Source organism: Staurois parvus, unplaced genomic scaffold (assembly GCF_062004578.1).
Source record: "Staurois parvus isolate SC_StPar_1 unplaced genomic scaffold, SC_StPar_1.0 ptg001833l, whole genome shotgun sequence".
In the NCBI taxonomy this organism is placed as follows: Eukaryota; Metazoa; Chordata; class Amphibia; order Anura; family Ranidae; genus Staurois; species Staurois parvus.
Genome location: NW_028319629.1, coordinates 1 through 57450, shown reverse-complemented (window position 1 = coordinate 57450; position 57450 = coordinate 1). Strand labels below are relative to the sequence as shown.

The 57450-nt window shown below is 51.2% G+C and overlaps 1 protein-coding gene across 1 annotated transcript; it reads left to right on the top strand.

The window, feature by feature from the left end:
- The first annotated feature begins 3907 nt into the window (after positions 1-3907).
- On the top strand, positions 3908-39308 carry LOC149434111 (WD repeat and HMG-box DNA-binding protein 1-like). The gene is made up of 7 exons (XM_089664094.1): positions 3908-4039; positions 6355-6411; positions 6502-6545; positions 17484-17648; positions 20266-20384; positions 35259-35394; positions 36541-39308. Exons 1-7 carry the CDS (start codon positions 3976-3978, stop codon positions 36730-36732), a joined length of 777 nt encoding a protein of 258 aa, XP_089520220.1. The 5' UTR covers positions 3908-3975; the 3' UTR covers positions 36733-39308.
- Positions 39309-57450: the final 18142 nt, after the last annotated feature.

Here is a 57450-nt window from a genome sequence, read left to right as displayed (position 1 = left end):
GGATGGAGAGAGACCTGGATGGAGAGATGGATGGATGGATAGAGAGAGACCTGGATGGAGAGATGGATGGATGGATAGAGAGAGACCTGGATGGAGAGATGGATGGATGGATAGAGAGAGACCTGGATGGAGAGATGGATGGAGGGAGAGAGACCTGGATGGAGACATGGATGAGGGAGTTTGCTGTAAATATTAAAGTAATAAATATTTGAATGAAATGTTTTCCGTTCGCGGAGATCAGATACAGTTGAGTTCTGCTATGACGGCCATCATGGCGGTGGCACCGTGCGCTGCACTTCACAGATGGAATTGATGGGATTAGCCTGTTAATGTAATTCCACTAAATAAAAGATTTAATCCTGAAATCAGATGGAAGTGGCGCTCCCGTCAGGTCCAGCGGGTTCTGATTTCAGTAAATTGGGGATTAGCTGTAATCTGTATTTAGTTAATGGTATTGAAATGATCTCTAATGAAAGCACTTGTGTCGGAGTCCTCATCTTCACGTTGTCTGTGTCCTCATCTTCACGTTGTCTGTGTCCTCATCTTCACGTTGTCTGTGTCCTCATCTTCACGTTGTCTGTGTCCTCATCTTCACGTTGTCTGTGTCCTCATCTTCACGTTGTCTGTGTCCTCATCTTCACGTTGTCTGTGTCCTCATCTTCACGTTGTCCTCATCTTCATCTTTACGTTGTCCTCATCTTCATCTTCACGTTGTCCTCATCTTCAGGATATCGGCGTTCTCATCTTCACGTTGTCCTCATCTTCAGGATATCGGCGTTCTCATCTTCACGTTGTCCTCATCTTCAGGATATCGGCGTTCTCATCTTCACGTTGTCCTCATCTTCACGTTGTCCTCATCTTCACGTTGTCCTCATCTTCACGTTGTCGGCGTTCTCATCTTCACGTTGTCCTCATCTTCACGTTGTCCTCATCTTCACGTTGTCGGCGTTCTCATCTTCACGTTGTCCTCATCTTCAGGATATCGGCGTTCTCATCTTCACGTTGTCCTCATCTTCACGTTGTCCTCATCTTCACGTTGTCTGTGTCCTCATCTTCACGTTGTCCTCATCTTCACGTTGTCGGCGTTCTCATCTTCACGTTGTCCTCATCTTCACGTTGTCCTCATCTTCACGTTGTCCTCATCTTCACGTTGTCCTCATCTTCACGTTGTCCTCATCTTCACGTTGTCCTCATCTTCACGTTGTCCTCATCTTCACGTTGTCGGCGTTCTCATCTTCACGTTGTCCTCATCCTCATCTTCACGTTGTCCTCATCCTCATCTTCACGTTGTCCTCATCTTCATCTTCACGTTGTCGGCGTCCTCGTCTTCACGTTGTCCTCGTCTTCACATTCTCTGTCGGTCCTTCTTTCTGTAGCGGTTTATATTCCGTACTCGGAGGGTGCAGCGGACCAGATTACCACCACAGGTGGAGGTTGGTAGGTGTCCGCTGCCTTCCTATCATCTTTCGGTCCTGCGGGTCTCTGTGCTGCACTTCTAAGGTCTCTTCTCGTCCATTTGAGAGTCTGATGGAAATTCGGCTGCTTCAGGCGGGACCAGTCAAATTTCAGGCATTGTGTGGCTATCCCTGCCAGGGCTGCTGTTAGAAATCATGGGGCCCCATACAACCTACCTGACAGCCTGCCTCCACCCCTTCCCAGCCTGGGTTGGTGTGTGGGTGCAGGGATATAGCCCCCCCCCCCCCCCGCCTCCATCCCTTCCCAGCCTGGGTTGGTGTGTGGGTGCAGGGATATAGCCCCCCCCCGCCTCCATCCCTTCCCAGCCTGGGTTGGTGTGTGGGTGCAGGGATATGGCCCCCCACGCCTCCACCCCTTCCCAGCCTGGAGTTGGTGTGTGGGTGCAGGGATATGGCCCCCCCGCCTCCATCCCTTCCCAGCCTGGGTTGGTGTGTGGGTGCAGGGATATGGCCCCCCCGCCTCCATCCCTTCCCAGCCTGGGTTGGTGTGTGGGTGCAGGGATATGGCCCCCCCGCCTCCATCCCTTCCCAGCCTGGGTTGGTGTGTGGGTGCAGAGATATGGCCCCCGAACACGGCACCAGCAACCATGAATGAGCCCTTAATTATGTTTTATTGTAATATTTTTCTTATTTTTTTTACCTTTCTTTTGCAGCCTTGGGGGGGGGGGGGGGGTGGAGCTAAACAGGCCCCTAATGTTTCACTTTTGAGACCAAGAAAGGGGTTGAGGGCACAGATCCCCGAGCCTTTCTCTGCAGCCTCAGCTGCACTGCAGAAAGAATGATCAGGAAGCGCTCTGTGCAGAGGCTCCCGGTTCATTCACAAACTGAAGCATAGTAAACACAGTTTACTATGTTTCAGTTATGAATGACCACAGGAGTGATTGGTATTGATCGCTGAGTGTGTTCATTCAGGAACGAAACAGGCTGCTAAGCATGTTATGTTTACTGGCTCCCCACTCTCTATCCCATGATTAAGGCCTGATGGCTGAAATACGTTCGTTTTTCTGGCTATTTTTCACCGGTAGAAATAAAATTTATATGGTTTAGCCAATTCCTGTGGCCCCGGCCTTTTCCCTTTTGTCCGATGTCCCTGCCCTTTTGTCCGATGTCCCTGCCCTTTTGTCCGATGTCCCTGCCCTTTTGCCCGATCTCCCTGCCGTGCCCTTTTGCCCGATCTCCCTGCCGTGCCCTTTTGCCCGATCTCCCTGCCCTGCCCTTTTTTTACAATATTAAAGCTGACAAACAAAAAAAAAACCTTTTAATAACCACAAAGAATATAAATCCTCTTTGTGCACCAAATACCCTTACAATGCCAGATATTACCTTGTAAAAGAGATATCATCACTGTGTTGTACATAGCCCATGCAGAGAGCAGTACCGTGGGAGGGACTCAGCAGCTTTCCTACTAGAGACTGCCTGCAGTGAAGTACAAAGAGGGGGTGGAGACCAGTCACCCTGCACAAGGAGAGAGAGCAGAGCCATGGGAGGGGCCCAGCAAGCTCCACCCACTACATAAACCTACAGGTGGGGGCGGAGACCAGAACAGTCACCCTGCACAAGGAGGAGAGAGCAGAGCTGTGGGCAGGGCCCAGCTAGCTCCAACCACTACATAAACCTATAGGGGGGCGGAGACCAGACCAGTCACCCTGCACAAGGAGAGAGCAGAGCTGTGGGAGGGGCCGAACAAGCTCCACCCATGACATAAACCTACAGGAGGGGGCGGAGACAGTACCAGTCATCCTGTACAAGGAGAGAGCAGAGCCATGGGAGGGGCCCAGCAAGCTCCACCCACTACATAAACCTACAAGAGGGGGCGGAGACAGTAACAGTCATCCTGCACAAGGAGAGAGATGAGAGCTGTGGGAGGGGCCCAGCATGCTCCACCCATGACATAAACCAACAGGAGGGGGCGGAAACAAGACCAGTCACCCTGCACAAGGAGAGAGAGCAGAGCTGTGGGAGGGGCCAAGCAAGCTCCACTCACTATGTAAACCTACAGGGGGGCGGAGACAAGGCCAGTCACCCTGCACAAGGAGAGAGAGCAGAACTGTGGGAGGAGCCCAACAAGCTCCACCCACTACATAAACCTACAGGGGGCGGAGACCAGACCAGTCCCCTGCACAAGGAGAGAGCAGCAGTGAGTGGTCTTTATTCCTGGAAAACTCACCCTGATTACGGCCCAGATCTGGGAGAGATGCACCCAACTCCCCGAGATTGGAGGAGACATGAGACCGATGTATCAGTATGACTGTTATACAGGATTTCTGTGGTGCCCGCAGTCTGCACAGCTACAATACAGAGGAGGGCCCTGACCCGCAGAGCTCACAATCTACAAAGGTTTTCGTTTAGCTCGGCTTTCAGTTTTGAAATTTTTCTTCAGAAGCTGTAAAATGGAGAGAATTGTAATCCTGTTGTCCCCCCCCCCCCCAGATACAGCCGGACGGCCACAGAGTGGGGGAGCTCACATGCCAGACAAACCGAAGAAGAGCAAGATGCCGAGATGGATGGAGAGGAGGAAGAGGAGCCAGAGGGGGCCCCTGAACCCCCCAGACTGCCCAGAGCAGGTCAGTGGCTGGGAGTGACTTTGTAATCATCCCTCTATGGGAAGTTCTGGTGCTGCTGCCAGTTCCCGGGTGGATGGGGGCCCCATGATAATCTCACATCATACTTACCCACTGTCCCGGATCTGCTGGAACAGTCACGCTTTTTACTAAGCTGTCCCAGGATGGCACCATGGAACCCGTACTGTGCCCTCCACCAGATTCCCCCCCCACCCCCGTACTGTGCCCTCACCAGATTCCCCCCCCCACCCCTGTACTGTGCCCTCCACCAGATTCCCCCCCACCCCTGTACTGTGCCCTCCACCAGATTCCCCCCCCACCCCTGTATTGTGCCCTCCACCAGATTCCCCCCCACCCCTGTACTGTGCCCTCCACCAGATTCCCCCCCCCACCCCTGTACTGTGCCCTCCACCAGATTCCCCCCCACCCCTGTACTGTGCCCTCCACCAGATTCCCCCCCACCCCTGTACTGTGCCCTCCACCAGATTCCCCCCCACCCCTGTACTGTGCTCTCCACCAGATTCCCCCCCACCCCTGTACTGTGCCCTCCACCAGATTCCCCCCCCACCCCGGTACTGTGTCCTCCACCAGATTCCCCCCCCACCCCGGTACTGTGTCCTCCACCAGTTTCCCCCCCCCCCACCCCTGTACTGTGCCCTCCACCAGATTCCCCCCCACCCCTGTACTGTGCCCTCCACCAGATTCCCCCCCACCCCTGTATTGTGCCCTCCACCAGATTCCCCCCCACCCCTGTACTGTGCCCTCCACCAGATTCCCCCCCACCCCTGTACTGTGCCCTCCACCAGATTCCCCCCCACCCCTGTACTGTGCCCTCCACCAGATTCCCCCCCACCCCCGTACTGTGCCCTCCACCAGATTCCCCCCCCACCCCCGTACTGTGCCCTCCACCAGATTCCCCCCCCCACCCCCGTACTGTGCCCTCCACCAGATTCCCCCCCCACCCCTGTATTGTGCCCTCCACCAGATTCCCCCCCACCCCTGTACTGTGCCCTCCACCAGATTCCCCCCCACCCCTGTACTGTGCCTTCCCAAAATCCCCCCCATACTGTGCCTTCCCAATATGCCCCCTCCCAATATCCCCCCATACTGTGTCCTCCAGATTCCCCCCCCCCCCATACTGTGTCCTCCCAACTCCCCCCCCGGACTGTGTCCTCCCGATTCCCCCTCCCCCCGTACTGTGTCCTCCCGATTCCCCCTCCCCCCGTACTGTGTCCTCCCGATTCCCCCTCCTTCCCCGTACTGTGTCCTCCCGATTCCCCCTCCTTCCCCGTACTGTGTCCTCCCGATTCCCCCTCCCCCCCCCTCGTACTGTGTCCTCCCGATTCCCCCTCCCCCCCCCCGTACTGTGTCGTCCCGATTCCCCCTCCCCCCCCGTACTGTGTCGTCCCGATTGCCCCTCCCCCCCCCCCCCCCCCCCGTACTGTGTCGTCCCGATTAGCTGGTGAAAGGAATGATTTTCTTTCCCCCTCAGAGACCCCCGGTCTGTGGAGAGATTCCTGGTTTATCAGCAGAATTCTGGGAACACCCCTTGAACACGGAAATCACGACAGCTTATGTTCAGAGATGTTCAAAGTTTATTAGACATTAATAAGATTATATAGACTGCAGATAATAATAAGGGGGGGGGGGGAGCGAGTTTCAAAACTGTAACTTGTAACTTTCCATCATGAGCTGACTACATGAAACATAACATATACATTTCTTGGTACAAATTGTTTTGGCTAACTTTTAGGGAAAACAGCCAGACAAAGACATTGTCAGGGTCGTGTTAGCTTCTGTTGATACATCCTTGAACAACTAAAACAGTTTCATTAAACTTCTAATATCTCTACAAAAAACTAACTTAATACTTAAAATGGCGTACATAATACAAAATGGAAGTTATCTAGATCCTTTCAGCTGGGATTGGCTGTAATTGGCTGACAAGCTCTGACAGATTCGCCAATGGCAGAGAACCGCTGAAAGAGGGGGGGGGGGCACTTGGATTCTGGGGGAGTTCTGATGGGTGCAAGAAAGTGTTTTTTTTTTAATTCTAGCTGGTCACAGCTTCAATGGAAATGTGGAATATATTAATATCCAAAATGTCGTCTGCAATTTAGTTTCCCTCCAGTCCATGTGAAGAGCCTTTTCTGTGCCCCGGGGTGGTCAGGCATCGGTCAGAGAGGGGCTCAGAAAAGGTTTTGTCCCCCGATTGGCCGGGGCCGCGGTTGGATCCGTTCAGTCGTAGTGTCGGATCCCAGTATATGAATTGTTCAGTCGATGTGTTTTGTGTTCTGACGATCTTTTCTCCTTCGCAGCATTCAATCCTTTTAGCAAAAACGTCATCTCGCCGGAGCCACCAGCCGCCAGAGCCGGTAATTGTTTTCTGTTTCTATTGTTTTCTGTGGGTTTATCTTCACAAGTTACCCAATCACATGTGTGGCCTAACACTTGTCTCTCTGTAGGAGCCATCGTGGCCACCAATCAGGGCAGAGTGAACCCCTTCAAGGTAAAATAAATGTGTACAAAATCTGTTGCTTTTTTTATTGGTGTGCTGAGAAGGGTCTTAGACTGTACCCAGGTAACCCAAACAGGGACCTGACCACACCCAGGTAACCCAAACAGGGACCCGACCACACCCAGGTAACCCAAACAGGGACCCGACCACACCCAGGCAACCCAAACAGGGACCCGACCACACCCAGGTAACCCAAACAGGGACCCGACCACACCCAGACAACCCAAACAGGGACCCGACCACACCCAGACAACCCAAACAGGGACCCGACCACACCCAGACAACCCAAACAGGGACCCGACCACACCCAGACAACCCAAACAGGGACCCGACCACACCCAGACAACCCAAACAGGGACCCGACCACACCCAGACAACGCAAACAGGGACCCGACCACACCCAGGTAACCCAAACAGGGACCCGACCACACCCAGGTAACCCAAACAGGGACCCGACCACTCCCAGGTAACCCAAACGGGGACCCGACCACTCCCAGGTAACCCAAACGGGGACCCGACCACTCCCAGGTAACCCAAACGGGGACCCGACCACTCCCAGGTAACCCAAACGGGGACCCGACCACACCCAGGTAACCCAAACGGGGACCCGACCACACCCAGGTAACCCAAACGGGGACCCGACCACACCCAGGTAACCCAAACGGGGACCCGACCACACCCAGGTAACCCAAACGGGGACCCGACCACACCCAGGTAACCCAAACGGAGACCCGACCACACCCAGGTAACCCAAACGGGACCCGACCACACCCAGGTAACCCAAACGGGGACCCGACCACACCCAGGTAACCCAAGCGGGGACCTAGACCACACCCAGGTAACCCAAACGGAGATCTAGACCACACCCAGGTAACCCAAACGGGGTCCTAGACCACCTCCAGGTAATCCAAACCTGGTCCTAGACCGCACCCAGGCCACCCAAACGGGACCTAGACCACACCCAGGTCTTTATACCATCTCCCATATCCCCATATATTACATTCACTAAGATGCCCATCTAAGAGTTTTTTTACCAGCATTTTTTTGCTATTTAGCACTGCGCTACTTTAAATGGTAATTGCGCGGTCATTCAAAGCAAAATGTATATATTTTTTTTTCCACACAAATAGTATTTGATCCCCACCTGTTTTTTTTTCTATTATATAAAATTTTGGAAACAGACCCAATATTGTTTACATTCTGCTATAAAACCTAAAATAAAAAGAAATTTAAAAAAATCTAATTTCTTCATAAATTTTGGCCAAAATGAATTCTGCTACGTGATTTTGGTGGGGAAAAAAAAAAAAAAAAAAAAGAAGAAAACCCCAATCAGTGGTAAATTGATTGGTTTCCATGAAAGTTATGGCGTCTGCAAACTATGGGATATAAACTGGAACTAGTAATGATGGCGATCAGCGACTTATAATGGGACTGTGATAGTGCGGTTGGCAATCTGACACTAACTGACACTAGGTGGGAACTGACTGTCATCTCCAGAGACACTAATACGGTGATCATACTATACACTGTCGCTGTACTAATGACACCGGCTGGGAAGGGTGAACGTCGGAGGCGCCCCAGGGGTTCAATGTGTGCCTAACAATGTGTACTGTGATCTGGTTCAGTGAGCAATGTGCCGAAATAAAACACAGATCTCTCTCCTGTCATTCGCTGAGCCTGTCACCGGCATAATCATTGATCAGCGAATGACAACACGGTCTTCTGGGTCCGCATGCAGAAGAAAGCCACGACATACGGTGACACAATTGTGGCTGTAGGAGCCGACCTGCCGCAGGAAATGTGGTGCAGCGGGTCAGCGACTGGTTACATCATTGACACTCTCCCCACAGACACCACCAGCTGTGGAAGGGAACTCCCTTGGAGGAGCCCCTCCAAGTGGGGTCCTCCTGGGTCTCCCCCATATTTCTCTGTCAGCGGTGGGGTCCTCCTGAGTCTCCTACCATATTTCTGTGTCAGCGGTGGGGTCCTCCTGGGTCTCCTCCCATATTTCTGTCAGCAGTGGGGTCCTCCTGTGTCTCCTACCATATTTCTGTGTCAGCGGTGGGGTCCTCCTGGGTCTCCCCCCATATTTCTCTGTCAGCAGTGGGGTCCTCCTGAGTCTCCTACCATATTTCTGTGTCAGCGGTGGGTTCCTCCTGGGTCTCCCCCCATATTTCTGTCAGCAGTGGGGTCCTCTTGGGTCTCCTCCCATATTTCTGTGTCAGCGGTGGGGTCCTCCTGGGTCTCCTACCATATTTCTGTGTCAGCGGTGGGGTCCTCCTGGGTCTCCTACCATATTTCTGTGTCAGCGTGGGGTCCTCCTGGGTCTCCTCTCATATTTCTGTGTCAGCAGTGGGGTCCTCCTGGGTCTCCCCCCATATTTCTGTGTCAGCGGTGGGGTCCTCCTGGGTCTCCCCCCATATTTCTGTCAGCAGTGGGGTCCTCTTGGGTCTCCTCCCATATTTCTGTGTCAGCGGTGGGGTCCTCCTGGGTCTCCCACCATACCTCTGTATCAGCAGTGGGGTCCTCCTGGGTCTCCTCCCATATTTCTGTGTCAGCGGTGGGGTCCTCCTGGGTCTCCTCCCATATTTCTATCAGCAGTGGGGTCCTCTTGGGTCTCCTACCATATTTCTGTGTCAGCGGTGGGGTCCTCCTGGGTCTCCCCCCATATTTCTGTGTCAGCGGTGGGGTCCTCCTCGGTCTCCTCTCATTTTTCTGTGTCAGCAGTGGGGTCCTCCTGGGTTTCTTACTATATTTCTGTGTCAGCAGTGGGGTCCTCCTGCGTCTCCTACCACATTTCTGTGTCAGCGGTGGGGTCCTCCTGGGTCTCCCCCCATATTTCTGTGTCAGCGGTGGGGTCCTCCTGGGTCTCCCCCCATATTTCTGTGTCAGCGGTGGGGTCCTCCTGGGTCTCCTCCTATATTTCTGTGTCAGCAGTGGGGTCCTCCTGGGTCTCCTACCACATTTCTGTGTCAGCGGTGGGGTCCTCCTGGGTCTCCTCCCATATTTCTGTGTCAGCGGTGGGGTCCTCCTGGGTCTCCCCCCATATTTCTGTGTCAGCGGTGGGGTCCTCCTGGGTCTCCCCCCATATTTCTGTGTCAGCAGTGGGGTCCTCCTGGGTCTCCCACCATATTTCTCTGTCAGCGGTGGGGTCCTCCTGGGTCTCCTCCCATATTTCTGTGTCAGCGGTGGGGTCCTCCTGGGTCTCCTCCCATATTTCTGTGTCCGCAGTGGGTCCTCCTGGGTCTCCTCCCATATTTCTCTGTCAGCAGGGGTCCTCCTGGGTCTCCTCCCATATTTCTGTGTCAGCGGTGGGGTCCTCCTGGGTCTCCTCCCATATTTCTGTGTCAGCGGTGGGGTCCTCCTGGGTCTCTCCCCATATTTCTGTGTCAGCGGTGGGGTCCTCCTGGGTCTCCACCATATTTCTATGTCAGCGGTGGGGTCCTCCTGGGTCTCCTACCATATCTCTGTGTCAGCGGTGGGGTCCTCCTGGGTCTCCTCCCATATTTCTGTGTCAGCAGTGGGGTCCTCCTGGGTCTCCCCCCATATTTCTGTGTCAGCGGTGGGGTCCTCCTGGGTCTCCTCCCATATTTCTGTCAGCAGTGGGGTCCTCCTGGGTCTCCCACCATACCTCTGTATCAGCAGTGGGGTCTTCCTGGGTCTCCTCCCATATTTCTGTGTCAGCAGTGGGGTCCTCCTGGGTCTCCCCCCATATTTCTGTGTCAGCGGTGGGGTCCTCCTCGGTCTCCTCCCATATTTCTGTGTCAGCAGTGGGGTCCTCCTGGGTCTCCTACCATATTTCTGTGTCGGCAGTGGGGTCCTCCTGGGTCTCCTACCATATTTCTGTGTCGGCAGTGGGGTCCTCCTCGGTCTCCTACCACATTTCTGTGTCAGTGGTGGGTTCCTCCTGGGTCTCCCCCCATATTTCTGTCAGCAGTGGGGTCCTCTTGGGTCTCCTCCCATATTTCTGTGTCAGCGGTGGGGTCCTCCTGGGTCTTCTACCATATTTCTGTGTCAGCGGTGGGGTCCTCCTGGGTCTCCTACCATATTTCTGTGTCAGCAGTGGGTTCCTCCTGAGTCTCCTACCATATTTCTGTGTCAGCAGTGGGGTCCTCCTGGGTCTCCCCCTATATTTCTGTGTCAGCGGTGGGGTCCTCCTGGGTCTTCTCTCATATTTCTGTGTCAGCAGTGGGGTCCTCCTGGGTCTCCCCCCATATTTCTGTGTCAGCGGTGGGGTCCTCCTGGGTCTCCCCCCATATTTCTGTCAGCAGTGGGGTCCTCTTGGGTCTCCTCCCATATTTCTGTGTCAGCGGTGGGGTCCTCCTGGGTCTCCCACCATACCTCTGTATCAGCAGTGGGTCCTCCTGGGTCTCCTCCCATATTTCTGTGTCAGCGGTGGGGTCCTCTTGGGTCTCCTCCCATATTTCTGTCAGCAGTGGGGTCCTCTTGGGTCTCCTACCATATTTCTGTGTCAGCAGTGGGGTCCTCCTGGGTCTCCCCCCATATTTCTGTGTCAGCGGTGGGGTCCTCCTCGGTCTCCTCCCATATTTCTGTGTCAGCAGTGGGGTCCTCCTGGGTCTCCTACCATATTTCTGTGTCGGCAGTGGGGTCCTCCTGGGTCTCCTACCATATTTCTGTGTCGGCAGTGGGTTCCTCCTGGGTCTCCCCCATATTTCTGTCAGCAGTGGGGTCCTCTTGGGTCTCCTCCCATATTTCTGTGTCAGCGGTGGGGTCCTCCTGGGTCTCCTACCATATTTCTGTGTCAGCGGTGGGGTCCTCCTGGGTCTCCTACCATATTTCTGTGTCAGCAGTGGGTTCCTCCTGAGTCTCCTACCATATTTCTGTGTCAGCAGTGGGGTCCTCCTGGGTCTCCCCCTATATTTCTGTGTCAGCGGTGGGGTCCTCCTGGGTCTCCTCTCATATTTCTGTGTCAGCAGTGGGGTCCTCCTGGGTCTCCCCCCATATTTCTGTGTCAGCGGTGGGGTCCTCCTGGGTCTCCCCCCATATTTCTGTCAGCAGTGGGGTCCTCTTGGGTCTCCTCCCATATTTCTGTGTCAGCGGTGGGGTCCTCCTGGGTCTCCCACCATACCTCTGTATCAGCAGTGGGGTCCTCCTGGGTCTCCTCCCATATTTCTGTGTCAGCAGTGGGGTCCTCCTGGGTCTCCTCCCATATTTCTGTGTCAGCGGTGGGGTCCTCCTCGGTCTCCTCTCATTTTTCTGTGTCAGCAGTGGGGTCCTCCTGGGTTTCTTACTATATTTTTGTGTCAGCAGTGGGGTCCTCCTGGGTCTCCCCCCATATTTCTGTGTCAGCGGTGGGGTCCTCCTGGGTCTCCCCCCATATTTCTGTGTCAGCGGTGGGGTCCTCCTGGGTCTCCCCCCATATTTCTGTGTCAGCGGTGGGGTCCTCCTGGGTCTCCTCCTATATTTCTGTGTCAGCAGTGGGGTCCTCCTGGGTCTCCTACCACATTTCTGTGTCAGCGGTGGGGTCCTCCTGGGTCTCCCACCATATTTCTCTGTCAGCGGTGGGGTCCTCCTGGGTCTCCTCCCATATTTCTGTGTCAGCGGTGGGGTCCTCCTGGGTCTCCTCCCATATTTCTCTGTCAGCAGGGGTCCTCCTGGGTCTCCTCCCATATTTCTGTGTCAGCGGTGGGGTCCTCCTGGGTCTCCTCCCATATTTCTGTGTCAGCGGTGGGGTCCTCCTGGGTCTCCTCCCATATTTCTGTGTCAGCGGTGGGGTCCTCCTGGGTCTCTCCCCATATTTCTGTGTCAGCGGTGGGGTCCTCCTGGGTCTCCACCATATTTCTATGTCAGCGGTGGGGTCCTCCTGGGTCTCTTCCCATATTTCTGTGTCAGTGGTGGGGTCCTCCTGGGTCTCCTACCATATTTCTGTGTCAGCAGTGGGGTCCTTCTGGGTCTCCTACCATATTTCTGTGTTAGCGGCGGGGTCCTCCTGGGTCTCCTACCACATTTCTGTGTCAGCAGTGGGGTCCTCCTGGGTCTCCCCCCATATTTCTGTGTCAGCAGTGGGGTCCTCCTGGGTCTATACATCCTTACTGCTGTAACAGTAAAGAACCCTCTACCAGTTTTATGGTTAAACCGCTTCTCCTCCAACTTCACCGAGTGGTCCTGAGTCCTCCTCAGCTCCCTGATACTGAATAGTTCCCTCCCTATGATAGGATCACCATCTCAAGAGTCTCTTCTCCGGGGAGAACAAGTTTGATGTTTGTAGTCGTTCCTCGTCACTGAGCTCCTCCAGTCCCCTTCATAGCTTTGTTGCCCTTCTCTGGATTCTCTCCAGTTCCAGCACATCCCTCCTGAGGACTGGTGACCAGAACTGGACGGCGAACTCCAGATGCGGCCGGAGCAGAGTTTATAAAGCGGCGGGAGTAAATCCCCTTTTTTATGGGTTCTAATATTCTGCTGGCCTTGATTGCTGCCTCTCGGCATTGCTGAGCCGGCCATCTACTAGACCCCCGGATCTTTTTTTTTCCCAACCTGGATTCCTCCAAAGGTTGAATGAATAGAAAGCTTGAAATGGTGGAGCACCTGAGCATGTTTTGTGACGCTCCTCCCCACCCCGACAGGCGAGTTCGCTGACCGGCATGCGGTATGTGGATGGATCTCCCTGTGCTCTGGTGAGGAGATCCTGAAGCACTGCTCTGAGCCGAGCCTCTTGTGAGCGGCATGGCAGGGGCTCTCTGTGCGTTGCGTTGATTTCTCTCCTGCTGGAAATAATCTCTCTGATTTTATTAGTCTGGGGGATGTCAGCCGGAGAGTGACTCATCCTATCAACCTGAAGCCATCTCATTCCGACTTCAGAGACGTCATCGCGTGATCTTGTCAACAGACCCCCGCCTCATAATATCCGCTGCGTGTTCATTTAAAGCTGAACTCCAGGCAGATGCAGCTCAGATGACATCTATATGGGGAAGAGGCTTTACCAGCCCAAAGATTTGTTTCTGTCCATCCAGTCCTGGGTTTTACACAGCCCCGGACATAGTACAGCCAGCGAATGACACCTCTTACAGTCATGGCCAATATTATCGGCACCCCCACATTTCTGTCAGATAATGCACCACTTCCCCAGAAAATTGCTGCAATGACAAATGTTTCGGCGTTCTCGTGTTTATTTCTTTGGTTGGTATTGGTGACACAAAAAAGTGGAGAAACAAAAAGCCAAATCTGACCCATTCCACCCAAAACCCCAAAAATGGACAAAATTATTGGCACCCTCCATGTAATATTTGGTGGCACACTCTTTGGAACCATATACTAGAAATCAATGTCTTCCTGGAACCATCATTGAGTTTCTTCCACCTCTCTCCTGGAAATTTGGATCGTTCTTCCTCCAACTGCTCCGGGTCTCTCAGATTGGAAGGGTTCCTTTCCCCAACTGCTCCGGGTCTCTCAGATTGGAAGGGTTCCTTCCCCAACTGCTCCAGGTCTCCCCGATTGGAAGGGTTCCTTTCCCCAACTGCTCTGGGTCTCCCCGATTGGAAGGGTTCCTTTCCCCAACTGCTCCAGGTCTCTCAGATTGGAAGGGTTCCTTTTCCCAACTGCTCCGGGTCTCTCAGATTGGAAGGGTTCCTTTCCCCCGACTGCTCCGGGTCTCTCAGATTGGAAGGGTTCCTCCTCCCAACTGCTGGTCTGAGATCTCTCCACAGGAGCTCTATGGGATGGAGATCTGGATTCATTGCTGGTCAGTTCAGTCCTCTCCAACACTTTGTCTGAAACCATCTCTGGGGGCTTTGTGACGTGTGCTTTGAGGTCATTGTCCTGCTGGAAGACCCATCACCTCTGACGGAGACCCAAATTTCTGACACCGGGCTCTACATTGCACCCCAGAATTCTTTGGTCTTCAGATTTCATAATGCCGTGCTCACGGCCAAGACATCCAGTGCCTGAAGCAGCAAAACAACCCCAAAACATCAGTGACCCCGCCACCATGTGTGACTGGAGGGACTGTGACCCCCCCACCATGTGTGACTTGAGGGTCTGGATTCTCCTCTTTAGGCCTCATGGCTTTTTCTGAAAACAGTAGAATGATGGGTTTTACCAAACAGCTGCCATTTTGTTTCATCTGTCCACAGCACATTCTCCCAGAAGGATTTTGGCTTCCTCAGGTTAGTTTTGGCAAACTCCAATGTGGCTTCCAATATGTTTCTGTGTCAGCAGTGGGGTCCTCCTGGGTCTCCTCCCATATTTCTGTGTCAGCGGTGGGGTCCTCCTGGGTCTCCTCCCATATTTCTGTGTCAGTGGTGGGGTCCTCCTGGGTCTCCTCCCATATTTCCGTGTCAGCAGTGGGGTCCTCCTGGGTCTCCTCCATATTTCTGTGTCAGCAGTGGGGTCCTCCTGGGTCTCTCACCCTATTTCTGTCACCAGTGGGGTCCTCCTGGGTCTCCTACCATATTTCTGTGTCAGCGGTGGGGTCCTCCTGGGTCTCCTCCTATATTTCTGTGTCAGCAGTGGGGTCCTCCTGGGTCTCCTCCCATATTTCTGTGTCAGCGGTGGGGTCCTCCTGGGTCTCCCCCCATATTTCTGTGTCAGCGGTGGAGTCCTCCTGGGTCTCCTACCATATTTCTGTGTCAGCAGTGGGGTCCTCCTGGGTCTCCCACCATATTTCTGCGTCAGCAGTGGGGTCCTCCTGGGTCTCTTACCCTATTTCTGTGTCAGCAGTGGGGTCCTCCTGGGTCTCTTACCCTATTTCTGTGTCAGCAGTGGGGTCCTCCTGGGTCTCTTACCCTATTTCTGTGTCAGCAGTGGGGTCCTCCTGGGTCTCCTCACATATTTCTGTGTCAGCAGTGGGGTCCTCCTGGGTCTCCCCCCATATTTCTGTGTCAGCGGTGGGTCCTCCTGGGTCTCCTCCCATATTTCTGTGTCAGCAGTGGGGTCCTCCTGGGTCTCTTACCCTATTTCTGTGTCAGCAGTGGGGTCCTCCTGGGTCTCTTACCCTATTTCTGTGTCAGCAGTGGGGTCCTCCTGGGTCTCCTCCCATATTTCTGTGTCAGCAGTGGGGTCCTCCTGGGTCTCCCCCCATATTTCTGTGTCAGCGGTGGGGTCCTCCTGGGTCTCCCACCATATTTCTGTGTCGGCAGTGGGTCCTCCTGGGTCTCCTCCCATATTTCTGTGTCAGCAGTGGGGTCCTCCCTGGGTCTCCCCCCATATTTCTGTGTCAGCAGTGGGGTCCACCTGGGTCTCTTACCCTATTTCTGTGTCAGCAGTGGGGTCCTCCTGGTTCTCCTACCATATTTCTGTGTCAGCAGTGGGGTCCTCCTGGGTCTCCCCCCATATTTCTGTGTCAGCAGTGGGGTCCTCCTGGGTCTCCCACCATATTTCTGCGTCGGCAGTGGGGTCCTCCTGGGTCTCCCACCATATTTCTGTCAGCAGTGGGGTCCTCCTGGGTCTCCCACCATATTTCTGTGTCAGCAGTGGGGTCCTCCTGGGTCTCCTCCCATATTTCTGTGTCAGCAGTGGGGTCCTCCTGGGTCTCCCCCCATATTTCTGTGTCGGCAGTGGGGTCCTCCTGGGTCTCCCACCATATTTCTGTCAGCAGTGGGGTCCTCCTGGGTCTCCCTCCATATTTCTGTGTCAGCAGTGGGGTCCTTCTGGGTCTCCTTCCATATTTCTGTGTCAGCAGTGGGGTCCTCCTGGTTCTCCCCCCATATTTCTGTGTCAGCAGTGGGGTCCTCCTGGTTCTCCCCCCATATTTCTGTGTCAGCGGTGGGGTCCTCCTGGTTCTCCCCCCATATTTCTGTGTCAGCGGTGGGGTCCTCCTGGTTCTCCCCCCATATTTCTGTGTCAGCAGTGGGGTCCTCCTGGATCTCCCCCCATATTTCTATGTCAGCAGTGGGGTCCTCCTGGGTCTCCTCCCATAGGGTCCCTTTTCATTCAGATGGTGACGTATAGTGGGATCGGACACCGTTGTACCTGGTGCCTGAAGGTCGGCTTGGATTTGTCTGGAAGTTGATGGAGGTTCTTTAGCCACCATTCCAACAATCCTTCATTGCAATCTTTCATCGATTTGTCTCTTTTGTCCACGTCCAGGGAGATTAGCTGCAGTGCCATGGGCTGTAAACTTCCTGACAATGTTGCGCACCGTGGACACAGGAACATGAAGATCTCTGGAGATGGACTTGTCACCTTGAGGTTGTCCATGCTTCTCCACCATTTTTGTTCTCCAATCCTCAGACAATTCTTTGAGGGCTCTTCCTCTCCTCCATGCTCCATGTGGCCCACAGAGACACCCAACAGGAAGGTGGAGGCCATGTGTCACCATTGTCCCCGGTTGTCGGTGTGATTTCTGTTGTCAGCGCCCGGTCATGGATACGGGGAGATTAATGACAAATTACAGGAACATCACAGACTGGGAATGCAATTATTTCTTACCATTTTCAGAAGGTGCCAATTTTGTCCATTTTGGGGGTTCTGCGTGGAATGGGTCAGATTTGGCTTTTTGTTTCTCCACTTTTATGTGTCACCGATACAAACACAAGAAATAAATACGAGAACGCCAAAACATTTGTCATGGCAGCAATTTTCTGGGTGAAGTGGGGCGTTATCTGACAGAAATGTGTGTGGGGGGGGGGGGGGGGAGGTGCGCTAGTTTTGTCCAGAACTGTACAGTTTAGGAATACAGCTGTGTCCTATCTCCATCCCAAGCATAGAATAGCAGCAGACTGATGAGGGCAGGTGTCTGCCCTCTCTGCTCTCTCCTCCTATCAACATCCTTTTCAGTATCATTGCTAAAATTTCACCATTTTTGCCACGGGAGGAAAACTTTAGAGCACAATTGTGTGTTCACACTGGATTTTATGTATTTGTAATAAAAATAAATAAAAGCAGGTCGTCTCTCTGTGTTCTGTATGTGGAGCTATCGCTGCATGCCGTGACGAGATGCCATAGTGACAGTTTTCATATCTCCATTGATAGGTATCGGCCAGTCAGAAGAGCCCGGCGATGGCTGGAAACTCGTCTCGTATTCTGGATAATATGAGTAAACTCAGTAGAAAGCCTCCGGCTTCTGCCAACCCGGCCTCAGGCAAGCAGGACTCGGCGGTGATCAAGCCTCTGGTCCCGAAGACTAAATCCAAGAAGGTAATTTACACCGTAGTGTCCCGGTAATCTGATCTCCGTCATCCCGGTCCAGGAAATGAAAAGGCTCTCAGCTGCTCCCATGGGTGATGCGTCCCCAACCCCCCCCCCCCCCATAATGTGTCATCAATGTACTGCTCACCGGCACACAACCAGCTGCCATCACAACCATCAACTCCCATCACCCCCGGCATACATCTCTATAAACTGCTTTATGCATCGGAGGTTCTAAATGTAGACTCCAGACAACACTTAGATTTGGATAGGAGAAGGGATAGACCCTCTGTCAGGTTCTTGGTATGGTCCCCAAAGGGATAGACCCTCTGTCAGGTTCTTGGTATGGTCCCCAAAGGGATAGACCCTCTGTCAGGTTCTTGGTATGTCCCCATTGAGGAAATTTCCACAATTTTTAGATTTGGATAGGAGAGGGGATAGACCCTCTGTTAGGTTCTTGGTATGGTCCCCAAAGGGATGGACCCTCTGTCAGGTTCTTGGTATGGTCCCCAAAGGGAAGGACCCTGTGTCAGGTTCTTGGTATGTCCTCATTTGAGATATTTTCAGTATTTCTAGATTTGGATAGGAGAAGGGATAGACCCTCTGTCAGGTTCTTGGTATGGTCCCCAAAGGGATGGACCCTCTGTCAGGTTCTTGGTATGGTCCCCAAAGGGATAGACCCTCTGTCAGGTTCTTGGTATGTCCCCATTGAGGAAATTTCCACAATTTGTAGATTTGGATAGGAGAGGGGATAGACCCTCTGTTAGGTTCTTGGTATGGTCCCCAAAGGGATGGACCCTCTGTCAGGTTCTTGGTATGGTCCCCAAAGGGAAGGACCCTGTGTCAGGTTCTTGGTATGTCCTCATTTGAGATATTTTCAGTATTTCTAGATTTGGATAGGAGAAGGGATAGACCCTCTGTCAGGTTCTTGGTATGGTCCCCAAAGGGATAGACCCTCTGTCAGGTTCTTGGTATGGTCCCCAAAGGGATAGACCCTCTGTTAGGTTCTTGGTATGCTCCCCAAAGGGATAGACCCTCTGTCAGGTTCTTGGTATGGTCCCCAAAGGGATAGACCCTGTGTCAGGTTCTTGGTATGGTCCCCAAAGGGATAGACCCTCTGTCAGGTTCTTGGTATGGTCCCCAAAGGGATAGACCCTCTGTCAGGTTCTTGGTATGTCCCCATTGAGGAAATTTCCACAATTTTTAGATTTGGATAGGAGAGGGGATAGACCCTCTGTTAGGTTCTTGGTATGGTCCCCAAAGGGATGGACCCTCTGTCAGGTTCTTGGTATGGTCCCCAAAGGGAAGGACCCTGTGTCAGGTTCTTGGTATGTCCTCATTTGAGATATTTTCAGTATTTCTAGATTTGGATAGGAGAAGGGATAGACCCTCTGTCAGGTTCTTGGTATGGTCCCCAAAGGGATGGACCCTCTGTCAGGTTCTTGGTATGGTCCCCAAAGGGATAGACCCTCTGTCAGGTTCTTGGTATGTCCCCATTGAGGAAATTTCCACAATTTGTAGATTTGGATAGGAGAGGGGATAGACCCTCTGTTAGGTTCTTGGTATGGTCCCCATTTGGGAAATTTCCACTATTTTTAGATTTGGATTGGGGAAGGGATAGAACTTCTGTCAGGCTCTTGGTATGGTCCCCAAAGGGATAAGACTCTCTGTCAGGATCTTGGTATGTTTCCAATGAGGAAATTTCAACTATTTTTAGATTTGGATGGGGAAGGGATAGAACTTTTGACAGGTTCTTGGTATGTCCCCAATGGTGGAAATTTCCACAATTTTTAGATTTGGATAGTGGAAGGGATAGACCCTCTGTCAGGTACTCGGTAGGTTCACATTGGGGAAATTTCCAGGTGCAGAAATTGGGGTGGTCTGGGGGGTGATGGTGCAGGAATTGGGGTGATCTGGGGGTGAAGGTGCAGGAATTGGGATGATCTGAGGGGTGAAGGTGCAGGAATTGGGATGATCTGGGGGTGAAGGTGCAGGAATTGGGATGATCTGGGGGTGAAGGTGCGGGAATTGGGATGATCTGGCGGTGAAGGTGCGGGAATTGGGATGATCTGGGGGTGAAGGAATTGGGATGATCTGGGAGTGAAGGTGCAGGAATTGGGATGATCTGCGGGTGAAGGTGCAGGAATTGGGGTGATCTGGGGGTGAAGGTGCGGGAATTGGGATGATCTGCGGGTGAAGGTGCAGGAATTGGGATGATCTGGGGGTGAAGGTGCGGGAATTGGGATGATCTGGCGGTGAAGGTGCGGGAATTGGGATGATCTGGGGGTGAAGGAATTGGGATGATCTGGGAGTGAAGGTGCAGGAATTGGGATGATCTGCGGGTGAAGGTGCAGGAATTGGGGTGATCTGGGGGTGAAGGTGCGGGAATTGGGATGATCTGCGGGTGAAGGTGCAGGAATTGGGATGATCTGGGGGTGAAGGTGCGGGAATTGGGATGATCTGGCGGTGAAGGTGCGGGAATTGGGATGATCTGGCGGTGAAGCTGCAGGAATTGGGATGATCTTGGGGGGGTGAAGGTGCAGGAATTAGGGTGACCTCGGGGGGTGAAGTTGCAGGAATTGGGGTGACCTCAGGTTTATAGCTGTGCGTCCGCTTTCCTCTGTAGGGTCAGGCTACATTGTTCCAGAGCGTCCAAGCCAAATCCACAGCGAAGAATTCTCCAGCAAATGAGAAACCCGCCCAGGTCTCTTCTGCCGCAACTCCAGAGAACAAAGAAGTCAAAAAGTAAGATTGACAATTCCACCCAATGCCTTACCTCCTCCTGAAGATGCTAGTTGCCTGGCTACTCCACACATTTTAGCCCCTCAACTGACACCAAATATACAGATAAAAAAGTGGAGAAAAGTCCCCATCTATAGGCATTTTCTATGGCCGAAACTTTAACCTCCATACAGCTAGCCAAAGGAGTATGGCAATACCGGGGGGGGGGGCACTTTTTTAAATTTTTACCTATTTATGCTAGAAATTACCCCCCAAAAGTATATATTTTGTGAAAGCAGAGTTCCCAGAGAATAAAATGGTGGCACTTGCAGTTTTTAATGTCACATGATATTTGTGCAGTTGTTTATCAAATGCAGATTTTCAAGAAAAATACACTAAATTTAATTTTAGTGCACAGAAATACAATATAATATCCAATTTTTTTTTTTTTAAATCTAAAAGATGAGGTTGCGTCAAGTAAATGGATACCAGACGCGTCAAGCCCTAAAATTTTGCGCACCCATTGAATTGAAAAAATCTATGGTACCCAGAATTCTCCATGGGTGACACTTTAAAAGCCTTTACAGGTTCTCCGTTTGGAAGTGACCCTGAATCATGGCCCTAGAATAATGGCTTTCACGCTGACATTGGCAACGACACCTCACATGTGACGCAGTTGGTGTTTACATACATGCCCTACGCTGCACTTTTTATATGGGGTGTGTATGGGGTGGGCAGGGGTGCCTTAAAAAAAAATTATTATTTTTATTTATGATATATAATTTATTTTTTTGGGGTGTGAAGGTGCAGGAATTGGGATCTGGGGGATGAAGGTGCAGGAATTGGGGGGATCTGAGGTGGTGTGGGGGGATCTGTGTGAAATCCGGGTGATGCGGGGGGTGAAGGTGCGGGATTTGGTATGAACTGGGGGTGGAGATCCTGGAATTGGGGTGATCTGGGGGGTGAAGGTTCAGGAATTGGGATGATCTGGGGGTGAAGGTGCAGGAATTGTGGTTATCTGGGGGCTGATAGTGCAGGAATTGGGGTGATCTACAGGGTGAAGATGCTGAAATTGAGGTAATCTGAGAGGTGAAGGTGACGGTGCAGGAATTGGGGTGACTGGAGGGGTGAAGGTGCAGGAATTGGGGTGACTGGAGGGGTGAAGGTGCAGGAATTGGGGTGACTGAAGGGGTGAAGGTGCAGTAATTGGGGTGACTGGAGGGGTGAAGGTGCAGGAATTGGGGTGACTGGAGGGGTGAAGGTGCAGGAATTGGGGTGACTGAAGGGGTGAAGGTGCAGTAATTGGGGTGACTGGAGGGGTGAAGGTGCAGGAATTGGGGTGACTGGAGGGGTGAAGGTGCAGGAATTGGGGTGACTGGAGGGGTGAAGGTGCAAGAACTGGGGTGACTGGAGGGGTGAAGGTGCAGGAATTGGGGTGAGCTGAGGTCTGAAGGTGCAGGAATTGGGGTGAGCTGAGGTCTGAAGGTGCCAGCATTGGGATAATCTGAGGTGTTAGGGTTCAGGAATTGGGGGATCTATCTGATGTCTGAAGGTGCAGAAATTGGGGTGATCTGATGTCTGAATTTGCAGAAACTGGGGTGATCTGATGTCTGAAGGTGCAGGAAAATGTATTTTTTTGCTTTTTTTTCCACTTTATTGCTCTCACAAAGGGGGGCTAACAAGTCCTCTGTTATAGTATGGGCAGAAAAAAATGTTTTATGGCACAAGACTGGTTCAGGAAACAATTAAGAGGGGGGGATGGGAGATAGATCTGTAGATGAAGGGTCCCAGTATATAGTCCATCAGGTCGAATGTTCTCTCCTGTGGATGACTGCAGTGCCTCTGATCAGAGTATAGGATCTTCTGTACAGTACTTGTATCCTGTAAAAAACATCAAAAAGATGGTGGGGGGGCAATATCTAAGTGTAGATTTGTATTACCAGCATGTAAAAAGTATACTTGCACTAACATATTAGGATGGGTAAAAGGCACATCTGGCTGTCCTATGGGCATCTGCAGAGTTTGCCAGGGAAGCGGCCAGATATTGCGGAGTAGCGCATGGAAGCGGCTGTGGAACCTATGCAGAGTTCCTTTATGGAAGCGTTGCTACATGATGGGCAAGTGACAGGTCCTCTTCATTAGACTCCCAGTGTCTCCCCTGCCACCCATTGCAGGTATTCAAGCAGGTGACAGGTCCTCTTCATTAGACTCCCAGTGTCTTCCCTGCCACCCATTGCAGGTATTCAAGCAGGTGACAGGTCCTCTTCATTAGATTTCCAATGTCTCCCCTGCCACCCATTGCAGGTATTCAAGCAGGTGACAGGTCCTCTTCATTAGACTCCCAGTGTCTCCCCTGCCACCCATTGCAGGTATTCAAGCAGGTGACAGGTCCTCTTCATTAGATTCCCAGTGTCTCCCCTGCCACCCATTGCAGGTATTCAAGCAGGTGACAGGTCCTCTTCATTAGACTCCCAGTGTCTTCCCTGCCACCCATTGCAGGTATTCAAGCAGGTGACAGGTCCTCTTCATTAGACTCCCAGTGTCTCCCCTGCCACCCATTGCAGGCATTCAAGCAGGTGACAGGTCCTCTTCATTAGACTCCCAGTGTCTTCCCTGCCATCCATTGCAGGCATTCAAGCAGGTGACAGGTCCTCTTCATTAGACTCCCAGTGTCTCCCCTGCCATCCATTGCAGGTATTCAAGCACAGATCATGCTTGAATAGCTGCATCCTCGGCTACACTAGCCAAGGAATGGCAGCTATGACCTAGGAAGTGGATTAATACACGTCACTTTGGGGTCACAGGTTGCAGGAGGGTTCAGGATGTTCTCTGAGTTCCTCCTGCTGCCACTAATGAGCAGATTCTAGCCAGTCCTAAGCTCCATGGGGGAATGGAAGAGCCTGGAAACTGCTGCCATGCCCTTTGGGAGCCCCATAAAGGTGATCTATAGATCCGCCTGGATCACTTTTTTCAGAAAGCCCTTCACCGGGTGGTGCCAACTGGCAGGCAGCAGCTGTGAGCTGGATTTAACCCCTTGTCTACCATGCCGTTTATAAACATGCCTCTGTAGACAAGGGGGTAAAGCGCATCTCCCGGCTTTGGTTGCGCATATTTAATCCTGGGCAGCACAGTGGCTGAGTGGTTAGCACTTCCGCCTGGCAGTACTGAGGTCATTGGTTCAAATCCCAACCACAGCACCACCTGCCTGGAGTTTGCATGATCTCCCTGTGCCTGCGTGGGTTTCCTCCGGGTACTCCAGTTTCCTCCCACACTCCAAAAACATGCTGGTAGGTTAATTGGCTCCTGTCTAAATTGTCCCTAGTATGTGTATGTATGAATGTGAGTTAGGGACCTTAGATTGTACGCTCCTCGGGGGCGGGGACTGATGTGAATGTACAATATATATGTAAAGTGCGGAGTACATTGATGGCGATATATAAGTACCTGAAATAAATAAATAAATCCCTTTATAAATGCTGCCATACAGAAAGATACCCCATTGATCTGTCAGAAATCCAGTGTGCCCACAACTTCCTGTTTGAGATGACAACATGCTGCATTGAAATCTCTAGCAGTGTTGTCAGCCTTGCCTAAGTTCTTGGTTCTGGACTACACCATAGTTCCTCCTCTTGTCACCATTACATAAGGGGAGGAGTTCTGAAGTCCAGAAGCTCAAATAGGAAGTTCAGAGACCATTGGATTTCTGGCAGGATCAACGGGTGTTTGTCTGTAGTTGCAGTGTTTCTTAACCACTTCCAGTCCGGACACTTTCCCCCCCTTCCAGTCCGGACACTTTCCCCCCCTTCCAGTCCGGACACTTTCTCCCCTTCCAGTCCGGACACTTTCTCCCCTTCCAGTCCGGACACTTTCCCCCCCTTCCAGTCCGGACACTTTCCCCCCCTTCCAGTCCGGACACTTTCCCCCCCTTCCTGTCCGGACACTTTCACCCCCTTCCTGTCCGGACACTTTCCCCCCCCTTCCAGTCCAGACACTTTCCCCCCCCTTCCAGTCCAAACACTTTCCCCCCCCTTCCAGTCCAAACACTTTCCCCCCCCTTCCAGTCCGGACACTTTCCCCCCCCTTCCAGTCCGGACACTTTCCCCCCCCTTCCAGTCCGGACACTTTCCCCCCCTTCCAGTCCGGACACTTTCCCCCCCTTCCAGTCCGGACACTTTCCCCCCCTTCCAGTCCGGACACTTTCCCCCCCTTCCAGTCCGGACACTTTCCCCCCCCTTCCAGTCCGGACACTTTCCCCCCCCTTCCAGTCCGGACACTTTCCCCCCCTTCCAGTCCGGACACTTTCCCCCCCTTCCAGTCCGGACACTTTCCCCCCCTTCCAGTCCGGACACTTTCCCCCCCTTCCAGTCCGGACACTTTCCCCCCCTTCCAGTCCGGACACTTTCCCCCCCTTCCAGTCCGGACACTTTCCCCCCCTTCCAGTCCGGACACTTTCCCCCCCTTCCAGTCCGGACACTTTCCCCCCCCTTCCAGTCCGGACACTTTCCCCCCCCTTCCAGTCCGGACACTTTCCCCCCCCTTCCAGTCCGGACACTTTCCCCCCCCTTCCAGTCCGGACACTTTCCCCCCCCTTCCAGTCCGGACACTTTCCCCCCCCTTCCAGTCCGGACACTTTCCCCCCCCCCTTCCAGTCCGGACACTTTCCCCCCCCCTTCCAGTCCGGACACTTTCCCCCCCCCTTCCAGTCCGGACACTTTCCCCCCCCCTTCCAGTCCGGACACTTTCCCCCCCTTCCAGTCCGGACACTTTCCCCCCCCCCCCTTCCAGTCCGGACACTTTCCCCCCCCCCCCTTCCAGTCCGGACACTTTCCCCCCCCCCCCTTCCAGTCCGGACACTTCCCCCCCCCCCCCCCCCAGGCCAATTTCCAGCTTTCAGCGCTATCACACTTTGAATGACAATTGCGCGGTCATGCAACACTGTACCCAGATGAATTTTTTTAGCATTTTTTTGAGACAGATAAAGCTTTATTTTGGTGGTATTTATTCACCGCTGGGATTTGTATTTTTTTTGCTATATAAATGAAAAAGTCCAAAAAGTTTGGAAAAAAGTGTTTTTCTTATAAAATATTTCAAATAAATAATCTTTCCTCGTAAATCTCGGCCAAAATGTATTCCGTTATCTTTTTAGTTAAAAAAAAAAAAATAACCCAAATTAGCTTATAACCAAAAAATTATAATTTTTCAAATTTTGTTTTTTAAATTTCTATTTTTATATATATATATATATATATTTTTTTTAACATACTCTCACCTTAACAGTAGTGTCTCCATGGTGACACTGTACTACTTGTGGGGGTGATGATTTTTTTTTTTTTGTTACACTGATTGCCTTTATACCCATATAGGATGTAAAAGCAATCATTTCTCCTTCTCTCTGGCTGCATTCCTGCAGCCATTGAGAAATACTGTGTGAGCTGTGATTGGTCACAGCTTGTCACATGGTACAAGGCTGTTGCGAATGGCCCTGTACCATGTGACCTCTGTGATCTTTCACAGATTTCACACGTAGTAAGCAATGATGTAAAAAGTGACATCTTGCTTACTAGTCTTCATGTGATCACCGATTGGCCAATCAGTGATCACATGATCGGGACCTCGCACAGAGGTCCTGTACAGCGATCGGTGTACTGCTGTGTCCAGAGGACACAGTTGGCACCGGATCGCTTGCCACGCACAGGCTGAAAATGCGGACGCCGTTTACGAACGGCAACCCGCCCCTGGACTACTCCCGTCCGTCCGTTTATGTACAGGGGCCGGACAGGAAGTGGTTAAAGGGACAGAGCAGTGAAAGTAGTGCATGTATGGCAGGGAGGTGTTGAATGTTTCTACCTTGCCCAGACGTGCGTGGTTTTATACTTTCCATATGTCCCCTCTCTACAGACATGCTCTTCCCTCCTTCCTCTTCATCTGGTAGTTATATTCTAATTGTCGTCAGCAGCATCCTTTCCGGCCCTGTTTGTGTCTTCTACCACGCAGCCAAGCTTTGAACTGTTATTTGGAAGGATCAGAACACAAATCCTGTCTTCCGATTGGCTAGACAACTCCTCCCAGCAGGTCCCACCTCTTGACCTTTGCCTGACTAAGCAAATTTCCTTCCCGTCCGATTGAAAGCTTCATCTCACGCAACAGAAGCACAGACTTCGTACGCAGTCAGGTCAACGCAATACAGTAGCACAAAGGGTGGTGGTGATCCCTAATCTGCACATTAATCCAGTTTGGGGGTTAATTTCCTATCTCAAACAATGATTTTTGATTGGATGTAATTGGTTGCTGGACTTCGAAGGATGCCTTAATCCTGCAAACCGCAACAAAGTCTGCAATGTAAAAGACTAGCAAAAGCTTGCCGTTTCCAAATGAAATCAAGCTAATAAAGTTTGAACAGTTCAAAAGTTTTAGAATAATATTATGAAAGAAGGTTAATTAAAGGGAATTGTGCCCCAATCTTCTCCTCAATTTCCTGATGTGGAACTCCACCCATTGTGAAGGGTTCACTGGCTTGGTTGAGCCGAGATGGAAGCTCTTCATCTCCTTACAATCATTGAAAGTCCTATGTCTGTATACACTATGTGTGGCCAAAAGCTTGTGACACCTGACCATCACACCAATATGATATTGTTGCCCACCTCATCTCATAACTGGTGACTTTAATATGGCGTTGGGGGGGCCCTTTGTGACTTATAACATCCTCCAGTCTTCTGTGAAGGCTTTCCACAAGGTTTTGGAGAGTGTCTGTGCAAATTTGTTCCCATTGTTCCACAGTCAGCATTTCATATCATCCAAAAGGTATTCAGTAGGGTTGCAGTCAGGGCTGTGTGCAGGACACTCGAGTTCCTCCACACCAAACTGGCCAAACCATGTCTTTGTGGAGCTGGTCCAAACTGGTTAAACCATGTCTCTGTTGAGCTGGCTCTACTCTTCTAAGAAGGCTTTTCCACAAGGTATTTCTAGGTTGTCTGTGGGAATCCATGCCCATTTGTGGGGTCAGGTACTGGTGTTTGATGAGGAGACCTGACTCACAACTGGTGTTCCAATTCATCCCAACGATGTTCACTAGGGTTGAGGTCAGGGCTCTGTGCAGGACACTCGAGTTCCTCCATTCCAAACTGGTTAAACCATGTCTTTATGGAGCTGGTCCAAACTGGTTAAACCATGTCTTTATGGAGCTGGCTCTACTCTTCTAAGAAGGCTGTCCACAAGGTTTTTCTAGTTTGTCTGTGGAAATCTGTGCCCAATTGTTAGGTCAGGTACTGGTGCTTGATGAGAAGACCTGACTCATAATTGGTGTTCCAATTCATCCCAACGATGTTCACTATGGTTGAGGTCAGGGCTCTGTGCAGGACACTTGAGTTCCTCTACTCCAAAATGGTCAAACCATGTCTTTATGGAGCTGGTCCAAACTGGTTAAACCATGTCTTTATGGAGCTGGTCCAAACTGGTTAAACCATGTCTTTATGGAGTTGGTCCAAACTGGTTAAACCATGTCTTTATGGAGTTGGTCCAAACTGGTTAAACCAATCTTTATGCAGCTGGCTGTAATCTTGTAAGAGACTTTCCACAAGGTTTTGGAGGTTGTCTGTGGGAATCTGTGCCCATTTCTGGGGTCAGGTACTGGTGCTGGATGAAAGGACCTGACTCACAACTGGTGTTCCAATTCATCCCAACGGTGTTCAGTAGGGTTGCAGTCACAGCTCTGTGCAAGATACTCCAGTTCTTTCACACCAAAACTGGTCAAACCATGTCTGTATGGAGCTAAATCTACTCTTCTAAGAAGGCTTTAACATCCTCCAATTTTTTTGGAAGACTTTCCGCAAGGTTCTTGAGTGTCTGTGGGAATTTGTGCCCATTTGTGAGGTCAGGTAGTGATGTTGGACAAGAACACCTGGCATTCCAGTTTGTCCCAAAGATGTTCAGTAGGGTTGAGATTATGGAGGTTGATGCGTAAGTAGGTTTTAACTACCTCCAGTTGGAGAACAATTATCACTTTATTAGGGTATGATCTAAAACATGGCCAACATGTCTTAAGGATTTGGGGCCCCTCCTTCTTCAAGACTTTGGTTTCTCCTCACCAAACTGGTCAAACAATGTTTTTATAGAGCTGGCTCCACTCTTTTGAGGGGGCTTCCCAACATTTTGGAGTGTGTCTAGGAATTTGATGGTGGTCTTGGATGGTGGTGGGCTTTAGTTTCCTGTCTCTGAAGACCTCAGCATTACAATTCATCTCAAAGGTGTTCAGTAGCATGGGAATAGCATCAGGGGTCGAAATGGCAAGGCCACCCATGCTCCTGGGGGCACGTGCGGCCTTCCTGTTGCTTGGGTTTCCATCTCCTCAGCAGGGGTTGCCAACCCACCAGGAAGCATGCTGGACATCAATAAAGCCGGCTGGGAGTTGTGGTTGGCTATGTAGGAATGTCCTTCTTGCCCTCCATTGCCCACTTCACTCAACAAGCAATGTTGACCCCATACTGTGCCCTGCTGATCCTTGTCTTGAGCCCCACTGAATCCATCCTCAGTCCTGCTGACCCCTGTCCTATGTTTCGCTAACCCCATCCTATATCCTGTTGTCCCCTGTCCTTTTCCCTGCTGACCCCATCCTATTATATCCCACTGACCCTTTCCTATGCCCTGTTGACCCCTGTCCTGAGCCCCCCTGACCCGTCCTGATCCCATCCTATGTCCCGCTGACACCTGACCTCTTCCCTACTAACCTCATCCTATGCCCCGCTGACCTCTGTCCTTTACTGGCCCCGTCCTATGCCCCACTGACCCCGTGAGGTCTTAGGCCCTGCTGACCCCATCCTCTGCATTGATGACCCCTGTACACTGCCCTGCTGACACCCTGTCCACTGCCCTAGTCGCCCCTGTTGACCACACTGCTCAACTCTGTTCTCCACGCTACTGACCCCTGTCCTCTGCTTTGCTGAGCCCTCTACACTCCCAAGAGGATGTCACATTCTCTGGCTTGCTGGCCTCTGTATAGTCCCCTGCAAACCGCTGACCCTATTCTCTGCCCTGCTGAGTACCAATCCTCTGCGCCCCCCCCAACATTTTTCCTGCACCCCCACATCAGACATGCTAGATTTGTTTCTAGTGTTACGTCAGACACCCCAAGCTATGTGCTCTCATTTTGAACTAGTAATTAACCAGCTATTGGCAACTGCTAATATACAGGTGCGGAAATCTGAGGTATGAAGGTGCAGTATTTGGGGTGATGCAGCAAAAATTGGGGTGATCTGAGGTGCGAAGGTACAGTAATTGGAGCTAATCTCAGGATGCAGTTGTCCCATCTTTCTCTGTGTGCTCCTGTGGCTGCATTAGAGTGCAGAGAATGCAAAGCAGGGTGGCTCCAGTCATCGGCTCGAATACGTCAGTGACTGAGGGAGTACATTCTCTATAGGCTTCATAAAAAACTACTTCAAGAAACTTGAAATCCCCCACCTATAAAAAAACCCACAGTTATTGGTGGTGACACTTTACCCCAACCTCTTCCCGTTTCACCTCCACAGGGTGACGGGGCAAGCCCTTTTCCCCAGCCATGTACTCTCTGCTCAGCCTCCCCCCGTCCAGGCCAGTACAGCCCCTCCCTGCCTTGCTCAGTTCTGCTCAACTCTGCACGTGCACACAAGGTGGAGGCAGGCACGCAGGCCACAGTCTGAGCTGCCAGATGAAAACGGTGAGCTTGCACGTAAATCTGGAATTCAGAGGGCCCCCTGACTTTCCTCTTTTACATACAAGCCCCCCATTATCATCCAGCAGCTTAGAGTGTGGTATACATGCCTGCCGCCAACTTGTGTGCACGTGCAACTTGGAGAATCTTGGCGCGCGGTGGAAGCAGCGGTTGGCAGTGGGGGGGGGTACAAGGTCAACTTTTGCATCCGGGCCCACAAACTTCAAGTTACACCTCTGTTCAGTAGGGCTGAGGTCAGGGCTCTGTGCAGGGCACTCGATTTCCTCCACACCAAACTTGTCATCCATGTCTTCATGGAGCTGGTCCAAACTGGTTAAACCATGTCTTTATGGAGCTGGCTCTCCTCTTCTAAGAAGGCTTTCCAAAAGGTTTTGTAGGTTGTCTGTGGGAATCCGTGCCCATTTGTGAGGTCAGGTTCTGGTGCTGGATGAGAAGACCTGACTCACAGTTGGTGTTCCAATTCATCCCAAAGGTGTTCACTAGGTTTGAGGTCAGGGCATACCATGTCTTTATGGAGCTGGTCCAAACTGGTTAAACCATGTCTGTATGGAGCTGGTCCAAACTGGTTAAACCATGTCTTTATGGAGCTGGTCCAAACTGGTTAAACCATGTCTTTATGGAGCTGGCTCTCCTCTTCTAAGAAGGCTTTCCAAAAGGTTTTGTAGGTTGTCTGTGGGAATCCGTGCCCATTTGTGAGGTCAGGTTCTGGTGCTGGATGAGAAGACCTGACTCACAGTTGGTGTTCCAATTCATCCCAAAGGTGTTCACTAGGTTTGAGGTCAGGGCATACCATGTCTTTATGGAGCTGGTCCAAACTGGTTAAACCATGTCTGTATGGAGCTGGTCCAAACTGGTTAAACCATGTCTTTATGGAGCTGGCTCTCCTCTTCTAAGAAGGCTTTCCAAAAGGTTTTGTAGGTTGTCTGTGGGAATCCGTGCCCATTTGTGAGGTCAGGTACTAAGGTTGGATGAGAAGACCTGACTCACAGTTGGTGTTCCAATTCATCCCAAAGGTGTTCACTAGGTTTGAGGTCAGGGCATACCATGTCTTTATGGAGCTGGTCCAAACTGGTTAAACCATGTCTGTATGGAGCTGGCTTTCCACAAGGTTTTGTAGGTTGTCTGTGGGAAGCCATGCCCATTTGTGAGGTCAGGTTCTGGTGCTGGATGAGAAGACCTGACTCACAGTTGGTGTTCCAATTCATCCCAAAGGTGTTCACTAGGGTTGAGGTCAGGGCATAACATGTCTGTATGGAGCTGATCCAAACTGGTTAAACCATGTCTGTATGGAGCTGGCTTTCCACAAGGTTTTGTAGGTTGTCTGTGGGAAGCCGTGCCCATTTGTGAGGTCAGGTTCTGGTGCTGGATGAGAAGACCTGACTCACAGTTGGTGTTCCAATTCATCCCAAAGGTGTTCACTAGGGTTGAGGTCAGGGCATACCATGTCTTTATGGAACTGGCTCTGTATACAGGGGCACGGTCCTACCACAAGGTTGGAATAGCATAATTGTTGACTGTCTGGTGTTGATCCACCAGACAGTAGCGTTTCTTGCGCACTTATCTGAAAGTGAGTTTCCCCATTTTCCTCGGCTTCCGTTCATAAACATGCCAATTTTTACCAGGCCTAACGAGGAGCAGATTCTGGCCTGTCGCTGAACATATGTAGCAGAGACGTGTAATGTGAACAGTCTGCGGCTTGACATTAGAACATTGGAGCCTGGTAACATCAAAGGCCCTAAGAATGGAGGGTGGCTCAGTGTTGCGTCAGAAGGAAAGAAGAGCAGACCAGTGACCTGTTACTCGCAGTAGAAGAGTACCTGTCATCTTTGTAAGTGTGGATCTATAGTCCTGAATGGGGCAATTTATTATCTGTCATGAAAAAAAAAACATTGTTGGGGAGGAATAAAGTGCATCTCAGCCCCAAAAAAGAAATGAAATCTGTTGCAGCTTACCAATCCATAGATGTAACGGCTGCATTCATTTTTTCCTCTTGTGCAGACCTTCCCCTTTATTTTCCCCCGGGTGATCCTGCCAGTAACACACTTCCTGTTCTACGACAAGGAAGCCACTCCCTGTATTCCGTCTATGAAGGTTGTCACCCAAGGCTTCACTCCTGATTCGGACTACGAACACCTCCCCCACTTCCTCTCCATTACAAAGGGAGGAAGCGTCTTGCAGTTCACAAAAGATAGCTGGAAAGGCGATAAAATTGTTTGATATTTTAGGTGATTTTTCACCTCCCAAGTGACAGGGATACTGGATTTCTGTCAGGATCGACGGGTATTTTTCGAACCTACAGAAAGTCTGAAAAAAAGAAAAGTAATGCAGCCACCACATCTGAGGCATGGTTAGCGGCTTATTTGACATTTTCATTGTTTGTGTTTAGATACTTAAATTAGATGAAATAAAATATCATATCTACACTCTTCAGCCACTTTATTAGGTCCATCTATCCAATTGCTTGGTTACACAAGTTGCTAATCAGCCAATCACACGGCAGCAACTCCATGCATTTAGGCATCTAGACATGGTGAAGACAACTTGCTGAAGTTCAAACCGAGCATCAGAATGGGGAAGAAAGAGGATTGAAGTGACTTTGAACGTGGTATGGTTGTTGGTGCCAGACGGGCTGGTCTGAAGATTTAAAAAACTGCTGATCTCCTGGGATTTTCACTCACAACCTTCTCCAGGGTTTACAGAGAATGGTCCGAAAAAGAGTAATCCGCAGTTGTGTGGAGGAAAAAGCCTTGTTGAGGTCAGAGGAGAATGGGCAGACTGGTTCCAGATGATAGAAAGGCAACAGTAACTCCAATAACCACTCATTACAACCAAGATATGCAGAATATTATCTCTGAACGCACAACACGTCCAACCTTGAAGCAGATGGACTACAGCAGCAGAAGACCACACCAGGGGCCACTCCTGTCAGATAAGAACAGGAAACGGAGGCTACAATTCGCACAGGCTCACCAAAATTGGACAACAAAAGATTGGAGAAACGTTGCCTGGTCTGATGAGTCTGGATTTCAGGTGCAACATTCAGATGGTGGGGTCAGAATTTGGCGTAAACAACATGAAAGCATGAATTCATTATGCCTTGTATCAACAGTTCAGGATGATGGTGGTGGTGTCATGGTGTGGGGGATCCATCCTGCCTTGTATCAATGGTTCAGGCTGGTGGTGGTGGTGTCATGGTGTGGTGGATCCATCGTACCTTGTATCAACAGTTCAGGATGGTGGTGGTGGTGTCATGGTGTGGTGGATCCATCGTGCCTTGTATCAACAGTTCAGGATGGTGGTGGTGGTGTCATGGTGTGGTGGATCCATGGTGCCTTGTATCAACAGTTCAGGATGGTGGTGGTGGTGTCATGGTGTGGAGGATCCATCCTGCCTTGTATCAACAGTTCAGGATGGTGGTGGTGGTGTCATGGTGTGGTGGATCCATCGTGCCTTGTATCAATGGTTCAGGCTGGTGGTGGTGGTGTCATGGTGTGGTGGATCCATTTTGCCTTGTATCAATGGTTCAGGCTGGTGGTGTCATGGTGTGGGGGAGATTTTCTTGGCACACTTTGGGCCCCTTAGTACCATTTGAGCATCGTTTAAATGCCACGGCCTACATGAGTATTGTTGCTGACCTCGTCCATCCCTTCATGACTTCAGTGTCCCCATCTTCTGATGGCTCCTTCCAGCAGGATATTGCACCATGTCACAAAGCTATGATCATCTCAAACATGACAAAGAGATCACTGGACTCCAATGGCCTCCACAGTCACCAGATCTCCATCCAATAGAGCACCTTTGGGATGTGGTGGAACTGGAGATTCGCATCATGGATGTGCAGCCGACAAATCTGCAGCAACTGTGTGATGCTATCATGTCAATATGGAGCAAAATCTCTGAGGAACGTTTGCAACATCTTGTTGAATCTATGCCACGAAGGATGAAGGCATTCTTGAAGGCTAACGGGTGTCCAAGCCGGTACTAGTAAGGTGGACCTAAAGGAGTGGCCGGTGAGTGTATAGCACAATTGCTTATCTAAATAGTCCACCTAGGAGTCCAATCTATGGTCAGTAAGGTTGACTCACGCTACATTCTTGATGGTCATTTTTGTTGATTAAGTGGAGCAACGGAGCAGCTTTAGGCTGGGCCATCCATGGACTAATAAAAGTACCTGTTGGGATAGATCTATTAAGGTGGACACTGCTGATTTGTTGGGTGCCAGCCCAGGGTTGTTGTCCTAGTCATTCCGTAAATACTTGGTGTTGTCAGGGTCCTGTCCACGGCAGAAGTTCTGGAAGATCTGGCATTTCTGCTAGTACTCTGCATGGCCGCAGAAGTACACATCAGCCTTAGTTTGGTGCCAGGCGGCCTTTATAAGGAGGCTCATCACTTCCTCAAGTTGCTGGATGATCTCTAGCTCCCCGTGCCCTGTTCCTGTTTCCTGTGATTCTGACCTGTGATTTCCTGTTACCGACTCGGCTTGCTCCTGGACCTGTCTACTCTGCTTTACCCCTGATCTGACCTTGGCTTGGCTTACGGATACTCTCTCTCTCGTTCCTCTGTGTATGACCTCGGCTATCCCATCTGACTGCGTCTGCTCTGATTCCCACCTGGTACCTGACCTTGGCTTGAACCGACTACCCAGTAAACATCTAAATCCCGGAAGGGCTTGCATACCACGCACAGGCGCCTCCTGTCTGCCTATCTCCGTGCACCAGCTGTGCTTCTGAGTGGACCACCAACCTGCACTCCTACAGGCGACCTGTGCAACTTTGGGCCTGACTCCCGCTGTCCCACTCTCAGGGGAGTCCGGAACTTAGCCGCAAGGGAAGCCCTCTCTTCATTGGCCTCCATCACCAGGTATGTGATAGGTGGGTCACAGAAGCCAGGATGGCAGTCCCAGAGCCGGCTTCTTCAAACACAAGTCAGAAGTGTTCTGGTGGCTTATCCTGATGTTTGGATGCAGTTGTAACATTCGATCCTGAGAATTGTAATGAGAATCTCCTGTGTTTGGGGTTTTTTTGTTTTTCATGCGTTCTGTTTTGTGAGTCTTTGAGTCCTTTGCATGTTAATGATTTATATCTATAGAAACAATCATGTAAAATAACCCTGAAATGCTGTAATTGGTTGAGTAGGAAGTGGCTGGTGGTGTCCACCCTGCAGTCTAGTCATGATGATTTTTCATTTGTTTCCAGACCCAGAACCGGCTTCCAGCTGTGGTTGGATGAGAACCGGCAGAGTATTATATTGGAGAATCCTGAGCTGGAGGAATCGGACATCATTAAGGAAGGGATGAGCCGCTTCCGGGCCCTGACCAATGAGGAGAGGATGGTGAGTTGGGTTCAGACAAACTTCTGACCACGTAAGCTTCTTCCTTTACATAGACTACTGAGGGCTGTGTGAGTTCTAGACCTGCTCAATACCAGCAACACCGAGACCATCTGTTGGCTGGGAAATCTTCTGTCCGGTCGAATTCTACGTGTATCTACATCCCAAGACCTTCAGTAGCAACCGGTCCATCCTGGTCTGATGAGTTCAAACCTCACACACAGCTATTAGAACTCCTCAATGTGCAGCCAAAACGTACAGCCGCCTCATTCATTCACGGAGATCTGTTAGACAGACTTGTAGTTCTCAGTTGGTTTGGCTTGGAGACCGCCCTGGACTGACTAAATCGGTCACTAGTTGTAGATAGGTGGCTGTGAGGAGGGAATCCCTTCCAGTGGGTTGTGCCCGGTGGTGGTGAACCTTCTTGGGGCGCTTGGGCTGCTACCTTTCTGGTACGGCTTTATGGTCGTTTCAGCAAGAAAATTCGGGTGGGGAGGAGGGAGCACCCGGTGTCCAGAAAAAGCAACATTTGATGTAGGGTTCATAGACCGTTTATTGAAAATGTAAACATCTACATCAAGGCAACGCATTTCGAAGGAATGGCCCTCCCTTCTTCAGGGCTGTTGCTCTACGCTAGTGGATTGGCAGAACGTTGACCTGTCTACTGCCTCTGCATCCTTACCCGGCACTCTGTCAGTTTGCGTTCTGAAATCTAGAATTCCTTTTGGGAACCTGTCCCACCCACTAGTACGCAGCAACAGGCTGTTGTGAATGGCCCTGTACCATGTGATCTCTGTGATCATTCACAGATTTCACACGTAAGCAATGATGTCAGGAAGTGACATCTTGTTTTCTACTGTTCATGTGGTCACTGATTGGCCAATCAGTGATCACATGAATCGGGAGCTCACAGAGAGGGTCCCGTACAGCGATCTGTGTTCCGATCGCAGTGCTGCGTGCACCCAGGCAATGGATGTGAGGAGGCGTTTAGAAACGTCCACCCGCATTGGCAGCGCTCCTGTCCGGCCGTTTATCGACATGGTTGAGGTTGAGTCTGACTGTGTGTGTGGTGCTGTAGGACAAGCATGTAGGTCTCTCTCTTTTATTTCTTTTTTTCTTTGAATTCTTTAACGTTCGTCTGTTTTTAAGATTTGGACCGAGAAGGCCAAAGGAGATGATTCTGGTGACTCAAAGAAGAGAAAGCGAGCGGAGCAGGAGAACCAGGAATCCGGGGAGGGCCCAAAAGAAGAGAGCCAGGACTCCGGGGCTTCTAAAAAACGGAAGCCTCTCGACCAATCCACCAACCAGAAACTGTCAGCCTTCGCCTTCAACAAGGACTGAGGGAGCCTGCTAGCGCCAGGAAGATCTGTCTGGACTGACCCCCCCCCCCCCCCCAATTGCAGGACTGCTCGATCCTCATGGCTCGGTCACAGGTTTGTCATTCGTATCGGATGCGGTCCTACTCCACACCTGTACCCCGCATGGATGATTTATACAGGTTGTTCGCTGTTCAAAGCCCGTTTTTGTTTTTAAAGAAGGTAAAGCCCCTCAGTCAAGACGTTCGTTGGCTCCTGATATTCCATTTGTATGAAGAGCGGCTCCGGGCTGGGGTCCTTTTGGAGATGTTCAGACATTTGGTCGCCTGAAACGTATGTTGTTCTGATAAATGCTAAATTCGTTCACAGAGACCGACTTCCACAGCGGGAGGAGATTTACTAAATCCGGAGCTCTCAGAATCTGGTGCAGCTTTGCATAGCAGCCAATCAGCTTCTAGCTTCAGCTGGTTCAATGAAGCTTTGACAACGAAACCTGGAAGCTGATTGGTTTCTATGCAGAGCTGCACCAGATTCTGCACCCCGCAGTTTTAGTACATGACCCCCCAATATTTCTTTAGAGCGCACTTGTATGGGCGATGTTGTGGTTCTCAGCAACCCAATCTGACTCCATTGTATAGGATGTACTTGGTGCATTATACCTGTATATAGTGCAGATGGGGTGATGGGCAGGTAGAGGTTAACCCCCCCCCCCTCCCCTCCCCCATGCTGCTGGTTGTAATGAATTACAAACCAAACAGAGCATGCAAACCTAAACGTGGCCTAGGAAATCGCTGCTCTCTTCCGTATATCCTGTGGATTTCCAGCTACATGACGAGGAGAGATTTTAAGAATCACCGTCCACAAACGCATTTACGGGGAGTTTTGGGGGGGGGGGGGGGGCAAAAGACGAATGTCGCTCTCATATTTGCTGTAAAGAGAACCTGTTAGGGTTGTCCTATCCAAGGTCCCCTGTCCCTCTTATTTCAGAAATGCTGGTTCTGGGGCAGTGCACTGAGGCAGCATCGCAGTCTGTGTATCTTCCCCCAGCATGATGGTGTTCCTTAGTCCAGCAATCCCATGTTATGGCACAAGATGAGAACTTTGACTGAAGGTAACAGCCATGCAGACCGGTCCCCTTTAAAAGAAAAAAAAAAACCCAAAGCCAAACACTGTGAGCCTTAGGCCCCTTTAACACGAGCGGAACGATAGGGGTCCGCCTGTCCGTTTTTAGGTGGATCCAATCAGTCCATCCATAGACCTCTATGGACTGGTGGGTGTCAGCGGGCCGATGGGTTCCACCTGTCCGTTTTTCAGGCGGATCCAATCAGTCCATCCATAGACCTCTATGGACCGGTGGGTGTCAGTGGGCCGATGGGTTCTGCCTGCCCGTTTTTAGGGCGGATCCAATCGTTCCATCCGTAGACCTCTATGGAGTGGTTGGTGTCAGTGGGCCGATGGGGTCCACCTGTCCATTTTTCAGGTAGACCCTATCGGTCCATCCGTAGACCTCTATGGACTGGTGGGTGTCAGTGGGCCGATGGGTTCCGCCTGCCCGTTTTTCGGGCGGATCCAATCGTTCCACCTGCCCGCTTTTAGAGCAGATCCAATCGTTCCATCCGTAGACCTCTATGGAGTGGTGGGTGTCAGTGGGCCGATGGGGTCCACCTGTCCGTTTTTCAGGTGGACCCTATCGGTCCATCCGTAGACCTCTATGGACTGGTGGGTGTCAGCAGGCCGATGGGGTCTGTGTTTCAGGCAGACCCTATCGGTCCATCTGTAGACCTCTATGGACTGGTGGGTGTCAGCAGGCCAATGGGGTCCGTTTTTTAGTCTGACCCTATTAGTCTATCCGTAGACCTCTATGGACTGGTGGGTGTCAGCGGGCCGATGGGGTCTGTTTTTCAGGCGGATTCAATTGGTCCATCCATAGATCTCTACAGACTGGTGGGTGTCAAAAGACCGATGGCGTCCGCCTGTCCGTTTTTGAGGCATATCCAATCAGTCCATCCATAGACATCTACGGACCGGTGGGTGTCAGTGGGCCAATGGGGTCCACCTGTCCATTTTTCAGGCGTATCCAAACGTTCCATCCATAGACCTCTATGTACTGGTGGGTGTCAGTGGGCCGATGGGGTCTGTTTTTCAGGCGGATCCAATCAGTCCATCCATAGACCTCTACGGACCGGTGGGTGTCAGCGATCCCGTACGCCAAAAACAGACGGATCGGGATCCGTTCCCCAGCCGTCCAGCAGATCGGTTCGTTTCCATCCGACTGTCCCGTTGAAATCAGCGGCAGAGTCTGTGTCCTCTGTGCAGCAGCAGAACAGAGACCTGTCATCTGCCTGCTAAACGGAGGGATTCCCCCTCTAAGCAGGCGCATCACGCTGACAGACCCGCCCCCGAGTGAAAGGGGCCTCATTGTCATGAATAAACTTTGACCCGTCTGATTGGTTACACATGCTCTTTGTGCACTTAGTAGGAGCACCTGTGTTGTTGTTGTTTTTATATCTTTTATCAGTCCTGGCACCCTTGTTGGCGGATTGTACATGTTTTTGTAAAAGTGGTTGAAAATGTTGTAAATAAAGTTTTGTATAAATACCATTCGCTGTGTCCTTTTTTTTTTTATTTAGCATATGACTTGGGGAGGAAAACATGTGGTCACATATATAGAACATTGTTGTACAATTTACTGTGTATACGTTGACCGGTACCCATTGGGGGTCATGGCTGGAGTAGAACACATGGGCAGCACAGTGGCTAAGTGGTTAGCACTCCCCCCTGGCAGTACTGGGGTCACCGGTTTGAATCGCAACCACAACACCACCTGCCTGGAGTTTGCATGTTCTCCCTGTGCCTGTGTGGGTTTCCTCCTGGTACTCCGGTTTCCTCCCACACTCCAAAGACATGCTGGTAGGTGAATTGTCTCCTGTCTAAATTGTCCCTAGTATGTGTAAGTATGAATGTGAGTTAGGGACCTTAGATTGTACGCTCCTCGGGGGCGGGACTGATGTGAATGTACAATATATATGTAAAGCGCGGAGTACATTGACGGCGCTATATAAGTACCTGAAATAATAATAGGAAATCTAACCCTCAGGTTATACTGCCGCCTACAGGCCGTCTGGACATGGAAGGCATATTTCACTTGGTGAGAGTCTCGGGGCTTCTACCCCAGGAGTTTGTCTATGGGATGAATCTTCTCCTTCCTTCAGCTTGGCCTGCTCCAGAATTTGGCTCTCAGCACTATTTGCAGTCAGGTTTCTGCCGTATCTATCTTCGTTCAGAGACCCTTGGCCTCTTACTCCATGTAGCTCCCCCTAGCCATTCCCTTGTGACTCTGAGGGTCCTGAATCTGGTTCTTTCTGCACTTCAGAAGTTGTCATTTGAACCTTTTTAGGGACATTTCTCTCTCACCCACGAGGTGCTGCATCTTGAAGCCATCACCTCTGTGAACCGTACGTCTGAATTGATGGCCTTATCCTACAAAGAACTCTTTTGGGTTTTGCAGAGACAAGGTGGAGTTGAGGCCTGAGACCTCCTTCTCCCCTTGGGTAGTTTCTGTCCTTCAACTCCACCAGATCATTTTTCTTCCATTCCTCTGGCTTCAGCTCACCAAAAGGAAATTTCCCTTCGTTGTCTGGGTGTGGTATAGGCTGGGAGAGTCACTCTCTCAACTGCTGCTTCTTTCAGACTGTTTCCCATTTCGTAATCCTAGATGGGCCCCTTGAGGGTGCTCCGGCTACTTGTTCTACCATCTCTAGGTGCCTCAGAAGGATCTTCCAAAGTTATGGTCTCAAGGTTTAGCATTCCACCCTCTCCTGTCAAGGTACTTTGTAACAGATCTGTAAATGCTCCTTTGGGTTTTCAACATCAAACAACCGTTTACCATATTTTAAGGCTGCCACCCTTGGCCTCTTACTCCATGTAGCTCCCCCTAGTCATTCCCTTGTGACTCTGAGGGTCCTGAATCTGGTTCTTTCTGCACTTCAGAAGTTGTCATTTGAACCTTTTTAGGGACATTGTCCTCTCTCACCCACGAGGTGCTGTATCTTGAAGCCATCGCCTCCGTGAACCGTATGTCTGAATTGATGGCCTTATCCTACAAAGAACCCTTTTGTGTTTTGCAGAGACGAGGTGGTGTTGAGGCCTGGGACCTCCTTCTCCCCTTAGGTAGTTTCTGTCCTTCAACTCAACCAGATCATTTTTCTTCCATTCCTCTGGCTTCAGCTCACCAAAAGGAAATTTCCCTTCGTTGTCTGGATGTGGTATAGGCTGTGAGAGTCGCTCTCTCAACTGCTGCTTCTTTTCAGACTTTCTTTCGTAATTCTAGATGGGCCCCTTGAGGGTGCTCCGGCTACTTGTTCTACCATCTCTAGGTGCCTCAGAAGGATCTTCCAAAGTTATGGTCTCAAGGTTTCGAGTTCCACCCTCTCCTGTCAAGGTACTTTGTAGCAGATCTGTAAATGCTCCTTGGGTTTTCCACATCAAGCAACCGTTTACCAGATTTTAAGGCTGCCACGTGGTCTTCTGTTCACATGTTCTCAGAGTTCTACCAGGTTGGTGTTTCGGCCTCATTTGATTCTAGCTTTGGGTGAAAGGTCCTCTACATGACTGAGCTGCAGGCTGCCCCCATTTCTGTTGTGTTTTTTTTTTTTTTTTTCCTGGGCTTGTTATGTTTGCTGTGTTGCCCTCCCCTCAAGTGAACGGGTTTTGGACATCCTCATGGATATTGTTATCCTTTGTCCCTCAATGGACAAAGAAGACGTGACTTTTTGAATCTATTGAGAGACCTGGGTCCATTTGGTTATGGTCATGCTCTCTGTATGTCATTGCTGCAAAACTGAAACCATGCTGGTAGTCGGAGGGGTCATCCTTGGCTAGTCTACAGTTTTTTGTTTCCCCAATCTCTACTACTCCTGTAGGCAGCAGTATAACCTGAAGGTTAAAGTGGAACTTCAGCCCTACTATGGACAGGCTCCATCTCCTTCTCCGGAGCCACCATTTTTGTGCATGTGTAGAGGCACCCGTGGAACTCTGCCCAGCCTTCGGGTCTTAATGAACGGCCTGTTTAAGGTCATGCAACCGCATCTCAATCGGATTTAGGTCCGGAGTTTGACTAGGCCTCTCTAAAAACAATTTTCAGAGGTGGACTTGCTGGTGTGTTTCGGACCATTGTCCTGCGGCGTAACTCGAGTGCGCTTGAGGTCAGGAACTGATGGCCGGACATTCTCCTTCAGGATTTTCTGGTAGAGCGCAGAATTCTCGGTTCCATCAATTATGGCAAGTTGTCCAGGTCCTGAACGCAGACTATCACACTACCACCACCATGTTTCACTGTTGGGATAATGTTCTTTTTATGAAATGCTGTGTTAGTTTTTCGCCAGATGTAACGGGACGCCCACCTTCCAAAAAGTTCAACTTTTGTCTCATCAGTCCACAGAATATTTGCCCAAAGGTCCAGGGGATAATCAAGATTGTGGCAAATGTGAGACGATTTTTTATGTTCTTTTAGGTCAGCAGTGGCTTTGGCCTTGGAACTCTCCCATGGAGGCCATTTTAGATATTGTTCTGTTTTTTAATGACCTCCTGGAGGAGTCATCGTCGTGCTCTTAGAGTCATTTTGGTCGGCCGGCCCCTCCTGGGAAGGTTCGTTTTCTCACTGTGGTTTGCAGGAGTCCCAAAAGCCTTAGAAATGGCTTTGCAACCCTTTCCAGACCGATACATGTAAGTTACTTTGCTTCTCCCCTGTTCTTGAATGTCTTTAGATGGCGGCATGATGTGTTGCTTTTTTAGATACAGTGGGGCAAAAAAGTATTTAGTCAGCCACCAATTGTGCAAGTTCTCCCACTTACATAGATGAGAGAGGCCTGTAATTGGCATCATAGGGAGACCTCAACTATGAGAGACAAAATGAGAAAACAAATCCAGACAATCACATTGGCTGATCTGGAAAGAATTTATTTGCAAATTATGGTGGAAAATAAGTATTTGGTGAATATGAAAAGTTCATCTCAATACTTTGTTATATATCCTTTGTTGGCAATGACACTGTTGCTGGTATGTTGCCCATCCTCCATGCAGATCTCCTCCTCCATGCAGATCTCCTCTAGATCAGTGATGTTTTGGGGCTGTCGCTGGGCAACACGGACTTTCAACTCCCTCCAAAGGTTTTCTATGGGGTTGAGATCTGGAGACTGGCTAGGCCACTCCAGGACCTTGAAATGCTTCTTACGAAGCCACTCCTTCATTGCCCGGGCGGTATGTTTGGGATCATTGTCATGTTGGAAGACCCAGCCACGTTTCATCTTCAATGCCCTTGCTGATGGAAGGAGGTTTGCACTCAAAATCTCACGATACATGGCCCCATTCATTCTGTCCTGTACATGGATCAGTCGTCCTGGTCCCTTTGCGGAGAAACAGCCCCAAAGCATGATGTTGCCACCCCCATGCTTCACAGTAGGTATGGTGTTCTTTGGATACAACTCAGCATTCTCTCTCCTCCAAACACGACGAGTTGTGTTTCTACCAAACAGTTCTATTCTGGTTTCATCTGACCATATGACATTCTCCCATATATATACCTTGTCATACCTCGTAATCCCTCCATACACCTCGTACATCCCCTGTGTACTTCGTACATCCCCCCATACGCCTCGTACATCCCTCCGTACGCCTCGTATACCTCGTACAGCCTCCATACACCTCGTACATCCCTCGTACACTTCGTACATCCCCCCATACGCCTCGTACATCCCCCGTATACCTCGTACATCCCCCCCGTATGCCTCGTACATCCCTCGTATACCTCATACAGGCCTCCATACGCCTCGTACATCCCCCGTATACCTTGTCATACCTCGTACACCTCGTAATCCCTCCATACACCTCGTACATCCCCTGTGTACTTTGTACATCCTCCCATACGCCTCTTACATACCTCGTACATCCCTCCGTACGCCTCGTATACCTCGTACAGCCTCCAATACACCTCGTACATCCCTCGTACACTTCGTACATCCCCCCATACGCCTCGTACATCCCCCGTATACCTCGTACATCCCCCCCGTATGCCTCGTACATCCCTCGTATACCTCATACAGGCCTCCATACGCCTCGTACATCCCCCGTATACCTTGTCATACCTCGTACACCTCGTAATCCCTCCATACACCTCGTACATCCCCTGTGTACTTTGTACATCCTCCCATACGCCTCTTACATACCTCGTACATCCCTTCGTACGCCTCGTACATCCCTTCGTACGCCTCGTACATCCCTTCGTACGCCTCGTACATCCCTTCGTACGCCTCGTACATCCCTCGTATACCCTCCATACACTTCGTACATCCCCCCCATATGCCTCGTACATCCCCCGTATACCTCGTACATCCCCCGTATACCTCGTACATCCCTCGTATACCTCGTACATCCCCCGTATGCCTTGTACATCCCTCGTACAGCCTCCATACACCTCGTACATTCCCCGTACGCCTCGTATACCTCGTACAGCCTCCATACGCCTCGTACATCCCCTGTACACCTCATACATCCCCCATATACCTTTTACATCCCCCATATACCTTGTGTATACCTCGTACATTCCCCATATACCTCGTACATCCCTCGTAATCCCCCCGTACACCCCCCCGTGCGCCTCGTACATCCCCCATATACCTTGTACATCCCTCGTACATCCCCCCCGTATGCCTCATATACCTCGTACAGCCTCCATAAGCCTCGTACATCCCCCGTATACCTTGTCATACCTCGTACACCTCGTAATCCCTCCATACACCTCGTACATCCCCTGTGTACTTCGTACATCCCCCCATACGCCTCGTACATACCTCGTACATCCCTCCGTATGCCTCGTACATCCCTCCATACGCCTCGTACATCCCTCGTATACCTCGTAATCCCCTCGTACATCCCCCCGTATGCCTTGTATATCCCTCGTACAGCCTCCGTACGCCTCGTACATTCCCCGTACGCCTCGTACATCCCCCATATACCTCGTCATACCTCGTAATCCCTCCATACACCTCGTACATCCCCCGTACGCCTCGTACATCCCCCGTACGCCTCGTACATCCCCTCGTACATCCCCCGTATACCTCGTACAGCATCCATACGCCTCGTACATCCCCCCGTACACCTCGTACATCCCCCGTATACCTCGTACAGCCTCCATACGCCTCGCACATGCCCTGTACACCTCGTACATCCCACACACCCCATACATGCCCCGTACGCCTCGCACATGCCCTGTACACCTCGTACATCCCACACACCCTGCACACCTCGTACATCCCCTGTACACCCCATACATTCCGCACGCCTCGTACATGCCTCATACGTACCCCGTACACCTCGTACATCCCCCCCCCCCGCACACCTCGTACATCCCCCGCACACCTCGTACATCCCCTGTACACCCCATACATTCCGCACGCCTCGTACATGCCTCATACGTACCCCGCACACCTCGTACATCCCCCCCCCCCCCCCCGTACACCTCGTACATCCCCCGCACACCTCGTACATCCCCCATGGCACGCAGATATTCTGACAGGTCGGTAGGAGACCTGCCTGGTATCAGCCATCTACTGATCGCTGGTGTAATGGTTTCCAGGTCCCTTTGGACAACAATAACAAATACACATTTATTTTACCTGCTTTTTATATCCATCGATTATTTTTGTCCAGAAGGTGAAGTTATCCTTTAACAGAATACGGACCTTTGGCTGGACGTGCCTGATAGAGGAATCCGAGTTTTAGATGATTTTAGCCGTATATTGCGATGCTTTTGCCACAAGTTTAGCTGATACAATAAATAACAGGAGACAGTTTTTGTGAATGTATTTTGTTCAGCGTTTTGTATTTTCGCTCATCTCCAGATTGGGGTTTATTGTCATAAAATATTATAATGGAATGTATCGGGAAATTAGCTGAAGATTGCTTTTTTTTTTTTTGCCGCAAATATGATTACGTCCCGATAATTGCGATGCAAGTCGGACCCAACAGGTTTTATTTCACAGAGCGTTGGAAATTGCAGAGACTTCCACTTGCTGACAAATCCATTTATAACCCCTGAAATTGGAGGGTGCGGGACCCCGCTGGCTGGGGCGGAGAAGTGCCACTTCTACTGCGATATAATTACATTGAAATGACAGGACATTTACTTGGCAGGGTCCGGCCGTGTTGCCAAGATACCACATCCTCCATGCAGATAATACTATTGATTAACACTTCACAGCGGCCTTTGTAAATACGGCAGAGGATGCGGCCGCACACCGGGGTCTGCTGACAAATGACGCTCTGCAGGCCGGGAAGGCGAAGAGCCGCTAATAATAACGATTCGTTCAGAGAAGTGCCTCCTCCCGGATGGCGCCATACACAAACGCACGGCTAACCGGTAATCCTGTATGCCAAACGAATATTAATAACATGGAAAAAAAAAAACTTTGTGTAACTTTTATTGGTAATCATGGCGGTGGATTCTGGAACAGAAGTTAGAATAAAACTTTGGTGAACAGAAACCTTCCACTAATAGCGCCAACAAATGTAAATCATTGAAAATCAAAATCACAAACATGTACAGAGCGGCACTCACCGATATCCAGTGGCGTCCCGAGGCAAGTGTGGCCCGCACCGGGTGACACCGACCACACGGGGTGACACCGGACCCGCTCCATGAAAAGGTAAGTTGTAAAGCAAGCCGACGATCCCCGCAGGATGGATCGGATCCGCGGATTGGGGAGCATAATGGACCGGACTCCAATCCATTATGCTCAATCCGCAGATCTGAACCATCCTGCGGAGATCGTCGGCTTGCTTTACAACTTACCTTTTCGTAGAGCGGGTCCGGTGTCACCCCGTATAGGTTGCATGCCGAGGATCCCCGCAGGATGGATCGGATCTGCGGATTGGGGAGCATAATGGACCGGACTCCAATCCATTATGCTCAATCCGCAGATCTGAACCATCCTGCGGAGATCGTCGGCTTGCTTTACAACTTACCTTTTCATGGAGCGGGTCCAGTGTCACCCCGTATAGGTTGCATGCCGAGGATCCCCGCAGGATGGATCGGATCTGCGGATTGGGGAGCATAATGGACCGGACTCCAATCCATTACGCTCAATCCGCAGATCCGATCCATTCTGAGGGGATCGTCAGAGGGGGTGTCACCAAGTGTTATCGCACCGGGTGACACCAACCCTAGGGACACCCCTGCCGATATCCATGCAAAGAATGATCATTTCATCCAAAGTGTTGCGGTATTAAATGAATATACAAATAGTCCCAATTCACAGACATGAAATAAAGTGACCATAAATACTAAGAAAAAAGTCTTTAAGCGCATAAAATTAATATTACACTCGTAAAACATAGATATAGATTGTAAGCTCCCAGGATCAGCCCCTCCCTCTTAGATTGTAAACTTCCAGGATCAGCCCCTCCCTCTTACATTGTAAGCTCCCAGGATCAGCCCCTCCCTCTTAGATTGTAAACTCCCAGGATCAGGCCCCTCCCTCTTAGATTGTAAGCTCCCAGGATCAGCCCCTCCCTCTTAGATTGTAAGCTCCCAGGATCAGCCCCTCCCTCTTAGATTGTAAGCTCCCAGGATCAGCCCCTCCCTCTTAGATTGTAAACTCCCAGGATCAGCCCCTCCCTCTTAGATTGTAAACTCCCAGGATCAGCCCCTCCCTCTTAGATTGTAAGCTCCCAGGATCAGCCCCTCCCTCTTAGATTGTAAACTCCCAGGATCAGGCCCCTCCCTCTTAGATTGTAAGCTCCCAGGATCAGCCCCTCCCTCTTAGATTGTAAGCTCCCAGGATCAGCCCCTCCCTCTTAGATTGTAAACTCCCAGGATCAGGCCCCTCCCTCTTAGATTGTAAGCTCCCAGGATCAGCCCCTCCCTCTTAGATTGTAAGCTCCCAGGATCAGCCCCTCCCTCTTAGATTGTAAGCTCCCAGGATCAGCCCCTCCCTCTTAGATTGTAAACTCCCAGGATCAGCCCCTCCCTCTTAGATTGTAAACTCCCAGGATCAGCCCCTCCCTCTTAGATTGTAAGCTCCCAGGATCAGCCCCTCCCTCTTAGATTGTAAACTCCCAGGATCAGGCCCCTCCCTCTTAGATTGTAAGCTCCCAGGATCAGCCCCTCCCTCTTAGATTGTAAGCTCCCAAGATCAGCCCCTCCCTCTTAGATTGTAAACTCCCAGGATCAGGCCCCTCCCTCTTAGATTGTAAACTCCCAGGATCAGCCCCTCCCTCTTAGATTGTAAACTCCCAGGATCAGCCCCTCCCTCTTAGATTGTAAGCTCCCAGGATCAGCCCCTCCCTCTTAGATTGTAAGCTCCCAGGATCAGCCCCTCCCTCTTAGATTGTAAACTCCCAGGATCAGCCCCTCCCTCTTAGATTGTAAACTCCCAGGATCAGGCCCCTCCCTCTTAGATTGTAAGCTCCCAGGATCAGCCCCTCCCTCTTAGATTGTAAGCTCCCAGGATCAGCCCCTCCCTCTTAGATTGTAAACTCCCAGGATCAGGCCCCTCCCTCTTAGATTGTAAACTCCCAGGATCAGCCCCTCCCTCTTAGATTGTAAACTCCCAGGATCAGCCCCTCCCTCTTAGATTGTAAGCTCCCAGGATCAGCCCCTCCCTCTTAGATTGTAAGTAGAGATGAGCGAATCGAAGTAGGCGAAGTGGAATTCGTTTCGAATATTAGGAAAATTTCGATTCGCGTCGAATCCGAAAATAAGCAGACTTCGGATGCGCGAATCGAAATTTTTCCTAAAATGGCGGCGACATGTGCGGCGACGGAGCGGGGATGTCTGGGAAGGCGCGCAGACAAGGCGCGCTGACCCATAATGCATTCATTCATGACATGTGATCGCATTAGCCAATCAGCAGCCAGCCAGCCAGCACTGTGTAATGGTCGAACTATAAATGGCGGCCATTTTAGAATTCTTCATTTGCCTCCAGTCATTCAACAGAGGCAGACCTGGCTGTATTCAGGGACAGAGTTAGGGACACAGAAACGTTACTTAGGGCCACAGAAACGTTACTTAGGGCCACAGAAACGTTACTTAGGGACACAGAAACGTTAGTTAGGGACACAGAAACGTTACTTAGGGACACAGAAACGTTAGTTAGGGACACAGAAACGTTACTTAGGGACAGACACAGAATTGTTAGTGAGGGACACAGATTTGTTACTGAGGGCCACAGAATCGTTACTTAGGGCCACAGAAACGTTACTTAGGGCCACAGAATTGTTACTTAGGGACAGACACAGAATTGTTATTGAGGGACACAGAATTGTTACTAAGGGCCACAGAAACGTTACTTAGGGCCACAGAAACGTTACTTAGGGCCACAGAATCGTTACTTAGGGCCACAGAAACGTTACTTAGGGCCACAGAAACGTTACTTAGGGACACAGAATTGTTACTCAGGGACAGACACAGAATTGTTACTGAGGGCCACAGAACTGTTACTTAGGGCCACAGAAACGTTACTTAGGGCCACAGAAACGTTACTTAGGGCTACAGAAACGTTACTTAGGGCCACAGAAACGTTACTTAGGGCCACAGAATCGTTACTTAGGGCCACAGAAACATTACTTAGGGACACAGAAACGTTACTTAGGGACACAGAAACGTTACTTAGGGACACAGAAACGTTACTTAGGGACACAGAAACGTTACTTAGGGACACAGAATTGTTACTCAGGGACAGACACAGAATTGTTACTGAGGGACACAGATTTGTTACTGAGGGCCACAGAACCGTTACTTAGGGCCACAGAAACGTTACTTAGGGACACAGAATTGTTACTCAGGGACAGACACAGAATTGTTACTCAGGGACACAGAATTGTTACTGAGGGACACAGAATTGTTACTGAGGGACACAGAATTGTTACTCAGGGACACAGAATTGTTACTCAGGGACACAGAATTGTTACTGAGGGACACAGAATTGTTACTGAGGGACACAGAATTGTTACTCAGGGACACAGAATTGTTACTCAGGGACACAGAATTGTTACTCAGGGACAGACACAGAATTGTTACTGAGGGACACAAAATTGTTACTGAGGGACACAGAATTGTTACTGAGGGATACAGAATTGTTACTCAGGGACACACACAGAATTGTTACTGAGGGACACAAAATTGTTACTCAGGGACACAGAATTGTTACTCAGGGACACAGAATTGTTACTGAGGGACACAGAATTGTTACTCAGGGACAGACACAGAATTGTTACTGAGGGACACAAAATTGTTACTGAGGGACACAGAATTGTTACTGAGGGACACAGAATTGTTACTCAGGGACAGACACAGAATTGTTACTCAGGGACACAGAATTGTTACTCAGGGACACAGAATCGTTGAATTAAAGAGTATGTCAGACAACATGCAGAGGAGTGGCAGAGGAGGCAATGTTTCAGGAGCGAGCAGACGTGGCAGCAGAGGAAGGGGTCGAGGCAGCACTATTCGCAGCCAGAGGCCAGTGCTCCCGGTGTCATCCAGCGGTCGTGTCTCCACCGACAACCCTGCCGTCATCGATTGGTTGGCTCGGTCGTCTTCCTCTTCCCAGGTCACCTCTGACACCTACAGCCAACGGTCGGTGGGTACGTCAGACACAACCGTTAGTTGGCATGGCCCGGGAGCAAGCCCACTGAAATCACGTGTCCTCGACCTGCCCCTGTCCTTTGGTGTTCCCTCACCAAGCGAAGTATCGCATGCTGTGGGCTCAGCCCCACTGTACAGTGAGGAAGAGCTAACAGAGGGCGGTCAGGAACGGGGAAAGACATCCGCCTCTTCAGCAGCCAGGCGAAGAAGTACTGGCGAGGAGAGTGGCTCGGTAGCCGGTCTAGAGACAGGTCTGTCTCCTGACCCACACGCAGCCGAGGGGGCTAGTAGTGAGGCGGAGACCCTAATTGATGATGATGAGGTTGATCGCACTTGGCAGCCTCGTCGTCATCAGGCTATTGCTTCCGCATCATCAGGAGAAGAGGGTGGCAGCTTGGCAGCGAGCGAAACAGTCGGTGGGTTGCCCAGGAGGCAGCAGGGTCGCAGCAGTGTCTGTGGAGGCAAACGGCCACGGAGTACAGCACCAGCTCCACTGCAGCCTACCACCACGGCCAGTAGTGGTGCCGGTGTGCACGGAGGAAGTAGCAGTCAGCCAGTGAGGAGTAGCGGGGGCAAAGTTTCCTACTCGGCGGTGTGGCAATTTTTTGTCAAGCCGCCCGAGGAAGTAAACGTAGCCGTATGTCGACTATGTGGCCAGAAAGTCAAGCGTGGCCAGGGGGCCCATATTGGGACTACAGCGTTGCGGCAGCATATGCAGCGTCGCCATTTGGTGGCCTGGGAAAACCGTGATAAAGATACGGCGGTTCTGCCCGCCCCAGCCCCCGCTCCATCACCCGCTCCATTACTTGCTCCGTCACCTGACGTCAATCGCCCTCCATCAGCCAGTCAAGGCTCCAACACCTCTGCTGAGGGGAGTTGTCGCTCGTTGGCATCTTCCGCTCGTTCAGATGCTCCTTCTCCTGCTACTCCTCTTCACGGATTCCGTCAGCAGTCTTTCTTGGAATCCGTTTCCAAGAGACAACAGTTTGCGAGCACGCACCCGACGGTGCAAAAGCTGAACGTCCTCCTGTCCAAGTTGCTGGTGCTGCAGTCCCTCCCTTTCCAAGTGGTGGACTCAGCACCTTTCCGCGAAATGATGGCTTGTGCCGCGCCGCGGTGGAGAGTGCCAAGCCGGCATTTCTTCGCCAAAAAGGCAGTGCCAGCCCTGCATTCACATGTAGAAGAGATGGTGGGCCAGTCTTTGAGCATGTCGGTCTCTGCCAAAGTGCACGGCAGCACCGACGTGTGGAGCTGTAACTACGGTCAGGGACAGTACATGTCATTTACGGCCCACTGGGTGAACGTGGTGCCGGCACAGCCGCACCAGCAACTTGGACAGGTCACGACGCTTTTGCCTCCACGTTTGCACGTCCTTGGTCCACAAAAGATGTCCGCCTCTACCACCTCTTCTTCCGCCGTGTCCTCAGCCGCCACCCCCGTGCCAAGTCCCATTACCCGACCGGCATATCACATGTGCAGGGCGCAACGGTGTCACGCTGTGCTGCACCTGGTATGCCTTGGCGAACGTAGTCACACAGGGGAGGAACTTCTCAGTGTAATTAACAGAGAAATCGACAGATGGCTGTCTCCACGCAAACTCAAAATCGGAACCATGTTGACCGACAACGGAAAGAACATGGTGTCTGCTCTGCGTCAAGGAAGGTTGTGCCATGCGCCATGCATGGCTCACGTGTTCAATCTGGTTGTCAAGTGGTTCCTAAAATCCACCATCCCACTGCAAGACATTCTTAAAATGTCACGTAAACTTTGCATGCATTTCAGCCATTCCTACACCGCAAAGCACACCCTCCTTGAGCTGCAGCGGCAGAACGGAATTCCACAGCATCGCCTGATCTGCGACGTTGCAACAAGGTGGAATTCAACCCTACACATGTTAGACCGCCTTTACGAACAGCAAAAGGCCATCACCGATTTCCTGATGTTACAAGCGGATAAAGGTACTCCCCTGTGTAACTTAGATGTCAGCCATTGGCAGCTCATGCGTGACACCTGCCGCTTGCTCAGGCCCTTTGAGGAGGCCACGCTATTCGTGAGTCGGCAGGACTATGGGATGAACGACGTCATTCCTCTGTTGCACGTCCTGGAACAAATGCTGTTAACAATGGCTGGTCAGGGTGCGCTAGACGTGGCGCACAGATCTCAACGCCACATGACCCCTGTGGGGGCAGGACAGGAAGAAGAGGAGGAGGTAGAGGAGGACATTTGTGCTCAGGAATTATTGAGTGAAATGGGTGGTTTTTCCACTCAGCGGACAGGAGTGGAGGAGCAGGAGCATCTGGTAGAGGAGGAGGAGGAGACAGAGGACCCAGACGCACCGTGGCAGTATGCTGTGGAGATGGAGGCAGGGAGTCCCTCGCATTCCTTGGCACAAATGGCCCATAGCATGCTCGCTTGCTTGCGTAGCGACAGCCGAATAATAACCATCAGACAGAGGGATGACTTTTGGCTGTCCACCTTGTTGGACCCTCGCTACCGTTCAAAAATGGTGGCCTTTTTCACACCTGCTGAGAGAGAGGCCAAAATAACGTACTATAAAAACCACCTATGTAGTCAGTTGGTCTCTGCCTTTGTGCGCCAACGTCCATCCTCAGACACTGTGGGCCCTGTGCGCTCGCGTTCCGCTGCCATGGCAGCAGGGGAGGGGTGGGGTGGTAGGAGCAGTGGTAGCTCCACCAGCAGCGGCTGCCTCAGTCTGCAGTCGATGATGAGTAGCTTTCTTCACCAGCGCAGTGAGGAAACTACTAACCAGCCGCAGCAGCATCAGGTGGACCTGGAGCAGGACCTCAAACAACAGGCTTGGGCCTACTTGGACAGCACCCTGCCAACCGAGGTAGACAATCCCCTTGACTACTGGGCAACGAAACTTGACCTTTGGCCCCAACTAGCTGAATTTGCCCTTGAAAGGCTGTCATGCCCGGCCAGTAGCGTGGCATCGGAGCGCGTGTTTAGTGCGGCAGGAGGTATTGTAACTCCGCGGAGGACACGACTGTCCACCCAAAGTGTGGGAGAGACTCACGTTTGTGAAAATGAATCAGGCGTGGATTAGTCTGGATTTCAAACCACCAGTTCCTGACACAACTGACTAAATCCGCCATGAATCATGCCCCTGCCATGTGCCACTTTCAGGTCTCCTCACACTGCTGGTGTGTTCCATTTTTTGTCATAGGGTGCTGGCAGATTACGGGCCTCCCATAGCTGCTGCCAGGCCCCTAATCTGCCATGGGCCCCTGTACCGCCTCCTCATGCTGCTGCCAGGTCCACAGTGTCTCATGCCATGTGCCACTTTCAGGTCTCCTCACACTGCTGGTGTGTTGAATTTTTTGACATAGGGTGCTGGCAGATTACGGGCCTCCCATAGCTGCTGCCAGGCCCCTAATCTGCCATGGGCCCCTATACCGCCTCCTCATGCTGCTGCCAGGTCCAGAGTCTGTCATGGGTCCCTGTACGGCCTCCCATTGCTGCTGTCTCCATCGCCACACTCTGCCATGTGCCACTTTTAGGTATCCTCACACACTGCTGGTGTGTTGAATTTTTTGACATAGGGTGCTGGCAGATTACGGGCCTCCCATAGCTGCTGCCAGGCCCCTAATCTGCCATGGGCCCCTGTACCGCCTCCTCATGCTGCTGCCAGGTCCACAGTGTCTCATGCCATGTGCCACTTTCAGGTCTCCTCACACTGCTGGTGTGTTCAATTTTTTGACATAGGGTGCTGGCAGATTACGGGCCTCCCATAGCTGCTGCCAGGCCCCTAATCTGCCATGGGCCCCTATACCGCCTCCTCATGCTGCTGCCAAGTCCAGAGTCTGTCATGGGTCTCTGTACGGCCTCCCATTGCTGCTGTCTCCATCGCCACACTCTGCCATGTGCCACTTTCAGGTCCCCTCACACACTGCTGGTGTGTTGAATTTTTTGACATAGGGTGCTGGCAGATTACGGGCCTCCCATAGCTGCTGCCAGGCCCCTAATCTGCCATGGGCCCCTGTACCGCCTCCTCATGCTGCTGCCAGGTCCACAGTGTCTCATGCCATGTGCCACTTTCAGGTCTCCTCACACTGCTGGTGTGTTGAATTTTTTGACATAGGGTGCTGGCAGATTACGGGCCTCCCATTGCTGCTGCCAGGCCCGTAATCTGCCATGGGCCCCCGTACCGACTCCTCATGCTGTGACGTTGCAACAAGGTGGAATTCAACCCTACATATGTTAGACCGCCTTTACGAACAGCGAAAGGCCATCACAGATTTCCTGATGTTAAAAGCGGATAAAGGTACTCCCCTGTGTAACTTCGATGTCAGCCATTGGCAGCTCATGCGTGACACCTGCGCTTGCTCAGGCCCTTTGAGGAGGCCACGCTATTCGTGAGTCGGCAGGACTATGGGATGAACGACGTCATTCCTCTGTTGCACGTCCTGGAACAAATGCTGTTAACAATGGCTGGTCAGGGTGCGGTAGACGTGGCGCACAGATCTCAACGCCACATGACCCCTGTGGGGGCAGGACAGGAAGAAGAGGAGGAGGTAGAGGAGGACATTGGTGCTCAGGAATTATTGAGTGAAATGGGTGGTTTTTCCACTCAGCGGACAGGAGTGGAGGAGCAGGAGCATCTGGTAGAGGAGGAGGAGGAGACAGAGGACCCAGACGCACCGTGGCAGTATGCTGTGGAGATGGAGGCAGGGAGTCCCTCGCATTCCTTGGCACAAATGGCCCATAGCATGCTCGGTTGCTTGTGTAGCGACAGCCGAATAATAACCATCAGACAGAGGGATGACTTTTGGCTGTCCACCTTGTTGGACCCTCGCTACCGTTCAAAAATGGTGGCCTTTTTCACACCTGCTGAGAGGGAGGCCAAAATAACGTACTATAAAAAGCACCTATGTAGTCAGCTGGTCTCTGCCTGTCTGCGCCAACGTCCATCCTCAGACACTGTGGGCCCTGTGCGCTCGCGTTCCGCTGCCATGGCAGCAGGGGAGGGGTGGGGTGGTAGGAGCAGTGGCAGCTCCACCAGCAGCGGCTGCCTCAGTCTGCAGTCAATGATGAGTAGCTTTCTTCACCAGCGCAGTGAGGAAACTACTAACCAGCCGCAGCAGCAGCAGCAGCAGCATCAGGTGGACCTGGAGCAGGACCTCAAACAACAGGCTTAGGCCTACTTGGACAGCACCCTGCCAACCGAGGTAGACAATCCCCTTGACTACTGGGCAACGAAACTTGACCTTTGGCCCCAACTAGCTGAATTTGCCCTTGAAAGGCTGTCATGCCCGGCCAGTAGCGTGGCATCGGAGCGCGTGTTTAGTGCGGCAGGAGGTATTGTAACTCCGCGGAGGACACGACTGTCCACCCAAAGTGTGGAGAGACTGACGTTTGTGAAAATGAATCAGGCGTGGATTAGTCTGGATTTCAAACCACCAGTTCCTGACACAACTGACTAAATCCGCCATGAATCATGCCTCAAACATGTGCCACTTTCAGGTCTCCTCACACTGCTGGTGTGTTACATTTTTTGTCATAGGGTGCTGGCAGATTACGGGCCTCCCATAGCTGCTGCCAGGCCCCTAATCTGCCATGGGCCCCCGTACCGACTCCTCATGCTGCTGCCAGGCCCCTAATCTGCCATGGGCCCCCGTACCGACTCCTCATGCTGCTGCCAGGCCCGTAATCTGTCATGGGCCCCTGTTGTCGCTTGTTGGCATATTCCGCTCGTTCAGATGCTCCTTCTCCTGCTACTCCTCTTCACGGATTCCGTCAGCAGTCTTTCTTGGAATCCGTTTCCAAGAGACAACAGTTTGCGAGCACGCACCCGACGGTGCAAAAGCTGAACGTCCTCCTGTCCAAGTTGCTGCTGCCAGGCTCGTAATCTGTCATGCGCCCCTGTACCGCCTCCTCATGCTGCTGCCAGGTCCAGAGTGTGTCATGGGCCCCCGTACCGACTCCTCATGCTGCTGCCAGGCCCGTAATCTGTCATGGGCCCCTGTACCGCCTCCCCATGCTGCTGCCAGGTCCAGAGTGTGTCATGGGTCCCTGTACGGCCTCCCATTGCTGCTGTCTCTATCGCCACACTCTGCCATGTGCCACTTTCAGGTCTCCTCACACTGCTGGTGGTTTCCATTTTGTCATAGGGTGCTGTATGGCCTCCCATTGCTGCTGCCTCCACCGCCACACTGTGGCTCCACACTCTGGTTTTGGCCCCGTGACTGCCCAAATGAGTGAAGTGTGCGGTGATTCTAAGATCGACGGCACTCATCTGCATGTCATACTGACTGACAGTATTATTTCTCTTCCCCAGCAGACTCCAAGGGCATTTAAATTAAAGGTACAGTGTTCTGCACTAATATAAAGGCTCTCTGAAGCCTAGAAACCCTTTTATAAGTTAAATTCGCAGCGAATATATTCGACTCGAATCGAAATTTTCCCACGAATTCGCCGAATCAGTCGAATCAAATTTTTGAATACTTCGCTCATCTCTAATTGTAAGCTCCCAGGATCAGCCCCTCCCTCTTAGATTGTAAGCTCCCAGGATCAGCCCCTCCCTCTTAGATTGTAAGCTCCCAGGATCAGCCCGTTCCTCTTAGATTGTAAGCTCCCAGGATCAGCCCCTCCCTCTTAGATTGTAAACTCCCAGAAACAGCCCCTCCCTCTTAGATTGTAAACTCCCAGGATCAGCCCCTCCCTCCTAGATTGTAAACTTCCAGGATCAGCCCCTCCCTCTTAGATTGTAAACTCCCAGGATCAGCCCCTCCCCCTCAGATTGTAAGCTCCCAGGATCAGCCCCTCCCTCTTAGATTGTAAACTCCCAGAATCAGCCCCTCCCTCTTAGATTGTAAACTTCCAGGATCAGCCCCTCCCTCTTAGATTGTAAGCTCCAAGGATCAGGCCCTCCCTCTTAGATTGTAAGCTCCCAGGATCAGGCCCTCCCTCTTAGATTGTAAGCTCCCAGGATCAGCCCTCCCTCTTAGATTGTAAACTCCCAGGAACAGCCCCTCCCTCTTAGATTGTAAGCTCCTAGGATCAACCCCTCCCTCTTAGATTGTAAGCTCCCAGGATCAGGCCTCTCCCTCTTAGATTGTAAACTCCCAGGATCAGCCCCTC

Excerpts from the sequence above, each read along its gene's own strand:
- LOC149434111 (XM_089664094.1), top strand. The coding sequence starts at position 3,976 with ATGGATGGAGAGGAGGAAGAGGAGCCAGAGGGGGCCCCTGAACCCCCC. Across the intron at positions 4,040-6,354 it reads CCCCAGACTGCCCAGAGCAG|CATTCAATCCTTTTAGCAAA; the intron begins GTCAGTGGCTGG and ends TCTCCTTCGCAG. Across the intron at positions 35,395-36,540 it reads TGACCAATGAGGAGAGGATG|ATTTGGACCGAGAAGGCCAA; the intron begins GTGAGTTGGGTT and ends TCTGTTTTTAAG.